Here is a 67,500-nt window from a genome sequence, read left to right as displayed (position 1 = left end):
TAATGCAGTTCTAAATTTTAAAGGTTCTGGTTCACATTGTCTGTGTTAGAGTGATAACTATCCTGTGTTTCAACCAGAAGGGTCATAAACTTTTATGACCTCCTGTAGGTCATGAGGCAGAATCACACGGATGTGTGACTTCCATCCAGCCAGTTGGTCAATTCACACCATCTTGTTACCTGCATCCTCTCAGACAATCATTATTGGGTCTGCTGTTTTAGGCCCGCCTGTTTGATGTTGTAAACTGTTAATAAAAGGCTTTGCCATGAAGGGATCTGTGGGAGAAGGTGATGGCTTTCCAAGCCAGAATCTTCTCTCCACCCGGCACACACTGACGTCACAAAACCCGGTCTCTGTGTTGATCATTTTCCTTTTAATCTTTTAAACTCACATTTCTCTGGATTAAAAACCCAACATTTTTGGTGCTGAAACTCCGGGAGTCAAGATCCAATTGTCCAGGACCGTGCGGGACCAAGGCCAAGAAACTGTCAACAGCCGTCCACCCTTTGCCGGACGGAGCCAATAGGTTGGTCCAGCCCTGCCCTGGACATCCTGGTGACGACTCAAGCTGAGGACTGATCTGCACAGAAACGGTACGCCTAAGGTTTTTTATTAAAAGCTGGTCTGGGACCATGTGAAAGCTATAACTAGTTGTAGTCGCTAGAATATTTGACAAACAGGGTTTGTTGTGGGAGATCTGGGATCGGTATTCTATGCGTTTTGGGTCAGGGACCCTCTGTGTGAAAGCTATAACTAGTTGTAGTCGCTAGAATATTTGACAAACAGGGTTTGTTGTGAGAGATCTGGGATCGGTATTCTATGCGTTTGGGTCTGGGACCCTTTGTGTGAAAGCTATAACTGGTTGTAGTTGCAAGAATATTTGACGAAACCAAGTTTTGTTTACAAGTCTGGGACCTGGGTATTCTGTGCGTTTGGGTCTGGGACCCTCTGTGTTCAAGCTATAACTGGTTGTAGTTGCAAGAATATTTGACGAAATCAAGTTTTGTTTACAAGTCTGGGACCTGGGTATTCTGTGCATTCGAGTCTGGGACTCTATGTTGGTTAAAAAATAAAAAATATTAGGCCTTAGGTGTGTGTGACTGTGTGAAAGTGTGTGAGGAAACAATCGAACCGCTGTGTACTGGACTAAATTCTTTAAAAATGGGACAAGGTAGTAGTAAGAAGGAAATGCCAGGTGATGTTAGATGGATGGTGGCGTGTTGTGGTGGTGACCCAGAGTTTGCCAGAAAGTGGATTGAGAAGGAGGGCTGGGATGAAAAGTTGAAAGTTGAGCCGCTGACTAAGATTCAGCAGAAGGTGGAGATGAAGTTGGTGTATAAATCAAAAAGAAAACAAGCTAAATACAGAAAAGAATTAGAAGAGTTAAATAAGTGGATTATGCAAGCAAAAAATAAGGAAAGCCAAATACAACAGAAGAACGATAGAAAGACAGCTACAATTGCTGCTGTAAAAGTTAAAGCTGATGAAGAAACTGTTGTTTCCCGTATGCTTCCTCAATATCCTGATCCTAATCAAATTCAAGGGGGTGATGGGGTTCAAGCAGTGGCATCAGCTGCACAGGAAGGTGGAGATAAACCCCATCACAGTGAATGTGAACACAGCCATGCCACTGTTCCTCCTCCAGTAGCCCCACCATCGTGTGGTGATATTGGAGGAGCAGGAGCAGGCCCCATGTCCGTGTCGTCCTCTGTGGATGGTATGGAACTCAGTGCCTCTGACTCTTGTGAGCATGAGTTGGGAGGATCAGGGGGGGATGTGAAGCTTGATTCGAAGTGTTACAGGGATCATTATCAAGTGGAGGCTTGTGGAAGGGGCCCATCTGCCCCTATTTATCCAAGATTGGCTGAATTAAAAAAACAAGAACAGGACCAAGATCCTGGGAGGGGGGCATGTGCTTTTCCGGTGTTGGAGGTGGCCAACCCTCATTGTGGTCAACGCACGGGACCCCAAGATGGTGACCCACTGGATTGTGGACCCACTGTTCTTGTGTGTGGGCCATGGACAGATGCAGAGATGCGGACTGCCTGTCGAGGTTTACCTCCAGCCAGACAGAACCCAGTTAAATGGTTCGAGGATGTTAAAAATAGATTGAGAAAATTCATGGCAGAAACAGGAAAGCCATGGGCAGAAAACGAACAAGATGACATTGACCCGCTAACTAAGTGGATGCTGAAGCTTTTCAGCGACAAAACTGTTCGGAAAACATGTAATCTGCCTAGTGCTCCTTTTGTTTCCCCACAGGAAAGCCTGGAGCCTGGAGACCGAGTGCTGATTAAAATCATCAAAAGGAAAACTTGGAAAGCTCAGAGGTGGGAAGGACCCTACATAGTGCAACTAACAACCCCCACTGCCGTGAAAATCCAGGAGAGAGACACTTGGATCCACCAGAGTCATTGTAAACTGATTAAAAACTTTCCACAGCAAAAAAGCCCAGTTACTTTCACAGGGACCCCACGACTAAGGTATAGATCTGTGGTGAAGTCCAGCTTCAAAGGGGTTTGGTTTTTTTAGGACCACTCGTCTCAACGCTGGTGAAAAAAACAACCTAACCCAGTCTTTTAGAGTCCGGTTAGTGGGTGTTTCCTTGGACGGACTGGCAAAGATCTGAAAAACCAAAGTTGTTATGCTGCCCGGTGATGACTGTTGGACCGGTGTTCCTAGGAACTCAAACTGACTGTCTGAAACAAAGGAAGAGCAGGATGATTTTTGATGGATCCACAGCAAGTCATCCTACAGTGCCAAGATGTGGTGGCAACATGCAAAACATGTTGCTGAAGATTTGAACAAAACAGACTGTTATGTTTGTACTCATATTCCTACTCCTATGAATAAAATATGAATTGAAAGATGCTGATGTTTTTATGTATAAGAGGAGGGAAATGTTAGAGTGATAACTATCCTGTGTTTCAACCAGAAGGGTCATAAACTTTTATGACCTCCTGTAGGTCATGAGGCAGAATCACACGGATGTGTGACTTCCATCCAGCCAGTTGGTCAATTCACACCATCTTGTTACCTGCATCCTCTCAGACAATCATTATTGGGTCTGCTGTTTTAGGCCCGCCTGTTTGATGTTGTAAACTGTTAATAAAAGGCTTTGCCATGAAGGGATCTGTGGGAGAAGGTGATGGCTTTCCAAGCCAGAATCTTCTCTCCACCCGGCACACACTGACGTCACAAAACCCGGTCTCTGTGTTGATCATTTTCCTTTTAATCTTTTAAACTCACATTTCTCTGGATTAAAAACCCAACAGTCTGTTCTCTGTGTTGTTCAGTGGTGCTGCAGAGGGCAAAGGTTAAGTTTATACCCCTTCACATGTTTATGATTTTGCTGATAGGTTACTAGTTCTTTGGATACTGCCTTAAAAAAGGTAGCTACTGTGAACAAGAAAATCTTTAAAAATATAAAGCTGGCTTCCTCTCTCTGCTGGTTTAATGCAGAGCTGTGCACTCTGAATCAAAAGGCTAGGAAACTGCAGAGAAACTGGGACTGTATATATCTGCGGGAATCCTACCTGGTCTGGAAAAATGGTTTACTGTTGTATAAGATGATCCTTTGAACAAGGGAGACCAGCAAACAGTATTTCTCCTCATTAATAGAGGAGAATAAGAATAATACTAGATGTCTTATTAATACACCTGCCAAACTCACCCAGAGCCATAGCTCTGTTGAACCATCCATGATTTAGTGTTCTACACTCACACATCATAGCCCTAAGAGTTTCCTTAAGTGGCATATTCTTCAAATATGTTCTTTTGTTGAATGTAACAGAGAGTGAAAGATTGTGGCAAATGTTGCCCTGATTTGAGTTAGAATTTGCAGTTTTCAAACGCTTCTACCCAGGCCTTCAAGACTAGCTGAGTGAATGAAATTTGACCTGCATTTGGGGCCATGATTTAAATGCTAATGAAGTGTGAAACTCCTATTTGTTTACTACAGCAAAAGCAAAGCTATCTTCCATACAACTACTCTGGAACTGCATCTGACTACCAACTTTCTTGAAGCAAAGTTTGAACCGTAAAAAGTTGTAAAAACAAGGTCAGAACAAACCTTTATAAGATCATCAACTGAATGTTGAATGTGGCCTGGAGTAAAACTGGGAACAGTGTTCTGTCAACATGTCCTACTGTTAGCTGATTTGGTGTTTCCTTATGGAGCGGTAGCAGGGAGCTCTCACTGTGAGCTCATTTGCCCCAGCTTTCCTTGAGAATTGTTATAAACAGAAGCATCCAAATAGTGACATATCCGATGTTACAAATTTAACACATGAATAATGTAAGATGACAGCCATGGCTACATAAAGCTAGCAAAGCATTAGCAACTTACCTTAAAAATCCCACAAATAGGGCGACAAATAAAACTTGAAACCTTTTTCAAGTTTAGTCGTGGGTATCTTTCTGGCCAGTCGGACAATCCTACCAACATCATTTATGCTGAGTTTTTGCAACTCCAAGATGAAATGTGTAAAAAAAATTTCCCAGACTCTGCCATATTATGCACTTTCAACAACGACCGGAAGAAGAATTTTATCCTTGATTAAATGCAGAAGTGTGATGTGTGTATGGCAGGGGTCACTAAAAGATGGACGGAAAAGTTAGAAGTGTTAAACTAAATAGAGGGAAATATGAATTCTAGAAAGAGCTTACTTGGAGTTTGGGTTTTATCCGCCAGGGGCGAGGTTGAGTTGAGCCTTGGAAATTCAGTGAGAGTCTTGGCATGGACGGACTTTGTCGTGGAAACAAAGGAATCCAGGTAAGCACAAAGGAAAGTGGATCCAGTTTGAATGGAGCAGTAACTTTAGAGGTGCTCTGGGCTTCTAGCTGGGAAAAGCACCACAAGCTTCACTTTGAGCTTTATAGATGTCTGAAGAACTCAGAAGGTGTCTTATAAGCTTGAACCTCTGGAACATTTGTCCTAAGACAAACAAGGAATAGAGAACTTGTTGAAGAAGTTTCTAGGGAAGAAAACTCAGAAACTCAGGCAGCCAAACATTTACCACAAAGGTTAACAATCTGGTAATGGAGAGTGGGCAGGATGCTCCTTAAGTAGTCCACTGCTTGATGGGGAACAGGTGAAACCAATCAATCTGCCGCTGGCGGGGGAAGTGCTTGAGGAAGAATCCTATCCCAGTCAGAAAGACTCAAATCAACAGTGAGGCAAATAATAAGTGCAAAACCTTTGGAGAAGTGTCCCAATATTGCAAAAGACTAAATGATTGTAAAAAAGAAGCATTTTGTACTTTTCATGGTATAAGTCATCAATTGTAGGGCTCAGACAAAAAAGAAAATTGAAAATATCAAAATAATAGTGAAAGCTGCAGAAAAGTACCTTGAGGTGAAGAATTTAAACTGAGAAACAGTTGAAAGTATAATGGGAAAACAAGTAGGACCATAAGAAACTGGCAAAGTGACGATAACATTAAGACAAATATAGAAATAATGAGGATGAATTTGATTAAGTATTTGTCATTTATTATTTTAGGTTAACTTAAACAGTTCCCAAATATATATATATATATATATTCATTTTCTTTCTATTTTCTGGGGACGAGTCTTGCTTCCTGTTTAATTGCAAATCAGTTGGTGGTGGCAATGCACTACAACTAGTTTGACAACCACCATGAAATTCTACAAGACAAAGAAGTGGTTAAGGAGGACCTCTGGTAACCTGACTCTGGAAACCTTCTGTTGAAGTAATTTTGGGAAGGGGCGAAAATACTGGTTAGCTGATTGGCCTATGTTGGTGATAGATGGGCCAAATAAACCAATCAGATCAACGAAGCATATAACGTACTAACAGAGCAACGACGAAGAGGAGCCAATTAATAGATCAAACTCTTGCTGAAACCAGTCGGGATAAGAGCAAAAACATCTTTTCCTCTGAGAAAAGCCTCCAGAGCAGTGTTTTGCTCTTCTTTCAGTGAAGAAATACTCTGTAATTCCGATAAAACTTGCTCGATAGCCACGCTAACGCTATTTTCATAGGCTGAAGCCGCCATGTTCTTTAGACTGAACTGTCGCGCTTCTCGTTGCGTCACACCTCAACCCGCCTCAAATCCAACGCTGATTGGACATTCGTTTGGTGAACGGCTCCAAATTTTCTTTAACGGAGAGTCTCCAGACTGATTAGCGAGTGAAACCTTGAAAGCTCACAAGATCAGGATGGTCTCACGAGGCTGGACCACTGGAGGATAAGCTGAAAACTGGTTAGAAGGAAACTTCCAGACCTCAACAAACGATTGCAGTGAACAACGGTCCATAAGACACTGAGCCATGAAATTTTATGTCTATAACTGTTAAAATACTTTGTACTTTTTCATCTGTGCTGTTTTCTGTTTAATACATATGTTACAGCTCAGCAATGCATTTAAGGCACCAACCTTTTCTTATTAGGATTGTGCTTTATATACGCAATTTATGTGGACGAAATTGATCATCTTTTACTGATCCATATTGTCTATATAAAACTTAGTCTAGAGTCATAGAGAGGTGAAGATAGGGAATGCTGCTTTTTTCTTTCAGACAGTAGTTTGTTGTTGCAACATCCAGGCTGCTACAGTTCACTAAAAGGTTGCATTGTGAAAATTGGAGATTGCTGTTTGGTGTGTTTTTAACAGCCACGACTTAGCAGAAATGCCTGCAGCTTCTTTACTGCCACTTCACATCTTGGTAGCATCTCTGAGTTCTCCTCCACTTGCTAGTAAGATACTTCCAGCACCACATTTACTGTATTTGTGTTCTGCCTGTGTTCGCTAGTATATCCGAAACCTTGGTCACTGTGTAAAACCCGCAAACTGAAACCTTTCAAAACATTTTCTTCCCCTAAAAGATTCCAGAATTTGGACTTCCGGTGACGTCATGATGGAAGCAACAGCTTAAACACTGGGCTCCGTTAAAAGTTAGAAAAATAACGACAACTTTATCAAGAAATACCATTCAATTTATACCATACTTGACTACAAAATGAGCGGCCCTTCAAAGACCAGATCGGGAAACAAACAAGCGAATTCTAAGGAATTTGACGTAAAACAAAGACCGCTAAGCCCGGCTAGCAGCACTAGCTCGGGCTTAGACCCACCAGATGATAATGCTAGCCAAAAACATGATAAGCTAGCGGGCGAGACGTCTATGCTGGAAGAAATGAGAAAGATGCGACAGGAAAACGCTGAGGGACATAAGCAAACCAAAGAGGTACTTGGTCGCTTGGAGACAGCTGTGTCCGAAATAAAGACACAACTAAACGACCATAGGAGAAGGATTGATGAGCTGGAGGACCGTGTGGGTGCGGCTGAGGAGATGGAGGGGAGGCAACACCGGGTGCTGCGATACCTGCTTCAACGCGAAACACAACTTGCAGCCACATGTGACGACCTACAAAACAGGTTAAGGAGAAACAATTTACGCATTTTCCAGATCCCAGAGGGGAGTGAAGAAGGGAATATGGTGGAGTTTGTGAAGGATTTACTGCCTAAAGTGCTGAAGTTGCCACCAGATCTGGATATAAGGATCGAGAGAGCGCACAGGTCGCTCCTGTCCATGCCATTAAACCCGGCGGCGCCTCCTCGCTCAATAATCGTGAGATTTCTGGACGCCGCGGTGAAAGATGTTGTTTTACAGCAAGCGTGGAGACAAGGACAGGTTTCGTTTCAAGACAAGAGGATTTTCTTTGATCAGGATTACTCCCTGAGTTACAAAAGAGACGGGCAAAGGTGCATGCAGTTATCAAACAGCTGAAACAGAAGGGGGTACAGGCGAAGTGTTTGTATCCAGCACGCCTGAAGATTAAAACGGACTCTGGAGACAGCACTTTTGCATCGCTGATGGAGGCATCGGACACCCTGGAGCGGTTGGGGGTCCAGGTGTCTCACGGAGAAAGGGAGCGCCTTGAAGAAAGACTAGCAGGTGGATGGAGCATCAGCTCGAAGAAAAAGAGAGACGGGACGCTGTCTGTAGCAGATCTGAAGGCCATGATGGAACAGGAGTGAGCAGGAAGATAAGACAGGTGAAGATAAAAGATTAAAACTGTTTAAAGGTATAGCAAAGTCAAGTAAGAGTATGAGGAGAAAAGACTGAAGGTAAAATTGCTGATTGAGAACATTATTTGTTGTCTAAAAGAAGAGAAAAAAAAAAAAAAAAAAGGAGACCTTTTGTTTTACTTGCATGAGTGAGTTACACTCACAGGGACCTTTTTTGCATCCTAGTGTAACACTGGTCTTGATTACACATGTTGTGTTCTACGTCGCAGGGAGCCCACCACTCTCTGTCCCAATGTTATCGGGGGTCAGGCATGGTTACAGTTCAGGGACTATGGCTGGCTGCATTTTTGGAAGTTCTGTTATTTGTTCGAAGTGTTCTTTATTTGTTTCCCCTGATTCAAGAGGTTTATCCAAAGTCATTTTGCAGAAAGGTTACTTTGTTTTTATGCTTCTGTATGAGGGATACATACCTGGAGGCGGAGCAGCAATTTATTAATCAGTTTAATAAATTTAACCTTAATGATGACATCATTGACTTTAATAACATATAACATAAAAGGTATAAACAGCCCAATTAAGAGGAAGAAAATTCTGACACAGCTAAAGAAGATGCAGTGTGCAATAGCCTTGCTTCAAGAGACACATCTCACGGAAAAAGAACATCTAAAGTTAAAAAGAGAATGGGTAGACCAAGTATATTTCAGTTCTTATGGAACCAGTAAAAAACGTGGAGTAGCCATTTTGATTAATAAGTCCGTTTATTTTAACTGTGAAAAAACTTATCAGGATCCGGAGGGACGATATATAATGGTAGTGGGAACCATTGCTGGGATAAAATTAAGTATCTTAAATGTGTATGCTCCGAACGAGGATTGTTCATTTTTTTTCAAAAAACTGGCGAATCTTTTGGCGGAGAAAGGAGAGGGCTTACTGCTTATAGGTGGGGATATGAATTGTGTTCTTAGTAATAAATTAGATAAATTACCCCCAACATTCAAATCCCAAAGTAGAATGTCAAAAAGTCTAGCGACCATGATGACTGAACTCGGTCTAATTGACATCTGGCGTCATCTCCATCCAAAGGAGAAAAATTTCACATTTATGTCCCAAGTACATGGCAGCTACTCCAGACTAGATCACTTCTTAATAACAAAAAAGAACATCCATCAGGTTAAAGAATGCTTAATAGAGTCAATTACAATTTTGGATCACAGCCCTGTAACAATGAAACTCGACCTGGGTTTGGAACCTTTTTTTCGGTATTGGCGGTTAAATGTATCAATATTAACAGATACACTTATTCGAGAAGAAATACAGACGGCCATTAGTGAATACTTTATTTTTAACGACAATGGAATGGTCTCACCCTCCATCTTGTGGGACGCGGCAAAAGCCACAATAAGGGGCAAAATAATTTCCATAGGATCCAGATTAAAGAAACAAAGGATGCAAAAACAATTTCAGATTGAGAATGAAATCAAAAGATTGGAGGATGAACACAAACAACAAATGAAAAAAGAAGTTTTGGACAAACTTAAAGAAAATAGAAATAAGTTAGATGATTTGTTGACTTATAGGGCGGAGGGAGCCCTCAGATTTGTAGAGAGGAAATACTACGAATTTGGAAATAAGGCTAGCCGTTTACTAGCATTTCAACTGAAAAAGGCTCAGGCGAGTCGTATCGTCCCAAAAATTAAGCAACTTAATAGTAATTCAATTGTAACTAGTCCAAAAACAATATCAGACAATTTTGCTAAATTTTATGAACAGTTATACAAGAGTCAAAACCAGGAATCAAAAGAAGACAAAATTTATACGTTTTTTAAATCAGTGAAAATGACTAAACTGACAACAGATGAAGCTTCCAGGCTAGTTGAACCCATTAGAGAATTGAATTTTACAAGGTATTCATTGATGATCTCTCACCCATACTATGCAAGCTTTACAATTACAGGTGCTGGTCATAAAATTAGAATATCATGAAAAAGTAGATTGATTTCAGTAATTCCATTTAAAAAGTGAAACTTGTATATTATATTCATACATTACATACAAACTCATATATTTCAGATGTTTATTTTGTTTAATTTTGATGATTACAAATGACAACAAATGAAAATCTCAAATTCATCATATCAGAAAATTAGAATATTACTGAAGACCAATAAAAACAAAGGATTTGTAGAAATGTTGGCCAACTGAAAAGTATGAACATGAAAAGTATGAGCATGTACAGCACTCAGTATTTAGTTGGGCCTCCTTTGGCCTGTATTACTGCAGCAATGCGGCGTGGCATGGAGTCGATCAGTCTGTGGCACTGCTCAGGTGTTATGATAGCCCAGGTTGCTCTAATAGTGGCTTTTAGCTCTTCTGAATTGTTGGGTCTGGTGTATTGCATCTTCTTCTTCACAATACCCCATAGATTTTCTATGGGGTTAAGGTCAGGAGAGTTTGCTGGCCAATTAAGAACAGGGATACCATGGTCCTTCAACCAGGTACTGGTAGCTTTGGCACTGTGTGCAGGTGCCAAGTCCTGTTGGAAAATGAAATCTGCATCTCCAAAAAGTTGGTCAGCTGCAGGAACCATGAAGTGCTCTAAAACTTCCTGGTATGTGGCTGCGTTGACCCTGGACCTCAGAAAACACAATGGACCAACACCAGCAGATGACATGGCACCCCAAACCATCACTGACTGTGGAAACTTTACACTGGACTTCAAGCAACGTGGATGAAGTGCCTCTCTTCTTTTCCTCCAGACTCTGGGACCTTGATTTCCAAAGGAAATGCAAAATTTACTTTCATCAGAGAACATGACTTTGGACCACTCACCAGCAGTCCAGTCCTGTTTCTCTTTAGCCCAGGCAAGACGCTTCTGACGCTGTCTGTGGTTCAAGAGTGGCTTGACACAAGGAATGCGACAGCAGAAACCCATGTCTTTCATACGTCTGTGTGTGGTGGTTCTTGAAGCACTCACTCCAGCTGCAGTCCACTCTTTGTGAATCTCCCCCACATTTTTGAAGGGGTTTTGTTTCACAATCCTCTCCAGGGTGCGGTTATCTCTCTTGCTTGTACACTTTTTTCGACCACATCTTTTCCTTCCCTTCGCCTCTCTATTAATGTGCTTGGACACTGAGCTCTGTGAACAGCCAGCCTCTTTAGCGATGACCTTTTGTGTCTTGCCCTCCTTGTGCAAGGTGTCGATGGTCGTCTTTTGGACAACTGTCAAGTCAGCAGTCTTCCCCATGATTGTGTAGCCTATAGAACTAGACTGAAAGACCATTTAAAGGCTTTTGCAGGTGGTTTGAGTTAATTAGCTGATTAGAGTGTGGCACCAGGGGCCATCAATTTTGAACCTTTTCACAATATTCTAATTTTCTGATATGATGAATTTGAGATTTTCATTTGTTGTCATTTGTAATCATCAAAATTAAACAAAATAAACATCTGAAATATATGAGTTTGTATGTAATGTATGAATATAATATACAAGTTTCACTTTTTAAATGGAATTACTGAAATCAATCTACTTTTTCATGATATTCTAATTTTATGACCAGCACCTGTATGTCTTAGATTCAGGGAACCCTCCGGAGTCCTGGTCTGAAGCGATCATCACGGTTCTACACAAGGAGGGAAAAGATCCACTGCAATGTGCAAGTTACCGTCCGATTAGCCTTCTTTGCGTGGACTATGAAATACTGACATCAATTATATCCACTCGAATCCAAAAGTATATAAAAAAACTAATTAATCCAGATCAAACTGGGTTTATCCTGGGTCGACAGGGATCTAATAACGTAAGAAGAGCTCTAAATTTACAATCCTTGATGACAAAAGATCCCCAACCATCCATGCTTCTTAGTTTAGACGCCGAAAAAGCGTTCGACCGTGTTGATTGGCAATTTCTTAAACATACACTAATTGAGATGGGCTTTGGTGAAACATTCGTTAGTTGGGTTATGTTATTTTATAAAAATTCTAAATCCAGGGTTAGAGTTAATGGGTGTTGTTCAGAATTTTTCAATGTGGAGCGAGGGGTGCGGCAGGGCGATTCCTTGTCCCCTATTTTGTTCGCCCTGAGTATCGAACCTTTGGCAGAGGCCATACGTCGAGACGATCACATACAAGGAATCAGGGATGGAGAGGGGGCAATTCATAAAATTGCCCTCTTCGCTGATGATATTTTATTATTTATAAGACACCCTCTTACTTCAGTCCCTAGACTCATGCATTGCTTAAAGGAATATGGTGACTTATCTGGATACAAAATTAACCAAAGTAAATCAGAAGCATTAATGACGTCGGGACAACGGCCAGGCCAACTTAGTGATATTTTTCATTGGTCAGAAAAGGGTTTCAGGTATTTAGGGATAATTCTTACACCCAAACCTTCACAACTGTTCGATGCTAATTACAACAAATTGATGAAGAAAATCAAAATTGACCTGTCCAGATGGGAGGTCCTACCTTTGTCCCTATATGGCAGAGTGGAAACTGTTAGAATGAACCTGCTTCCTCGTCTTCTGTTCTTGTTCCAATCTTTGCCAGTAAGAGTCCCAGTTTCAACATTTAACATACTCAGCAAATTAATATCTCAATTTATTTGGCAACAAAAAAGACCAAGAATTAGACTTAAAACACTTCACTTACCCAAAAACAGGGGTGGTTTAGCTCTACCCAATTTAAAATGGTATTATTGGGCAGCGCAGTTATCAGCCATTGTGACTTGGATTGGAGGGGATGAGGAAGCAAAATGGCTTCAAATAGAACGGGGTGAAACTAAAGGTATACAATTATCTACTCTTCCCTTCCTAGATATCAGAACTGTTAATAAAATGAAAATTGGAAATGAATGGACCAAACACACTTTAAAAATATGGACAGAGGTTAAAAAGATGCTTAGAGATACAGGGTCAGTCTCCAGAGCTATGCCTATTGTGGGTAATATAGACTTTCCGCCTTCCACATGGGACCAAGGCTTTAAGAGATGGGCAGCTAAAGGTCTTAAAATATTAAACCAATTATTCTATGGGGCTGACTTAAAGTCCTTCGCACAACTTCAGGAACAGTTTGATCTCCCTGCAAATGATTTATATAGATATCTGCAAATTAGGCACTACATTACTAGTCACAAGGAACGTAATAGACTTAATAGAAACCCAAATGATATAGAACAATATTTTATTACTATTGGAGAAAAGACCTTTCCAACCCGAAAACATGTCTCACATTTGTATAAAATTCTCTCATCTAATAATTATCATAATACCTATAATGTAAAAGAAAACTGGGAATTAGAATCCAATTCTATAATAGAGGACGAACAATGGGACAAATTGTGCGAGGGCAGTCACAAAGGAACTAACAGCCAAATATGGAGAGAATTCAGTTGGAAAATTTTAATAAGATTTTTTCGCACCCCATTTTTAATTTCTAGATTTGTCAAAAATCCTTCAGCGGCCCTATGTTGGAGACAGTGTGGGAAGATTGGTGACCATACGCACATTCTGTGGGACTGTCCGGTTATCAGTCAGTATTGGAAGGGGATTAGAGATGAAATAGAGACAATTATAAACAGAGAAATACCTTCAAATGCTTTGTTTTATTTACTGAATATAATACCAGACTGTTTTAATGAAGACCAAAAGTATATTTTGCACATTTTACTATTAGTAGCTAAAAAAACTATAACAGCAAACTGGAGACAAGTTTTGTCACCATCTATAGCAGAGTGGAAGAATCGGGTAAAACAAGTGTATATGATGGAAAAAATGACCGCTTGTTTACAACTCAAAGTGGACAAGTTCAATCAAAGATGGCATTTGGTGAAATTGTATTTGGGTGTGTGATTTTGGGCTCTAGTGATTCTAATGGATCGCAATCTGCTCCGTCATCGGTACTACTAAGGTATATAGTTGAATACGTGTGTGTATGTATACTCGTAGGTGGGTATATATTATATATATAATTTTTGCTGTTTGTTTACTGTATGTTGTATTTTTGGCCTGTGGGTAAGCACCCTGGAGGGGAGGGGGAGGGGTGTGGGTTTGTGTGTATGTATACGTGCAGTTCTCTCTTGTAAGGCATTCAAAGTCTCAGGTGACCTGGTTTATCGTGCTGCATTTATGTTGAAATATTGTATATGTGGCATCAGTATTTCTGTTATTGATTTAATTACTCTTGGCTCAGGGAATGTTCTTTTGTTGTGAAAAGTTTTAAAAATAAAAAGTTCTAAAAAAAAAAAAAAGATTCCAGAATTTTGTGCAACTTAGTGATAACCAAATGATATGACCTTAGAGGTTATCATTTGTATTAATAGATCTAAAACTTCAACACTTATTTATATTTAGCCAATTTGTTTCCCCACAATAGCCCCCTTTATTTGATATTTAAATAGGGCTGTGTAGAGTTGTATGCCTTCTGTGCAGTGCCTTGGATGTGACATAGATTACAGAAGCCCTTGCCTGACATGTCTTAAAATCGGCCACAGCAATCCATGTTGACAGCTGTGAGATGAAAACACATGTATCTCTGCCTTATTCCTATTCCCCTGCAGTCCTACTCTCCAGGGTCAAAAGATTTGATTCAGGACTCTGAAATGAGCCCATGAAAACCTAATGAGCAAACGAAGCGAAAGCCTTTCAAGACAGAGCAGAGAAGGGGGTGCGAGGATTTTGTGCTCTACGCAATCCTACGGCACAATCCAAAGTAAAGAATCCTTTACTTTTCTTTCCCTTCACTCAGCGCCCAAAACCGCTGCTTCTACCCTAAAAAAGCAGCAATGTTTTTCTCTGTGAAATTCCTCATAACGTAGCACAATTGCTCATTTTATTTGTGGCTTAATCTATGTCACATGTCTTACATAAGGACCCAAATTCATTGTATGGAAAGACAAGCAGGAATATATTATGCATAAATGAGCAGTGGTCAGGGTTAATAAGAGGCTTTTCTTCAGCATAAAATTACTTCAGGACATGAGAAGCAATAGCTCTAACTGCCAATGATTCCCTGGAGGGATGTTGCAGCTTCATTGAACAGGACTAAGGGTCCATTGTTGCCAGAAACCATTACCCACTCAGGCTGCTCCAGTGTCATGGAGCCTCCACCATGGAAATGAAATCAGTAAAAAGGAAAGTAATTTGATTGACTCCAATGAGACCTGATCCGACCTCCGTGGCCTGGCTATCCTGCACAGACCCTCACATTTGACAGTGAGTTTTAATTACCTGTGGATAATCAACCATCGCAGTAGCAGAGAGAGAAAACATGTGAAATTATGGGTGATTTTAGAGTTGAAAGTGTGAAGAGCATTGACATGACAGGAGGGCTAAGGAGGTCGAAATAAGGAAAGATATATATATATATATATATATATATATATATATATATATATATATATATATATATATATATATAGTTGTTTTATCATATAATCATATAATATCTATATATATAGCTAACTGTACCATTATATTTGAAATTTGTAACATAAAATAATTAAATGTGCCATCAAACAATGAAATACACCTTTTAAGTTATAATATTAAATAACGATATAACTTTGTTTTAAATTAATTAATTCTTATATACCTTTCACAATGCTACAGAATATTTACTCAATTCATAAAATGATTTAACCTATCAATTAAACCCATCAAACTGGGTGGAACTAGAGCCACTTCCATAGAGACATCTGATTGGCTGCTTCTCATAAGATAAGATAACTTCTTCCTGGGTTTCATAGTGCTTATTCATAACAAATATTGTCTTAATAAGACAAACAGGTCAAATTCAAATCAAACTAATTCCAGTTGATCATAATGGCAGATAATCATCCAGTTATTATGATATGAAACGCGTTATAAATTCTTCATCAATTCATCAGTGCAGACAAACTGTCTGCATGGTGCAGTATGAGATTACAGGTGCACCTTTTATCCTGAGCTTTTCTTTCAGAGCCTTGAACACTCAAAGCAGCCAAACTGATGCTCTCTTCCAAAAAATGGCTAATGTTCAAAGGGGTGCATTGCTGTGTTTTATGCATCAGAATTCTGCACAGTTACAACTTTGAGAGACTTTTCCTAAAATGTTAAAGCTAAAGCAAATAAAATGTTCAATAAGGAAGAAGGTAGTGACATGATTTCTGCCAGTGCTGCTCAAGAAGTTAGACAGAAAAGTCAGTGATGCTGAGAAATACTTTTTTTAGGGGGATTTTCAGACTTGGCACAGAAAACTGGGGGACAGGGAGCACATCATGACATCTATTAAAGTCACAGCTGCATTCAGGGTGCATTACAGTTTCTCTAGCTTACACAGAAAGCAGAACTCCAGAAAAAAAATGACATTTATCTTTTCAATCTCGCCTTAACCAATTGGTGTCTGCTACAACAACAGGCATAATTTAACCTAGATTACTTTAAATTTCCTGCTACTGAATGGAGAGAAAAACAGAAGTAGTTGTCTTTGGTGCAGAATCTTAAAAAAAAAGAAGCTGGATGATATTAAATTGGACTCCTATTTAACTTCAAATTTCTTGGTGTTATTGTCGTTCAAGGTTTTCGATTTGAATTTCCTTTGTTCGTCTCTAAAATGTTGCACAAATTAGTAATACCCTGTCCAGGGCTGATGCAGAGAAACTACTCCATGCATTTGCTACTTCAAGTCTGGACTATTTTAACTCTGTATTATAAGCTGATCCAAAATGCTGAGTTCTGATAAAGCAGCGGTCCCTAACCACCGATCACAGTCTGAGTGATGTTTTATTTTGAAAAACATAAAAAATTGCAGTATTCTCTCCCAATTACATCAGTCGGTGCCTCTGTGCCTCTTGACACAGGTTAATTCCGTTCAAGACTCATCCTACCTATAACATCCTATCTTTGTAAAGCGGGATTTTCTGCGGTTACAGCGACCAAAACAAAGCTACGGAGCAGACTGGACATCAGGAGCACACTTCGTCTGTCATTGTCTCCGATTACGCCTAGATGGGACCGGCTTGTTGTTTTATTTTTATGCTGTTTGTATTTGGTTTTATGCAAGTCGTATAATTTTACTTCGTATTTACACCAAAAAAGGTTGGGGACCGCTGTGATAAAGATTAAAAAGAGATCCTATTCCTTATTTAGCTTCCCTTGCCTACAAGCTAAATCCAGAATAATATTTAAAATCTAATTTCTAACATATAAAGCCCTAAATAACTAAGCTCCATCTTATATCAGAGATATGATTGTTCCTGGTGTTCCTAACAGAGCACTTTGCTCTCAGTCTGCAGGTTAACTGCGGTTCCTCAAATCTCTACAAGATCAACCTAGAGACTGCATACAATGACTGCATGCAATCTGCTTTTTTTTTTTATCGCTGTATCTGACCAGGTTCTGACTAGTTGTCACACCATCCTGGATTAAATACATAAACTGGCCTGCTGCCATCAATGACTTCAATTATAAATGATAGTGTTGAACCTGTTTTTTAGTGTTTAGTTCTGTTTCTCTCCTAGAAACCTCTCAGCTTCGCTTTTACTGTTACTCTCTTTCATCTCTTTGAGATGAAAACTGGCTCAATGCTCATCTGCTCCACTGTTTCATTACTAGACAGAGCCGACTATGGAGCTAGTTTATTATTAGCTTTCCTGTTTTCCAGTGCGGTCCTGTTTCTCTGACTGTGACTGGCTGGATGTGCTCTCTTCATCCTCTGACATGGGAGCTGGCTCGGAGCTCGTCTGCCTGCCTGTGTGTTTCCTGGATGGGGCAGCTTTTTACAGCTGCTTTTTGTATCTCTGCCTCCGTCTCCTTGAACCCCAGTCGGCCTCAGCAGATGGCCGCTCACACTGAGCCTGGTTCTGCTGGAGGTTTCTTCCTGTTAAAAGGGAGTTTTTCCTCTCCACTGTCGCTACAAGCATGCTTACATGTAGTGTGAGGGATTGCCTTTGAGTCAATGAGTCGATGCAATCAACTGATTTTCCTTAGATAGAAAACTTTGAATCAATTTGACTGTATGTTCTGGTGAACTGTAAAGTGCCTTGAAATGACGTGTTGTGAATTTGGTGCTATATAAATAAACTGAATTGAATTGAGATAGACAGTTTTCATGGTTCAAAGTGTTCATGGTTCAATGCTTCTCTGTTCTGTAGTATAAATGCTTTTCCCCTGAAGGCCCAGCTGTATCAGCTAGGTTTCCTGATATATAAAAAATGTTTTAACTAATCTGTTTGAATGATTTGATTGAATTCTCTCTGTAAAGTGCCTTGACATGTTTGTGAATTTAGCTGAACCATATGTTACCCAAGGAAGCATATTTTCACACATCACAAAAAGGCAAGGCAGATATTTCCGCCACAGATTATGGACATTTAAGTATTTATATCATTTAAATGCCCTAAAATTACAGTTGTTAATTTTTTTTCCCCCTAACATGTCATCACACTGCACATCTTATTCTGTCTCCTGCAAACCTTGTAGAGCTTTTTGAGTAAAATCAGAAGAGGGGGGATTTTAAAACCTGTATTCAAGTGTCTGCATCTCCCCGCTTTGAGCATTCACAAGCAGCAAAACACCAGAATCACAGCTTTAAAGAAACCAACTTCAGGGAGGAGAAAAGGGGAATCTCCTTCCCCGCCCAATATTGCCTACAGAGGATTTTCATATGTGATGTCTGTGAACATTATGAATTATGCATGATTTTTTTTAAAGGTTGTATTGCTTGCAGTTGCTACACATCATGGAAGATTGTAAAATAATGCAAAATGTTAACATAAATATGTCTGGATGCATGCATGGGCTGCAGCTTTTTCTAACAGTGTCACATTAAAGGTATTTATTTAGAGAAGTTTGTAACTTTCTTTATAAGCTAATCTCAGATCTGTTAGTTCAAAAGTAAATGGACCAAATAGATGTAATGTTCTGTGTTTTAACAATCCACAAAGCAAACCGATAAAAAAAAAAAACCTGGACAGTGGAGGCTGTGGTGACTTTATAAACCAAAAATTTGAACAAATTGGAGACCAGAAAGCATGTCAGGAAGCATGTTAGTGATTGTCTGTGTCTGGATCAGTCTCCTGCTCACTCAGTGCATGGATGGTGGGTTGGTTGGTGGTAAGAATGGGAGACACTCAGCTCCTGTTACTGCATTGATTAGTATGTAAGTTCACCTTTATTGTCCTGTTGGGAAACAGGCTTGGAAATTAACAGTGGAAGTAAATGTGTCCCAATATTCTGATTAAAATGGATTAATAGAGATACTTTTTATTTTTATTAAATTAGGCATCCTTTATTTTTAAAAATAACATAAGAAATAAATAATCTAAACTGGATTTTTATTTGCCTTATAAATAAAATAAAAAATAAATAATCCCAGCTGCATTTTGCATAAATAATCCCAACTACAACTCCCAAAGGGGATTGGTTAAATACAGAGTTAAATTTCTCCATTGTGAGATCAATAAAGTTAAATAATTGTTATGATTATTATATTCCTGGACCCGTCAATTTATAATTTGAAGTGAAACATATTATAACCTTTAACATTTATTTTTCAAAAGCTGTTCCAGCAAAAAGGTATCACAATTCATTTCAAAATGTCATATTTGAAAATTCAAATGTTTAACCAGAAATGCTTTTTTTTCTAAATATGATATAGCTACATAGAAATTTATGAAATTACTAAGGGATATTTAACATTTGAGTCAACTTAATTTCCGCATAGATCCTCTAAAATGCGTTTTCATCCTATTAGCAAAGAACTAACGAGAAAACTAACTGATCAAAAATTGCCTTTTTGTTTCAAAACAGCAAAAATTGCTCCTTACAATATTTTGAACTCACAAATTCCAGACGTCAATTAATCATTTAATTTATAAATTTAGCAGTCTAGGAGAACAAAATGCAGTCAGGATTATTATTATTTTTTTTATTTTATTCATAAGTTTAAAAAAAAAAGCTTTATTTTGAAAAGGAAAATGTATTTCTATTAATCTGTGGTAATAAGCGGTACAATTTCTACACAATTGATTTCATGCTTAAGTGCTGTCTTAGCAATGTAAAGCCAAACTTTTTATATAGCGATAGCTTGCCAGAGATGTAAAATCCTTATTCTAATTGGTAGTGAAGTCAAGCAGCTATAGGTACTCTAATGTCATTTTTTTCATTGGTTGTTAAAGTTTGAGGAATTTGCTAACCTTTCTTTGGTAGCTATTTATTAAGACTCTATTGTTTATCATAAACTGTGTAATGCAGTCACCTTAATCCTCCATGTCCCTTAGATTTCTCATCAGTTATCCTTTTCATAACACATGATTTCAATGTTTTATTCATATTCAGGCCTATAAATCAATGTAAGTCAGCATATAAATGATATGCTGACTTTTCATACACATTGATAATATAAAATTTGAATAAAATTTTATTTCTTATTTTATTCAAAAATATTATCATTTGATATCAGTTGCTTTTTTTGATAAGACGTAAAAGTTCTGTTTCGGGGGTACAAAAAAAGTTTTAAAATAAATTGGTTTGCTGTCTAAGAAGTCTAGAGTAGGAGATTGCTGATCCTAAACATACAAGTCTTAACTTTAAAGTAATCTAGGAATAAATGAAGAGGCAGGAAGATGGAAAATTATGTCATTTCCATTTGAATCAATAACATATTTAGAATACAAGATAATTAAATTTAATTGAATTTATTAAACTTGAAATAACTGAATTGACTTAATTCAAACTGAATTAAGTTTAATTGTATAATTTTGAATTATATTGAGTTTAATTGAATATATTAGATTTTTTATTGAACGTGTACAGTATGAAATAAAAAGAATAAAATGAAATTGAAATGAATATAATTTGTTTCGTTTTATTTCAGTGGTGATTCAATAAAATAAAATTGATTTGAATGCCAGAAAACAAGCGCTATCCGACCATTTCAATGTAAAAAAAAATAAAAATACATTCTGAGATGCACATTTAAAGGACTGACACTGACATCTGCATATTTGGTCTGCTTTTCTTTACTGCAAATTAATAAAGGTCTATCTTTTAATCGTAACATTAACTGCTGGTTTAATTTATATTCCGGTTTTATCTTACACAGAATCATAAATTATTCTTACATCAGAAAATCTTAAATCCAATTTAGCACACAGACAAAGCAGAATCCATTTGATAGATGAAAATGCTGCTTGTCCTCTTCACGGCCTCTGCTGCCATCGTGTGGTCACTGGTGGACTTACATCAAAATCTTAAGGTCACAAATTATTTCAGCATTGAGAATATTACAGCTTTATGATGTGTATCATTTGATAAGAGCGTTAACATACCAAAGATGATTAGATGCTTTGCCGTTTAAAGAGAACAAATAAATATCACCTAAAAGGCTTAACAATAGTCATTTTTCACTGCAACAGAAATGTTGGACATAAACAAGGCAATTATTATCTCTGCAGATGTGTCCTTTTTTTTGCCTTACAGGGCACTTGTGAACAAAATTAAACATTTTTATGAAGAATTTTTAATTTTTAAAAGGAAGATACATATTGATCTCATCCCAGACATGTTTGTTTGCCTGACATTTCATTGACTTATATTTATTTTACCATACCAAATTCAGGTCCTTACCCATACCAATATAACTAACCCTAACCTGACATAAATTCACATCTTAGTCCTAGTCCTGCACCCAATCCAAAGAAGAGGACTTTACCATATGGGGAAAAGTTGAATATCCCCATAAGTACTGGTAAGCCCCCACTATGCATAATGTTTCACAAAACACTACCCCTGCATTATAGGTAAAGCAAAAATAAAATAACATGACTGATATTTAAAAAATATGTATCGGTCAATCATAACCTGAATAAATAAGAAAAACAAAACAATAAAAAAATCAGAAGGGTTTTAATAACCCTATATATGCCAGAGTATCTTAATTAAATTAGATTACAGATGTTGACTAGGCCATTTAAAAGCTTTTATTTATTTAAATGTACTTTGAATTGTGTTTTACATATTTATCCTGCTGCATTGTATAGCTTAAAGGTATAGTGCAGATGTTCTTTTTCCAGGTGGATCATCAAAATTAGTGGTACTCCAAATTGTCCATCATTCTGTTGATATGTTTAAGTAAGTCCGTCCTATTTGCTCGTCAAATCTTCTTTTGGAGCAATGCAAACAGCAACTTTTAAACAGAGCGTGCACGAGGAGAAATGGGCTTGTGCACGCTCTCGCACGATTTCATGGGTGTTTGTTGTGCATGTGCTTCTTTTTTATGTTTTAGTAGAGAGGGCGGATCTTTTAAAAAATTTGCAAAAATCCTCCACTATACCTTTAAGGTAGCGAACTGATAACAGTTTTTTGTTTTAGTCAATGTTTTCCAGTTCATGGATCCATCAGCCAAGCTTGTCCCAACCGTTACTTTTTTGATTACACTTTATATTGTTTGCTTCTTTAAAAAAAAAAGACATTAAATTAAATTCATTTTATTTGTATAGCGCCAATTCACAACACATGTCATCTCAAGGCACAATTCACCACATCATACAGTCAAATTGATTCAGTTTTGTATTTAAGGAAAACCAGTTGATTGCATCGACTCATCGACTTGAAGGCAATCCCTCATACTAAGCATGCTTGTAGCGACAGTGGAGAGGAAAAACTCCCTTTTAACAGGAAGAAACCTCCAGCAGAACCAGGCTCAGTGTGAGCGGCCATCTGACTGGGGTTCATATATATATATATATATATATATATATATAAATATATAAATGTATTTTTTTATATAACATCAATTCATAAGTCATGTCATCTCAAGGCACTTTACAGAGACAATTCAACTAGAACATACAGTCTGATTGGTTCAACGTTCAAATTTCGATACTGCCTCATAAGTATGAGTTAGCCATCAATGTATAATAAGATGCAATTAGGATACAGTTGTTGCGAGTATGGGGCCATTCGGGGGACTGAGAAGTAGTGTTGTGCTTGTAATGTATAGTATAGTGCTTGTAAATATAGGTAAAGTAATCATACTTTTTTACTTTTTAACATCACAATTGCTTTGTGTTAAATATATTAGATAATCAGTTTCTAGCATGTGGAACAAACCAAAGGAAACTAAAATAAGCTTATTGGAAAACATGACATTAATACAACAAATTATATTTTGTTATACTATTAGTATTATATCACAATTAATTATTATGATAGTTAATTCATAATTATGAGATATTGCTATTACAAAGTGGCGGAATCGACATGTAAAACATTTATATAGAAAACGCATCTAATTGCTCAGTGTCAGCAGAAGATGCTGAGGACTGAAGCGGAAGATGCGCGCATGCGCAGCAGCCGCTCTCCTCTCCTCTCCTTTAACCGGCCGCCAGTGACCTCAGCGTCCGCAGCGGCGATCATCCTGGACCGAAGGACGAGGCGAAGACGAGACGGGGAGCAATGGCGGCGATTTTCGGGAAGATTTTCGTGGGCATTTACGTGGAGATAAAGCGAAGCGACGGTACGTGGCTGGCCCACCACAGACACGCGCGCGCCCAAACACACACACACACACAGAGAAGGAGTGGCGCGTGCGGCAGCAACGGCTCCTTTGCTAGCTAACCAGCTGTCACATCCACATCCCCAATAAGTCTTTATGTTGTAGCGCTGAGAGGCTCCGCGATGTGCAAAAGAAACCCAGCTGTTCCAGTCCTGCTCTCCGTACCGCCGCCTGCAGTGAAGCCGGTAGGCCGTGGGTCAGCAGGCGGGCAGCCAGGCGGGCGGGTCCGTCCACCTGTCCGGCTGTGGCCGTGATGAACCAGCCCTCCTTCCTCCGGATCATGGTAGAAAGCCTCATCCGGAGCTGGAAGGGCTGCATGCAGCGCCCTGCTCTGCAGCAGACAGAGGCCTGGATCTGGGGGCTGGAGGATGGCTGCATGGGCCTCTCCCCTTTCACTTCATTATTCCTCCCCAACATGGTGCTTGTATGGAGAAGGACAGCTGTTCCCTGCTGGGACTGTTTCTCCTCCCTATGATGCATCAGTAAAGGCCAGTCATCCTACTTTAGGGCAGCTGATTAGTTTGAGAAGCAGAGAAATGGTCACACTAACCACACCCATTGGCTATATGGTGATTATTAATGCTTTATAGTGAAACATTTCCACCCAATACTGCCGTTGGAATCCAGGAAGAGACCTTATTACCTTGGTAACATGCAACATATATGGATGTTCTTGATTTTAATGTCAGTGTTATAACAAGAAACGCCAACTTGCCCAAATATATCAAGAACAAAGTGAGTGAAAGAGTGAAAGAAACAAGTTTTATTTGGTACAACATAACCTTAGAGACATTAATACTGATACTGGCACTTAGAATTGGCAACATAGAATTGTTAATTTGGTTTATTAACGTTTGAACTTTACTTTTGAACTTTTCAATTAGCTTTATACCATTTTTTCCACTTAATTTACACATTGCAAAAAAATCTAAATCTAAATAGATCATTTTTTTTCTTTAAAATAAGTTGAATTTAGGCGATAAGTGAGACGCTTTGCCAGTAGAACAAGACAATTTATATTTAAAATAAGATAAAAAACAATTACATTTACTTATTTCAAGTGCATATTATCAAATTTTCTTACTTTAAGAGCAAAACTACTCATTCTATTTGCAAATAATCTTATTTACCTGCTCAAATTGAGTAGAAATACACTTAAGTTAGTAATTTTTTATAATTTCTAGATAGTTTTTTGAGTGCAGTAGGTAATATATCATATAAGGGCTTAGCTAATTGGTCAAATGCCAAAATAAGATCTCCAGCCATGTAGCAGCATCTTTTCTGAATGGCTGGATATAGATCTTGTGCTTTTAGACCTCACTGAGGGACACCCTTTGTAAGGGATATGCAAGTGATCAAAAAGAGGAACTTGTCCTATAAAGATGATCATCATTGCTGGTAAAATGGTGACTGGTTCTGTAATGAGCAGAGCATGTCAGAGCGGGTTTCACCTGTGTTTGCATCCTCCCTGCAGGCCGAATACACCAGGCTATGGTCACATCCCTGCATGAAGACAACGAGAGTGTGACGGTGGAGTGGATCGAGAACGGGGACACTAAAGGGAAGGAGGTAAAGTTAATCCTCACTATCTGACTCTGAAGGTTTCCATTCATTTTCATCTACAAGTGAATCCCCTGACCTTCTCTTCTGCGGTTAAGTTACTGTCCTATAAGATCTGCTGGGTGATTTCCTCTCAATTTCACTTGAAAATGTATATCTACCCATCCACCCCTTAAACTGTGTGTTTGTTATAACTTTGAATGATCACAAAGCAGGAATGACAAAAGCCTCTAATGTGAAATTTAATTAAATTCAGTTTATTTCTATAGCGCCAATTCACAACACATGTCATCTCAAGGCACTTTGCAGTTCACCAGATCATCCAGTCAGATTGATTCAAAGTTTTCTATCTAAGGAAAACCAGTTGATTGCATCGACTCATTGACTCAAAGGCAATCCCTCACACTAAGCATGCTTGTAGCGACAGTGGAGAGGAAAACTCCCTTTTAACAAGAAGAAACCTCCAGCAGAACCAGGCTCAGTGTGAGCGGAACATCTGCCGAGGCCGGCTGGGGTTCAAGGAGACAGAAGCAGAGATACAAAAAGAAGCATAGATGCAAAAGGCAACTGTCAACCAGCTCGCCCTTCCAGGAAACACACAACCAGGCAGACGAGCTCAGAGCCAGCTTCCATGTCAGAGGATGAAGAGAGAACATCCAGCCAGTCACACACTGCAAATACAATCTAAAAATGAGCAAAAATTAAATGTATTTACCCTTAATTTGAGGAGGTAAATAAGATAATTTGCCAATGGAATGAATATTATTACTCTTAAAATAAGATAATTATATAACATGCACTTGAGATTAGACAATGCAATTGTTTTTTTCTTATTTTAAATGTAATTTGTCCTGTTCCATTGGCAAAGTGTCTCACTTACCTCCTCAATTTCAGAATAAATGCACGTACAGCAAGTTGCCCTGATATTATGCAGATACAGAATATTTTCATGTGAAATAAATCCTATCCAAACTTGCAGATCACCTTATTTTTCTGCAAAAATTAAGGGCAAATATATTTATTTTATGAAGAAGCTTCTGCAAAGTTTTTCTTTTCCAGATAAAATCAAGAAAATTATCGTACATAGAAAATTAGGCTGACATTTCCTTTAATGAGCCTAAAAAAGTAAAATAAATCGAAAGGAGCAGCTTTGGAAATAAGGAAGCATTAGGTCTGGAAAAAGAAAGATATTCAAAAGTGAACGCAATGTTTAGATAATTTGCCACAGTTTATCATCTATGCCCTGGGTCACCTGCAGAGCTGCTCCTAATCCCATCAGCCTTTGCCACAAAGTGAGACTATCCCGCAGATCCACCAATGAGGAGAAAAGACTGGTGCTCTGTGCACCAATCGGTAACTCTTCGACTGCCTTTAAACGCTCCCATGGATGTTTTTGTACCTTTCTAGTTTTACTTAGACCCATGGGTGTTTTATTTTCCCCCCTCAGATCGACCTGGAGAGCATCTTTGCTTTGAATCCAGATGTTGCTCCTGATGAAGAAATACCTCAGAGTCCCGAAGCTCCTGTTCCTCCGTCCAGCGTCACCAAAACCAGCAAAGTTCCCAAGGTCTGCTCTTCCTCACTAGCTGCCAACAACCTGATTTAATGCACTGAAAAAATCTATCTGGAAATATTTAAACATTTCTTAGATGAAGTGTATTTACCCTTAGTTTCAGTAGGTTAATGAGCCACTGGAATTAGTATTTCTACTTTAAGATAAGATAATTAGATAATATGTACTTGAAATAAGACAATATAGTTGTTTTTTCTTATTTTAAATGTAAATTGTCTCGTTCCTTTGGCAAGATGTCTCTTTTACCTCCTCAATCCAAGAACAAATGCACTTATTTGAAGAAAAGAATTACTTATCTAGATTTAGATTTTTTCCAGTGTTAGATATGTAGAAAAAAATATTTGGAGCTTCTAAACATCATCCTGCTATAACTATTATTATTCTCTATTAGAAGTAAAGAAATCTACTCCCTGCCTATGGCTCAGTCTACGCCAGAGCATGTGAACGGAGGGGAGCGCCACCCAGGGCCGTCACTAGGTTTGAGAGACATGGGTGGCTTAGCCCCTAGGTAAGATATTGCGCGCGCGCAGCGCGCGCCGAAATTTTTTCAGTGCACTTTCTAAGGCGCTGTCTATAAATTCATTATTTTAAGAGCAACATACCTGGGAAACACTTCCCTCACTAATGCTACTTCACCAACTAAACTACACCAGTTAAAATGTGCTAAATTACAAAGAGTAAATGGTAGGTGCCATGCATTACTGCATAAATGGAAGAAGGCAAGTGGTTCGCCACTCATCATAATGGAAACCTTCTACAGAAGACAGTTGTCTAACCAACAGACTCCCAACATCTTCATAAACCCTTAACCTGGCCATTCATCTTTCCCCATCTCCCCTGCACCCACAACCTGTCAGGAACCCCTGTCTGCTTTGCAATAACCCTGTTTCTGTGTGTGTGCTTGGTGTGTGTGTGTGACCTGGACTTTGGCATGTCTTTCTCTACACCTGGCACAGAGAGAAACACATATATGTGAGGAACTTAACAATAAATGCAGCATTATCTTTGATAGATTTCTGCTTAATCTAAAGTTTAACCACAAAATACAAGTTGCATAAATGGACAGTAGGCAATAGGCAATAGCATCATTGCAAAGAAGGATATCCTTGAGACTTTTTCACATCAGTCTGACAAAGTTTTAATGCAAATAAAGGAAGTATTTTTAAGTACAATGTATTAATGAAAACACAAAATCAACAGTATATGAAACGTACAACTTAGAACTATAGTCAACCCAAGGAAGCACTACCATATCACACAGTGTCGCCCTATCAGACTGGTGGCACATAGATATGGGAGAATTATCCTGCCATAATGCAAGAGCACATAACTTCAATTAGAGAAAAGAATTTCATCTTCTTGCACTCAAAACTTATAATGCTCACACTCAAAACATGCGCTCTCTCTCAAATATTTTCTCTTCTCTCAAAAATCTTTGTTTCTTCTCTCAGATTTAAACAGATATTTTCTATATTATCACAGATATTTTTTCCTCTCGCTTGCCTCCATCTCCGCTCTGCACGGGTCTCAGTTACGCTCTGCTTGCGGATTTGTTTTGCTCTCTCAGACTGCAGTTGGATCGTTGCCTAGCAACCTTTCCAGCCAATAGAACGACAGCCTCGGAAAAGGTGCGCTTGTTTAACCCTACGGAGTGTGCCTGTGCTACTACGCCACTTATAAAGCGTCAGCTGAAACTGCTATTTACAGTAGTTTTGTGGCTGATTGTTGTTTAGAAATAGAAAACCTGGTTTCATTTCTTAGTTTTGCCCTGGATTTTGTAGCGTTTGTGGACGCTACGTCGCTACTTGATCAAAACAATAACGTCGCTACAGGAAAGTTACTTGATAAATAAAGCAGCGACGCTACGGTCAAGCTACTTGAAAATGTAGTTAAACTAATAGCTTCGCTACATGTAGCGGCGCTACTGCCCATCACTGCTCCTGTGACAAAACTATTATAATGATGCTAGTAGGCTACAACAACATCGTGTTTTCCCACACCACTGACTTTGTTCACCATGGTAACGTAATTCCTACTGAATCAGACAAGCTATTAGGCCTATATTGTCTCTTTCCTCACTCCAGGTAAAGTGAAGAAAATGTAAACCGCTGACATCAAATGGCAAACTCACCGTATGTATCTGCACGCAACCATAACTTTCCTAATCAAGCTCGATGACTGTGTGGAGATTCAAAGGGCGCGCTGTTGCTGCACTGCACAGCTGCTATGGTCCAGTTGATGGCCGTGTACCACGTGACGTGACGCTGGACGCGGAGCCAATGAAGGAAATGAATATCCTAACGATATTAATAATTGTATAAATAATTGTGTTTGTAAATAAACTAACAGGAACTTATCTTCAGATTAACTTGCCTTCTTGGTGGCTCGTTTTCAGTGCTTTACTGCAATTGTTTGGGGTTATATGGAAAAAAAATCAATAAATAAAAAAATAACAATAAAAATCGCAAAATAATTATGGGGTGGCTAATACCAACGAAGGGATGACTTCAGCCACCCTAAAATAGGTCTAGCCACGTCCCTGGCGCCACCCAATTCCCGCTCCCCGCTCAGGAGGATGTTCGCTCTAGGGCTGCAACTAACGATTATTTTAAAAATCAATGAATCGGCCGATTATTTTTTTGATTAATCGATGAATCGGACAAAAAATATTTTTTATATTAACCTCTTTATTTCAAAATAAACATTTTAGACAGAACAAACAAGCACACAAGTACAGGTTGCTCATTAACTGTACTGGTGCAATATGAAAAATAAATGTTTGTGTTAAAACTACGCAAACTTACATGAGAAATGTAGCTGTACATCCACAAAATATAGGGTACTTTGTTTCATAGCGCAAAAAAAGACATTTTTGTTTTTAAAAGCCCCTAAGGGGTTCAAACAATAGGTCCCCCCATTTCAACAAATTCATTTTTTTTAGACTAGAAGAGTTCTGCCTTTTAAGACAGGAAAGTATAGCAGTTAAAGTTGCTACTTGAGGAAATACTGAACCATAGAGATAAAAATAGCCCTGTGGTTCAAATTATAAATTGTATTTGGAATAAAAATGAGAAACAGATATTTACATGGGAATGTGGCATATAATTAATTGACATATTACTGATCTTGCTGGATTTTATTCTGCTTTACTTCCAGAAATTGCAGGATCTTCTTTACTTTATCTTTGCCAGAAGATTTAAACTTTAAAAGCCTTGCCCTCATAATTTGCAAGTTAATTTATTTATAAAGAAAATATAAACGCTGCTTAAGTTAATTCAAATGAAATTAAAAGTAAAATAAGAAGCCAACCTTATCACTGTCTGTAACCTACTAACACGGTAAGGAAAGCATCAGGTGAGCTACCTGAGAAACTAACGTTACGTTTCCCCACTTTAAAACCAAACAAACATGGCCGCTCATCCTGCTGATCAGCTCTCTTCACTGCCATCGAAGGCGCCAACGTGTTTTCTTTTCAGGTGCTGCATCATAACAGCGGTGCTTCCGTGCCATGTTCATTTGTTTTTACAAAAGTTGCATGTTCTTTTTTCGCTTTACAAAGCGCAGGCTATTTTAATTATTGTGATCAATTTGCGCTGTCAATCCCGGCGCATGCGCGCTTCATTTGCAGTCTGGACGCTGAGGATAAACATCCTGCGGCTCTGACTGCAGCGCTGAGAGGGACTCCTGTGGGAGCGGGAGAACGGGGTTGGGATGGGGGAGGCGCCCCACGGCAGCAGCTGCCGCTGGAGGAACGATACATGCTTTCACGTAAGAGTCTCCAAAAGCCGGCAGTGACACCGTAAAAAGTCGCCAGATTTGTCGCTAGTCGCTTTTTTGAAAAATAGTCGCTGGAGGGGTCTGAAAAGTCGCTAAATATAGCGACAAAGTCGCTGAGTTGGCAATACTGCACCTGCGGCGCTGCCCTATTTTCTTCCCCCGTTTCAGTCAAGTGGATGTGATGACGACGGCGGCGGATGACGCATTAATCGCGCGACACAACTAATCAATGATGAAATTCGTTGCCAACTCTTTTAAAAGTCGATTTTTATCGATTTTATCGATTCGTTGTTGCAGCCCTAATATATATATGTATTGTCTTATTTAACTGGCTGTTATATTATTGTTTCCCATCGGTGAACGTAACACCTCACTCCATCCATGTTTCCACCTGTTTCCCATTTAAATATTCATTTATTTTACTAGAATTACATAAATGTTATTTTACAAATTTTATAATCCAAAATTTTTAATTGACGTTGTGAGGTCATCAGAGCAAACTGGAGAGGAGCGAAATCCTCGCTCCGGCCTTTGAATTGAAAACTATGGAAGTAAATCTGTGTCGCTGGGATTTTAATTTGAGTTTATTACTTTAATTTTTCTGTAGTTGAGTTAGCGTTAGCTTGCATGACCGGCTCCGTCATGCAGGTTTTCCTTCAGTATGAGCGCCACAAGCGTCACGTCACGTGACTGAGAAAACGTAACAGGATTGGCTGGGTGTTGGACGCCACAATCCATTACTAATGTCTGTGACCTGAAGTAACCCTTCCCTTTTTACACTGAATTTAGACGCCGAATTTAAGACGGTGAAATAGAGCCAGTTGAATCTCAGGAGGCTGAAAATATTGAGTTTGAATTTTGAAAGGTTGAATTTTTTTATATGCAGATTTTTTTAACACTGAAAAGTAAGTATTGAAAATATAATCACTTTGAAATAGTAATGTGAATTTTTAGCTTGAAGAGAAAATAACAAATTAAATTTCAACTGTGTAGAAATAATGACACTGTTTCAGTGTTAAAATATATTCAGAACACATTTTTGACCTAAAAAAAAGTTCATTAAGTACAAACATACAACATTTAAATTGCGACACAGATTTACTTCCATAGGAAACTGCTCTGCGCTCCACCATATTTCTTCTGCTCTGCTCCACTCACATGCTCTGGTCTACACAGATAATATTGATATCCTAATTTCTACAAAGACAGACATAAAGCTTCACCTCTGTGTGTTCGGTTCGCCATCTGTGCTTCTTTGCTGACTGTTTGCTCTGATTTTAATTTTAGACCAAACGGATCACAGCGATACCTAAGCCTGAAAATGCTCCACGGGAGAACAGAGGTTCGTTTGACCCGCTAACCATCTTACCATAGATTTCTATTTTTGATTATTGTTGTAGACACACCTTCATTACTGAACTCTGCCTGGTGAACTATACTTTCATAAAGCTTCTGATTAGAGATGCAAGTTATGGATTAATTAATTAATCTAAAGTTGACCCTATTAATCAACTACGGTTAATTGATAAGTGGCCTTTTTTTTTATAATCCCCCGTATTAAGATATTTCCATTAACATTACAGGCTAAATATTGTTTTACAATAGACTGAATGTGAAATAATAATCCTTATCCATTTATTATGCCACTTATTTCAAAAACTGGTGGAATAAACAGATTTTCCTTATAAATCATTTAAATTCGTAGGGAAACGGCCGTTCCAACCGTTACATTTCCGAAATCTCCGGAGGGGTGCACGACTTTACACGACTAAATAAAGTGTATGGTCGTTTATCACGAGGGCTGGGTTGTTGTGGAGAGCATTATACTTTTAAGCATCACTATATGGCCTATTTACTGATTTAGAGCCTAATAGAAAAAAAAAAAAAAAAAGATTTCTGAAGTTGAGAGCACAGCTGCAACCAGCGGAGCTCTGAGGCTAACCACAGCCAGGGCTAACGTTAGCCCGTCTGCAGCAGCCCTCTCTCTGCATGCGCATGTGCAAAGGTCCGCTGGCTGTGATGGAGAGTTTTTTGTTTCATTTGGCAAAATGTTCATTTGATTTTCATTTATCTGACTGTGTTAATTATTATTCCCCCACTGAATGAAAAAAGTCAGAATTTATTATTATTTAGAGACTATTAATAACAGGGGGTGAAATGCAGCTCCAGTGAGAGCAAACTTGGCGAGGAAACGAGTCTGTACTCGCGTTCTTGTGAGTTGAGAAACGGCCAGAGTGGAGGATTTTAATGAATTTTTGAAAAGACCCGCCCTCTCCACTTAAAAAAAAAAATGCACATGCACAACCCTGTACCTGCTCCCGAGAGGGAACGCCAATTGTACGCATGGGAGAGCGTGCACAAGCCCATTTCTCCTCGTGCACACCCCTTTTTAAAAGTTGCTCTTTGCATCACTAAACAAGCTTACTTTCCAAAAGAAGATGTCAGAAGCGAAATTGGGGACGAGCACATAGGACGTCCTTACGTAAACAAATCACCAGAATGACTGACAATTAGGAGGACCACATATTTTGATGATCCACCTGGAAAACTAACATCCTCCACTATATCTTTAACCTTACTTACTAGAAATTACAACATTTTTAAGAAAAATGCACACAAATTCTAAATATTCCTATAATCTAAATATTTCTAATTTTATCGCTCCAACATGAGTCATCACTGTTGATCAGTCCTCCGATCCGCTCATATATCCAACTAAAATTAAATGATTCATTTCTAAATGACAGGCTCTGTGCTCTAATGTTAGACGGAAATGAAAAAGCTCTTTAGGCGGCAGAGGCATGAATAAACAGCATCTATTGAGTAAAGTGGTGGACATGCAAACATGATTAGTTGTTGTTTTGAATCTCAACTAGTGTGAAAATTACATGAAATACAGATTACTTTTAAATACAAGGGCAGAAGTTTGATAAGAAGCTTTTTTTATGTTTTATAAATGCCAAACCAACTCATTCACAATCAATGATCACAGTAAGCTCTCTGCTCTACAGCTGCAGCAGTGGGAACCACCCGGGCCCGTCCCAGTCAGCACAGCCAAGCTGCAGAACCACCTCCGCCCTCCATCACTCCCCAGCAGGCTGTAAAAGAGTCTCTGCTGCAGCAGCAAAACGGTAACACACCCGGTGCTCGGTGGGTTGGAGGCTACGCGGTTCCTTGCCGATTCTGAGTGGTGCTCAGCAGAAGCGCCCAGCCTGTCTGTTGTTTTCTGATGCGACTCGGTCAGAATGTCATGATGTCATGCTCCCAGTCCCAGACAGCTGTGCTTCATCAAGTCAAAGCCTCTTTCACTGCCTGTGGCTTCATACTGCAGCGCTTGTTTCTCCTTCTACTCTAGCTGCTTTAATCACTATCAGTGGGGGAAAGAAGAAGCTCATTAAAATGCAGCACTTTAGGCTTTTAAATAATTATATACCTGTTGAAATAAAGAGAGGAAAATATTTTTTCTATTAATTTTGGTTTTCAGGATTATTTGCACTTATATTTGGATTATTTATTTAGCTTTTCTTTGCACACTAATTTTAACTAGCATCTAAGGTTCTGTTCCATGTTGAGACTGAAAAAGGTGAGTTTTTGATATTACTAAAAGTATTTTACCAATATCAAATTTGGTTGTATTGTCTATTTTTCAAACATCCAATATTTTCTAGAGTATCGGTATAAAGTTCTTAATAAATGCTAAACCTTCTGACGTCTAGACGTTCTCCTACAACAATAAAGACTGCATTTAGGCTACCAATTACACTTCCGCTATTTGGATTAGAAATATCCAAGATTAAAAATCTAAGCAAACTGTTTCCACAGATTTCTGATTTTACATCCTACTGTAAAACACTAATTGAAATGTTAGAAGCCTTTGACTTAAACTGTGGAAATTAGAGTTTATCTTTTTTAAATTTACAACATCAGAAGTTTTTGACATTATTTTTGGAAAATATATTAAGTTAAATATATAATTTCCACAAGGAAGGAAGAAAGGAAGTTTTTTGGAGGGGAAGTTTACACCTAATTTTCCCATCTACACTGACCTTTGTCAGAGGGCTCAGAGGATTGGAACCAGAATTCAGACGGCGATAGTTTAAGAGGAGTTTATTGAAAAAACTGCATGCAGCCGCTCATCAGCTGGGGCGGGTCCACTGGATACGCTGCAGGGATGTAGACTCAGATCAGTGACTTCTGAAACAAACGGAACGGCAATGAGCTTGAAAGTCACTAACCTGGTAAGATTCAGTCCGTGTTTAGAAGAAGGAGTGAAGTCCAGAGAAGCAGAACCTTGAAACTGAGCCGGTACCAGAGATCCAGGAGGAAAGAGGAGCAGTGATCAGCAGCAGCCAGAGCACACAGGGGAAACCAGGGATCCAGGAGGGATTATCAGTAGGGAAATACAGGCAGAGCAGAACTGGGGAGGTCAAAACTCAAAAGTCCGGGCTCAGAAACGGGTCAAGATCAGGCAGAACAAACACATACAGAGAAACTCTAGAATTAGACTCGCTGTAAGCTCGAATAATCAGGCACCATGGGCTGAGAACCGATGGGATAAATAGCAGAAGAAACAGGTGGATCTAATCGGAGATAATTAGGAGGAGGAAAGCAGATGAGAGGAGGAGGAGTAAAACCCAGCCTATGGTGCCAAGATCATGGCAACCTTATAATTATTTATAGTAAATTTTAGGGTTTAAAATGTAAAACTTGCTCAAGATACCGAGGAAAATACTCTTACCAATGATACTCTACCATTTTTTTAAACCAAGGTATACAAAATAAATAACTAAATATAAGTGCAATATAATCCTGAAATCTAATATAAATCTGAAATCTAAAAATCTTAGCAAGAACACGCAAAAAATATGTTTTTGGTATTAATTAATTAATGCCAGATTACTTGTTGTGACCATTTTGGAGCACATCATTAAAGAATTTGTTTGTTTTTTTTTGGCTAAACATTTTTCCATAATCTCTAATAAACTGCAGACTCATATTATGGTTATATTTCTGAATTACCTGCGTAATCTTTTACCTTTCAGCACGCAGGAAATCCAACTGTGTGAAGGAGGTGGAGAGGCTGCAGGAGCAGCGAGAGAAAAGGCGTCTCCAGCAGCAAGAGCTTAGAGAGAAGAGGGCCCAGGTGAGGATGAAAAAACACACATTTAACAACTTTTGAATTACTCAGATCTGGAGGAAATAATACATCTATGGCTGGGTGATATGGCCTAAAAAATCTCTGATTTTTTTTATTTCCAATTCAAACTTCAATATTTTTCAGATTTTCCCACCTACTTATCTACACATTGTGCGTATTAACAATAGACAAATTAATAAAGATATAGCAGCATAATAAATTATAATTTTTAAAATAAAGTTTCAACTTCCTACCTTAGAAGAAATGCTGAGGCTGCATTATAAATCCAATCTTAGATTTGTTTATATTCTATTTGTAAGTAAGAGTGTATGGATAAAAAGTAATCCAGCGTTTTTTTTAAAAGAACATAAAGTCAGTTTTTTACCATCAGAAAAGTCCCATCCTTGTAGCGACCGCTAACCGTTTGGCTAATTACCCTAGCTTCAGCAAAGATTTGATGTTTGATACGTTTGTTTTCATCACCTTCTATCCTAGGCTTCTAGCTGAGGTTTGTTGGTTTGTTTGGGCTCTTTATCCCGGAGAGACTGGCACTTTCCATATCCCGCTGGATGCCTCTGTTTAAGATGCTGAATAAGGCGTAAATACATCCCTTCCTGGTTTTGGCTTTGCCTGCACAGAGAAAATCTGTCTTCTTGATACAAATACAGGACACCTTGTTGGAGTCTAATCAGGGTTGACTTAACGTCCTGGGTTGCGAATTATCTGGAGGCTAGATATTATTCATCCATAGTTAATAATCATTTCATTACACATAAAAGATGAAATTTCATTGTTCTGTTTTCTTTTTTGTCTCTCTACAGGAGGTTGACGTTAATCTACCAAACTATGAGATTATGTGCATGATCAGAGACTTCAGGGCCAGCCTGGATTACAGACCTCTAACATCCAATGATGCTGTGAGTCAGAACCTCCCACAGCATTCCCTAGTAGATGAAGACCCTCAGGGTTAATCTGGGGAAGATGATGCAGATCGACAGAAGAATAGAGTGGATGGATTAGATGACTGGAGCAGAGCAGAGTGTCGGTCATATCAATACGAATGATTCATTCTTGGTGTCATTTTCTGTTACAGATTGAGGAGCACAGAATCTGTGTGTGCGTTCGTGCACGTCCACTTAATAAAAAAGGTAAGATGGACTCAAAGCACCAGCAGTGCTCACACTAAAAAAGTGTGTAGTTGATAGTTGAAGTCTTTTTCTGTAGCCGACCACTGTCAATAACACAAGAGAGACGTCATTAGATCCAGGGAGGAGGAAGTAAAGGTCTCATTACACAAAATATGACCAAACTGTTTGAGTGAGGTGTTGAGATTCATAGATTGCTTCAGGATATTAATTATGGCACACAGCCACACCAAAATAAAAGCTATACCTGCTGAAAAAAAAATTAAAGCATATATATATATATATATATATATATATATATATATATATATATATTTGTATATATATATATATATATATATATATATATATATGTGTGCACTTATTTTGATCATATTTGGAGTTTAAAATTCATTTGAATATAATGAAATGCTGTTTTGCATTTCAAAGTTATTTTGAAGAACCAACACCACTGGCTCCTGTCTGCTTTGCTGTGGTGCTGTGTATTTACCCTTAATATGAGGTGGAAAATGCGATGATCTGCCAATGGAATGAGCATTTTTAACTCTTAAAAAAAGATAATCGCATTTTATGCACTTGAAATAAGAGACTGCAGTTGTTTTTTCTTATTTTAAATTTGCATTGTCTTGTTCCAATGGCCAAGTGTGCCTTAGGAAAAACTTTTATTTACATTTTTTGCAGTGTAATACAAGCGGTTTGTTGCTTATTAGCAACAACAGGCATCAAAGGGTTACTGTATGCTTCCTGAATTACAGCGCAGGAAAAAATATAGTGTGCATATAGTTTTTAATCTAGACTATTTTTTAACTTTTCAACAATTTAAAACCAAAAACTACACCTTCTAATTTATAAAGTCTTTTCCCTCTGGTATCCTCACATACATCCACAAAATAACAGCATCCTCACCAGTAAGAGTTAACATTGAGCATATGAAGTATGGATATTTAGTTGTCCGTCTGCTTTGTGTTTTTATATACATGTTTTTTGTGGAACACGCAGAAACTAGCGAGTTGTACATAAAGACGTGTCTGCCTCCTCAGAGTTGTCCGTTAAGGATCTGGATGTGATCACCATTCCCAGTAAGGATGTGGTGATGGTCCATGAGCCCAAGCAGAAAGTGGACCTGACCCGCTACCTGGAGAATCAGACTTTCCGGTTCGATTACGCTTTTGACAGGAACTCCACCAATGAAATGGTTTACAGGTATGATGATTTTAGAGATCTGATCTTTTCTTGCAGTTTAAACACAGAACATCTTTGCCTAGATTGTACAGTTTGCCTGCAAATGGCTTCTAAGATCTAATATAATTTGGTGACTCTGAACGGTTTATTGTTGCTGAAGCTAAGTGAAGTTGACTTTAAAGTCATAGAGAAATCATATTTAAATGTCATATCATTCTGGCTTAAACATGTATATATCATACATTATATATATATATATATATATATAAATGTGTATATAATCAGATCAATCATTTTCCCAAAATTTAAAAAAAAAATCTATAAAAAAAAAAAATCCTATCTTAAAATCTGTGGGGGGGGTTTCCGTTATCTTATGCAGGCCAGTTAGTTATAATCAGCCTGAACACCTAAATTCGGCCAATCATTTATCAACGGTCATCTGTCAATCTAAGTTTTTCGGTCATAGCATCTTGATTCATATGTCGCAGCTAATATACGCAACGGTTGAAATAAGAATAATTTACTTTAGCATTGAGTTCGGTCCCAGGGTTCACGGGGATGGATGTCTGTGTCTTCAGCAGGCGTAGAGCTAACAGAACTGGCAGCGTTGTGAGGCAAGGGCTCAAACATGTACGGCTGGAAGCCTTCTACACCAAACCAAGCTTCTGCTGCCCTGGCGTCCTCTTCCACAACATCTTCATCCCCGCTTTCCTCCTCTAAATAATAAATGTACAATAGAGGTGACTCATCCATAACCTCTGACACAAAACTCTGCCCCTCTTGCATGTTTCCGCTGTGCATAGCGTTCCTTGACAGTGTCGTTTCTAAGTCACCAATTTAGTGCTACATGGTCCCAATGGAATTTCCCATTGGGAACCTACTACCACTAAGTTGCTAACTGGTTAGCAAGATGCCTCTGACAAACCGGCTACAATCATAGGTGCTTACGAAACCTTCCGCCACAACAATCCCACCCGCTTGATAAATGACCAATCAAATTCACTTTATTCACTCGTGTAAAATCGGGCACCACTCAGGAGAATTCAGAAAAGCAACGGTTGGAACAACCGTTTCCCTATGACTTATGAAATAATAACGATTCGGGCCCAATTGGCTTCACAATTCTTTGCCTACTGCTGTCACGGTTGCTAGGCAACCAAAGTTTCAGCTGAGGTGAGGATGAGGATGGCTGCTTAAAGGCCCTGGTCCACATAGGCAACTCCTGACTTCAGAAACACTGTTAGCCTATGTTGTAGGGATGTCCCTGTCCTATATTAATATCTGATTTTATCTGTTGGGATCTAAATTCTCTGATATTTTAAACAGTCTGCTTCTGTTAAAAGCTTCCGTAAATCATTGGTTAATTTTACATTGACCATTTTTTTTTTCAATTATATTACTTTATCAATCCTTTCCTGACATTCAACAGAATGAAATAAATAAAAGCTGAAAGAAAAAAGGTGGTTTGAGACGGGCGTGAAGGAAGCCATCAATGTTAAGAAAGAAAAACCAACCTTACACAGAGGGGGTGGACTCAGGTTTCAGCTTTCAAAAACCTACAATGCAGCAATGGAGTTAATTCGTTCGCAATATCATCACAGCCCCAGCCCCTGTACAGGAAGGCAGAGGACCTCACCTATTCAGTCAGGCCAATAATTCCCTCTAATGACCCCCTTTTCAGACACTTAAATGGGTACGGAGCATTGCAGAAAAGAACCCAATGACCCCCATTCCAAAGGGGTGGACCTTCAATTTGCATGTTTTCAAAACAAAAACAAGGTTTTGATGGGCTACTGCATAAAACCTCGAACTCAACACTTTTCCTGACATTTTGAATTGAAACGCCTTCAAACTTGGAAACAAAGTCCAGGGGGATTGTTTTTAATTTTCTTTTTTCTGGAATGATTATGAATGGATGACTGAGAATCTTCACTTACAAATAAAAGCTGGTGGGATTACTGCTGATATCGGTAATCGTATTGGAAACGAAAAAGTGGTGTTGGAACACCCCTGGTATGTGTCATGATTTTCTTGAGAGATCTGACCCACATGCAGTAAACCACTCAGAGGGTAAAAGTAAAAGTTTGATCAGGTGTATTGATGAAACCAGCGGGGTTAGATTCAGGAAACACAGTGAACTGGAGGACCGGAACTGGAGGGAAGGGAAGTATCAGTGGTTAGTTCAGGATCCGTGGGAACTTTGGAGAAAACTTTCCTCCCAGAATCCAGTCGGTGTGGGTTTTCCCAGAGGTTGAGACTCGGTGGAGGGCGGACAGGTATAGACTTGGGTAGACCCAGAGGAGCTATTGAGGGGACTGTCACTTAGGGTTGTAAATAATAATCGTTTTGTATCGATGCATCTATCCAACAGCCGACAATCCGATTCATCGACATGTTCGCAAGATAATCGATTCATGTTTTTTTTTTTCCTCCGGTCTATTTTTATCCATTTGCTCCTGGGCATAATTCTCCCTCCCGTGCTGCGGTGCCGCTAAACCTATTTTGCCCTCCTAACTCGCTTCCTGGTTATACTCTTACAGCAGTGTGTTGCAGTAAGCTTGACACAGATATTTTTAAACTATGCTCAGTATTGAAGCGTGGTCTGAGCTACACACTATGGGTCTAGATACGGCCGAGGCGGCGAAGAAGTGGGGGCGAGTTTAGTCCGATGACGGAGGGACATGAGGGCCAAAATGAGCGGAGATCCAGCTGGAAAAAGGGTCCCAGCGTTCTCGGGCACCTCGCTCTTCTAGCGGGTCAAACTTCATGAGTTGTTTTTTCCGCAATTTCGGTCATAAAAACAAAACCAGCCAGCCTCCTGTCTGCTGCACTGTTTGCGGTCAGCTACAATTTGGGAGAGGAGCAGCAGAGCGTCTCTCAAGGGGGCGGTGACGTCGACACTCTGGAGCCTTCTTCTTCTTCTTTTTTTTAATGGCGGTTGGCAAACAACTTATAGGTGCATTACCGCCACCTTCCAGAATGAAATATGGACCAGACAAACTATTATATTCTCCCTAAAATACCCGTTCTTTTTAGAAAATTAAAAATACTCCCAAAAACTACATCCCCAGATGATCTTGAAACAATTCCCTTATATCTAGTTTATTTTTATTCCTGTCTAACTCTCTACGCAACATCTCTCTTTCCTGAGTATATTTATTACATTCTAAAAAAATATGTTGGACAGTTTCTTTGGAGCCGAGGTATTGCATTGAACTCATTACACTGATATTGTGCAGTATTTTTGCAGTATTTTTTGATGCAACTTTTCTACTTCTGTTATTTGCTGTTGTTTCTAAAGAAAATGCATAATGATATTACAGCTTTCGTTGATTTATTTCAAACTTGAAACTTTGTTTAGCCTGTAAGGTGTAAAAAAAAATAATAATAAAAACAAATTGAACCGATTAATCAAACCGAATCGAATCAAATCGTGGTGTATTCTTGAGTATCGAAAATAATCGAATCGTTGGGTCAGGAAATCGATACTGAATCGAATCGCCATGATGGGTGTGATTTACACCCTGCTGTCACTTGGGAATCCAGGAGGACTTGAACGGAACTTGTGGAGGTTTATCCCCTGCTCAGTGTGAGACTCAAACAATCCTTCCAGGGGGAGAAGGACAAACATCCAGCTTGCAGGAAGGCTTCCTGCCGAAGGTAAAACACAAAACCTAGGTTAGGCTCAGCGAAAAAAACTCAGCTTGGCTAGAGTACCCAAAACTGGCAAACACTCGGGTGCCGAGGTAGTGACAGTCCATGGCTCAAATAGTCCTCAGTGATGAGTCAACCAGCCGCAGGTGTGTGAGAGGACCAACGAGGACAGGGCACCACCTGGTGGTGGAGGGAGAGAAAGACACAAAAAAACACAACCCACACCAACTGGATTCCTAACAGTATGGTGCCTTCACCAACCTGAAAAAAGGAAATTAGAATATCTGAGTCTACTGTGTCCGGTGAAATAAAAAAAAATTAGGAAATGGAAAATTTTACCATTCCAGTCACCAAACAGGTTTTTTGCCTATTTTCCAGGTTTACAGCTCAGCCACTGGTTGAGACAATTTTTGAGAGAGGGATGGCGACCTGCTTCGCCTACGGACAAACCGGAAGTGGGAAAACACACGTGAGCGATTTTAGTTGTTGCTTCTTTTCCTTTCCTCTTCAGTGACTTTATGTTTTCTTTCATATTGCATTGTGTGTGATTTCAGACAATGGGAGGGGACTTTTCAGGAAAGAACCAGGACTGCTCTAAGGGAATCTACGCACTGTCAGGTCAGTGTCTCCTATATGTTTTTACTGGTTTATACATTCATCTGAGCTGACCTTTCGTTTTATCTCCCTGCAGCCAGAGATGTTTTTCTCATGTTGAAAAAACCTGTTTATAAGAAGTTGGATCTGCAAGTTTTTGCCACATTTTTTGAGATTTACAGCGGAAAGGTTGGTATCTTAAAGAAAAAACAGCATATACTGTAACGTCTGGATAGCAGTTAGTGTATCTCTACATGCATTCAAAGGTGTTTGACCTGCTAAACCGCAAAGCCAAATTACGAGTCCTGGAGGACGGGAAGCAGCAGGTGCAGGTGGTAGGGCTGCAGGAGAGGGAGGTGAAATGCACCGAGGATGTCCTCAAACTCATCGAAATGGGAAACAGCTGCAGGTGAACGCCAAAGGAAATTTCAGAATGTGTGAAACAAAGGAAAAAACAAAAAACTGACGGAGAGGTGTTGACTTTTTCAGGACTTCCGGTCAGACCTCGGCTAACGCTCACTCCTCTCGGAGCCACGCTGTGTTCCAGATCATCCTGCGGCGACGGGGTAAGATGCATGGAAAGTTCTCCCTCATAGACCTGGCAGGGAACGAGAGAGGGGCGGACACGTCCAGCGCCGACCGACAGACCCGACTGGAGGGAGCCGAGATCAACAAGAGCCTGCTTGCATTGAAGGTAGGTGAGCCTAGACATCCTGCACCTCAGTGCTGGTGATTAACCTACTGTTTTACAGTAAGACTGTTCTTCACCTGCTGCTAATCAAGTTTTTCATGGAATAATTTAGTGGAAACCTACAGAAGTGTCAGGCTCTGCAAGTTAGGTTTTAAAATAGGTGCGTTATGCCTATTTTTCACTATTAGGGTTTTGCTATATTTGGTCGGTTTGTTTAGTTTTTGCCAGGTGGTTTCAACTGTATTGCTCTTGCGGGTTTCTGAAGACGCTTTAGCACTGACACCTTGGTCGCCTGCTGTTGGGGGAATGTGCTCCCTTCTTTGAGAAGGATGAGCATCTGTCTGATTTCCGTTGTTTCTATTATATATTATATTCTACATAATATGTGATAAGGCATAGAACAGTAAGTTTATCCAGTCAGACTGGACTGGATGAACAGACTTGACTTTTCAGGATTAGCTCCTCATTGATGAGCGTCTCATGACAGTTCATATCAGCTCAATTTTTTATTCTGCAGCAATTCCTCATACGTCTCAATACATGCAGTGAGAGTGGAGAGAACAAACTCCTTTTTAACAGGATGACACCTGCCAACAGAACCAGGTTTAGTGTAGGAAACAGATGCAAACAGGTCGAACTCTATTATCCATAATACAAGGTATTGATGGCTGCAGTCCAGCTGATATTTTCCTCCAGGATGGTCTCACAGCCAAACAGAACCAGGCGTAACTAATATGACAAGACAAAGGAGATAGAAAGTGATGATAGTGGTTTATCTAACAGATATTACATAATAGGATAAAGTAATAGAGATAGAATGGAGCAGAATGATGAAAAGTGGCCCCTGTGTCCTCCAGCAGTCTAATTCCATATCAGCATAACTATAGAGATAGTTCAGGAAAACCTGAGCCATTTTATTTGTAAGCTTTATCCAAGATGAAGGTTTTAAACCTTGTCTTAAACATAGACTGCAGCACTTTGTATCAGCTAAAAACTTTCAGCTATATTTAGTAGATTTCCTGAGATTTGTTCCAGATGATTTGTTCTTTAGTTTTTTTTTCAACAATTTACAAATTTGTCTTTATAGAACCTGAATACTTATGAATGAATCATTGTGTTCTTTTCCTGTAGGAATGCATCCGAGCCCTCGGCAGAAACAAACCCCATACTCCGTTCAGAGCCAGCAAGTTGACCCAAGTCCTGAGAGACTCCTTCATTGGAGAAAATTCAAGAACATGCATGGTGAGATGTGAATAGCACAGCACTAGGTTAGCATTAGCGCAAGATGAATACAACAACAGCATGATTTTGTTTTGACAGATAGCAACTATTTCCCCTGGGATGGCCTCCTGTGAAAACACGTTAAATACTCTAAGATATGCCAACAGGTAAGATGAGCTTCTTTTGAACAGAAAACTTAATTTTTATGGAAAATATTTCACCAGATAAAAACTGATGAGCTTATATTTATGGAATAAATTGTTCATTATTATTGAAAGCAAATGCTACATTTTTTAAGGGAAATTTGAATTTAAAAATCTCACAGTTGTTAATGGAAATATAAAAACACTGTATTGTAAAAACACTTCTGTAAAATGGAAATAAAATAAAAAAAAGTCTAGATTTAGAGTAACTGGGTTTTTTTTCTCAAGTTTTATTTTTTCAAATTATTTTATATTTTTATACTTTATCTTTTTCATAATTATTTTTTCAGATTTTATTTTTCAATTTTTATTTTCAAATGTCTTTTTCACATTGAACTGTACAAATTCCACTCTTTGTATAATTGCATTCTGCCGGGTAACATTCTCTTCTCTTCTAGGGGCGGTCAATGTGCACATTAAGAGCAAACATTTGGAGTGAAGAGAATATAATAAGATAACTCAATATGAAAAAGGGAAATTTCTAAATAATGAATCTTTTAAAAACCATTAGAAAAACCAAATATAAAAAAAGAATCTGAAAAAACAAAAGTTACTTTCAAAATCTTTTTTATTAAGAAGTTTATATTTTATTTTCTGGATTACATTTTGTTTTTTTTCCATTTAAAAAACAAGTTCATCGCTTGCAAAAATGATGGAACAAAATTCACTCAATTTGTCCAAAACCCTCAGTGAAGTGTGAATATTGCTGCTTTTTGTGTTTAAATAATTGTTAAAGGTGAAAGCACAATATGGACGTCTAACTTACCTCTTCTTCTCCTCTGTGTCTGCAGAGTAAAGGAGTTTGGAATAAGCCCTTCAGATATTCCCTTTTCCCAGACCGGTGGCGGAGGAATGCGCTCCGAGCTCTCACCTACTTACGAGTACGATTCTTACACCTCGTTTCCCCATAGAAACTATCCAGACGACTGTCTTTTACTATCACCCCCAATGTGAAACAATGTAGAAATTTTGACTGTTTAAAACCATAACTACAATCTGAGATTAAACTAATTTGGCCTCCTCCTTTCTTATTAAAATTCATCTAGGAATGCGTCACCCAGCAGACCCGCCCTGACCAATATGTAACACTAGCCCTCGCACAGATTTGACAATTTGATCACATTCTCTTCACTTCTCGGGGCGGGCTTCTCTCCGGAGGCTGGAGTGAAGATGCAATTCTTTCATTGGCAATTTCTCATTGAATACTAGGGAGGCTAAACTACGACAGAGTATTAGGGCCAGGCTGGAGATAGGATTTCTTTTTATTTTGAGAATAAAGTCCTAACATTACGAGAATAAAGTCGTAACTGTCAGGTCTAAGCACCTAAAACATCGTACATACATTCAGGGAAAAGAAGGCACAGAGACAATTAATTTAGCTTACTCGCGAGGAGAGTAGGAAGAGACTGCGGAGTTTACAAATCTCCAACCCACTCTGCAGTCCCAGCGTTCTCCCCGCTATTTATTGGAATCAGTGGTCCCAGCTGAGACTACACGGGGGGGGCAGATAAGGAACTCAGACTTGCAGTCTCAGTAAACATGTCCTCTAAATCTATCGTTTCAGTCAAAGTTTAAGCTGTTGAAGCTGTTCACCAAAGTTCAGCAGGTTGGGGGGGCAGAGCTTATTTTTTCTTTCTACATTATGGTTACTATTCATTATTATTTTTATTATTATTATTATATACAATAATATAATATGTTATATATACTAGATATATATAATCAATATAAATATAATAAATATGGATGACGGAGGAGACTCATCCACGACCTCTGACACTAAACTCTCCTCCTCTTGCATGTTTCCTCTGTCCATAGCGTTCCTTGACAGTGTCGTTTCTAAGTCACCAATTTAGTGCTACTTGGTCCCAATGGAATTTCCCATTGGGAACCTACTAGCACTAAGTTGCTAACTGGTTAGCAACATGCTTCCAAGAAACCGGCCACGATCAAACTGCTTGCAAACCTTCCACCACAACAATCCAGCCCGATAAACGACCAATCACATTCACTTTGTTCAGTCGTGTAAAGTCGTGCACAACTCAGGGGAGTTTGGAAATGCAACGGTTGGAACAGCCGCTTCCCTTCGACTTTAATAAGTGCTGATGTTTTTCCAGGATGAAGAATCTCACAGTGGACCCTGCATCAGAACTGGATTGTCATGAGGAAGGACACATCACCCAGCTGGAAGTACTGGAGGCTCAGTGGGGCGTGGGGAGCTCTCCGCAGAGAGACGACCTGAAGCTGCTCTGCGAACAGAACGTAATTAAGCCCTACTGCTGGTCTGACAGCTAAAGTTTAAACTCAATACTGTTACTAACTGAACATTTTTATTTTGCTTTGATAGTGACCCAAATTTTTTCTGGTTACTGCTTATTAGGAGGTCTGCAACTAACGATTATTTTGCAAATCGATGAATCTGTTGATTGTTTTCTTGATTAATCGATTAATAATCAGATAACCAAAGATTCCTTAAAGAATCATTTTTCTGAAGCTAAAGCAGGAGAAAAGGAAACTTTTCCACATAAGGAGTTCTGGATTGAGCATGTTAATAGGTGACAAAGAGCTTTATCTTTAATACTTATTGCATTTAAGATTGCATAAATTTCTTTTACTATTTTGTTATAATCACTGCTCTAAGTCAGCTAGAGGCATGTTTTACAGTCTCTATACTCCAGTTATTGATTACTAAATTAGTTGACAATTAATTTAATCATGGATTAATCACGATAAACAATTTCAAGCCTAGTTATGAGAAAAATAATATACAATTTACAAGACAACAAAATTATCTTCAGTTTTTGTAATTAGGGGAAAACCAGGAAAGTAGGGCGTGTCTCTGAAGGATAGAAACTGACAGATAGAGAAAATAAAATAAATAAATAAAGCCTCCAGCATTATTGTCGGATTTTCAGCTGTTTTATTGTTTAGCGTTATTAATAACCTAAACAGACTCTTCCATCTGAATTCTCTCCTGTATTTGGAGCTGGTGGTTTTTGTAACACATTGAGTACATCTGACAATTCAATATGTAGCTTTGATTCCCCTCTTTTGTTAAATGCACATCGGGTTGTTACCATTGCATGTGTCCAGTTTAGATACTGATTTTGATTGTAGCTTTTTATGCTAACTAATGAGCATCTCTATGAAATTATTATTCTGCAACTAACAATTATTTTGTAAATCGATTAATCTCTCTGTTTTTTTATTTTATTTTTTATTAATTGAATAATAATCGGGAGATTGTTTCAAAACTAAACCAGGAGAAATTGTAACTTTTCCACTTGAGGAGTTCAGAATGGAGAGTATTGAGATGAAAAAGAGTTTTATCCTAATTTTATCTTTTGCTTGAACCACTGCATGTGTTCAGTTCAAATACTGCTTTTGATTGTAGCTTTTTATGCTAATAAATTAGCATTTTTATGAAATTATTATTCTCCTTTGGAAAATCTCTGAATTAATTAATCAAGTCAGTGGTGGTTTTTGATAAGGACTATATTGCACCCTTCCTGTCAGGGATTGAAATCAGCCGTCTGTCCATCCGTTATCTAAACCTGTCCATCCTTACTGGATCTGACAGAGCAGGTTTTGGACCAGAGCCAGTCCATCTTTGGCCAACCCATGCACAAAGATTTAGCCTTTTCTTACAAGGCAACAGTAATAGAGCCTGAATAAACTGATTACTTGCCTTTATCCAACTATGACACAGCCAATCAGCTTTAACCCATGCCTTCATGAAAGCCAATCAGTATCCAAAGTTCATTTTAAAAGACCTCCAATCCGCAACTTGTCTGCTCCTGTGCGCAAGCGGCGGATGTGCTGTGACTTCATTCAGATGACCCCGTTTCAACCCACCTCCAGCTCCTCCTCCACCATCGTAGGTAAAGCTTCATCAGAGCGTCATTCCTCCCGGACTCTTACTGCGTTCCCTGTCCCATCTCAACCGGTCAAGCAGAAGACCTCCATGTTGAGCCTGATTCTGCCAGAGGTTTCTTCCCAGAGGAGAGTTTTTCCTCTCCACTGTCGCTTCATGCTTGCTCATCATGAACAGGTTCTCCAACCTGTGTTATCCAAACTGGAATTCCATCTTTCAGGTCCCTTAGTGAAGCTCTAGTATCAGCTCACGCAGTCCACTGGATCTCCCCATAAAGTTCAGCAAACCGTCTCACTAACCAGCAGTCTACAGACTGACCAACTTCATCTATCTCCACTCCACCACCAGTTTCAGGCCTGGAGGGGAAACAGACCTATTCTTTACTCCTATGTTTCCTGCCGAGGTCTGAGCGCCAAAGACTAAAGTAAAAGTATCAATAAATTTCTTCTAATTGTCTTTTTTCTCTGTGAGTTTTTCAGATTGAACTGACCACTCTGCAAAAGTCCTAGCTTCAACAAGAACTCTTCTTTTTTTATTGTCTCAAACTTGTTGAAACTTATCAAATGGGGATCAGTTTATCGGACTCTGAGAGTCAATGTTTTTTTTAAAAACTGTTATTAATTATGAATTTTTTTCTTTTATTTCTGAAAACTCACAAAAAATCCTTTTCAGAACTTTTCTTTTTGTATCCAGGTCAACTTGAATTAGGGAAATGATAACAAAAAGTGATTTACCGACTCATCATCAGGCAGTGCAACAGTTCTGTTTTGTTTTTTAGGAGGAAGAGGTTTCTCCACAGCTCTTCACCTTCCATGAAGTTGTGTCTCAGTTGGTGGAGATGGAGGAGCAGGTGCTGGAGGACCACAGGGCCGTGTTCCAGGTAAACAACTGATATCACTCTCCAAATTATTTGTCAATGTGATTATAAGGGTATGAATCCTACAATGTCCTTGTAGTTACTAAGTCTTAGCCTTAGATGTCAGTAGAGCATCAAAGAAAACCAGTTAAGAGCCGCTTCCTTGTTCCCAGGAGTCGATCCGCTGGCTGGAAGATGAGAAGGTGCTTCTGGAAATGACGGAGGAGGTGGACTACGACGTGGAATCATATGCAACTCAGCTGGAGCAGATCCTGGATCAGAAGATAGACATTCTGACTGAGCTGAGGGGTAAACCGCGTTGTTATTGTTTCTGCAAACTTTCCATCCTAAAACACATTGTGAGTAAGAAAGAGGCCATATTTCAAGTAAAACCAGCGTTTAAGAATTTGTTTGTACTTCCAAATATGGCAAAAAATTTAATCCAAGTCATTTTTTTCTTAAAATAAGTGCATTTTTTCTTGAATTTGGGTGGTAAATGAGACACTTTGCCAATAGAACAAGACAATTTACATTTAAAATAAGAAAAGCTATTACATTGTCTTATTTCAAGTGCATATTATCTAATTATCTTATTTAAAGAGCAAAACCACTCATTCTGTTGGAAAATCATTTTATTTACCTGCTCAAATTAAGGGGAAACACACTGAAATGTTTACTTATTTCTAGATCATTTTTGCAGTGCATGATGAGTAAGTTAAGCATTTTATAAAATCAATAAAAAAATTGAAAAAGCAAGAAAAAAAACCTTTGCATTCAATAAAAAATTAGCTCTTGTTGCTGCAGGGGAAACATATAAAGGATCAACACTGAATAAACAAGCAGGCAGGAAAAACATTATTTAATTGGTCTTTCTCTAGCTTAGATCTTTCTTTAAATGGCTTCATTCTAACAATCATTTTCATGTGTGTAAAAACATTTATGACTTTGTTCTTTCTTCTTTCAGATAAAGTCAAATCTTTCCGCTGTGCTCTCCAAGAAGAGGAACAAGCTAGCAAACAAATAACCCCCAAGAGGCCTCGAGCGCTATAAACGTACACACGGTCCTCGCTGCTCCTCAGACAGGTGCAGTCCTGCTGTGATGACATCACTGTACATGAAGGAAGCGATAAACTCAGACAAGATTTCCACCATCCGCTGCTCCCGCATTTATTTTTCCTTCATTCATCCGTCCTGTTGAACATAGGAGCTGACAGGCTCCTTTGTTTTAGGTGTTTCAGAGAGGTTTGTATGGAAGTCCCATTTGGAATTAATTCATGTTCTTTCCATCGTCATCTGGCATCTAATAAACGGCAGAGCCTGCAGTGTTTTATGCGGTAGTTATACGTCACCTTGGCTTTTCTTTACAACAAAACACATTTGAAGCTAATTAGCATCACTTCTGGCCCTAAACTGTAATTAAGGAATGATCTGAGACCCTAGGAAAGGTGATTGATGGAAATTGACATTACAGAAAGATTAATATCTACTTATACTTGAAAATATTTGTTGTACAAAACAAACTAGTATTTAGAACCATCCTTTTTAGATCTCTTTAATTTATTAGGAATAGGGCATCATCTATATTGTGACTTTTACTGAAGACTTGGGTGCACCAAAGCTGGCTAAAAACAGCAACAGTTTTCAGAAAATAATCCTAGTCCTGATTGTATTTTATTTAAGAAGAAAAAAAAAAAAAAAAACCCAAAAAATTGCACCAAAAAGAGCATATTTAAGACATCATATGTATAAAGACCTTTTTTAAAGTACCGTATTTTCTGGACTACAATGCGCACCTGAATATTATATTGCAAGCTAAATTTAGGGGGAAATCCTGTTTTGTCCATACATCAGCTGCACCTGCAAGGCAAATTAGTGCCACACAACAGCAAACAAACCGAAACAAATCCTTTTACGATATCCATAGAAAAGCCACATCGGGCTATAAGCTGCAGAGTTTAAAGCTTGTGAAAAAAGTAGCAGCTTATAGTCCGAAAATTACGGTATTTACATTTCCTCTTCTTACATTAGTTTAATTAGAATATGGCACATTTATACTACAGAAGCAAGCAAAAACCTATTCCGTCACATATCGAGATATTTTGTTAAACCATATTGGTATTGATTAAACATACGGCTGGATGGATCTTTATTGTAAAAATGCAAATATCTATGTCATTGTATTCCTTTTATAAACCTCTTTAATCTGAAGCCACTATTTGGCAGCACATCGCCCAGGAGCTTATTATTCAGCAGAGTAATAGCAAGATACTGCAAGGTTTTCCAGAGCTAAATTATTATAAAACTCTAAATATTATCAGGATATAGCATATAGGGATACATATCATATCACCAGAATCGTCCCAATTCCTACCCCTGATGTATATATTGATATAGATATTAGTGTTGCACTGATACCAGTATCGGGCGGGGCCACGATCAGCACTAAAATGGTGGTATCGGTATCGGTGAGTACCAACAAATAGGGCAGCGATACCATATTGAGGGCCAAAAGTTTATTCAACTATTGTCACCCATTCCAGGTAGGCAATAAAAAGTTCTACTGGATTCACTTTGTTTTAGTCTTTTTCCTGCTTCACAAAGGAAGGCAGCAGCTGGACAAAGCCATGATGGCAATTATTTTACATCCAAGCAGTATGGAGTTCTTCATATATACACACACACACATCAGTTTCAAACAGATGTTATCAGTATGGTATCAGTATCAGCCAATACTGCACAGCTGGGTATTGGTATTTGGGCCAAAAAATGGCATCGGTGCAACACTAATATATATACACGCACATTGTGGCTTGTTAAAGTCTACATAAACCCTTGATTTTTGTGACGTTTTCACATTTTATCCACAAACATGAACCCGTTTTTTAAAGGAATCGGATGTAAAAGACCAACACAAAGTTGTATACAGTTGAAATTAAATAATACATGATGTAAAACATTTTTTACCAATTAGAAAACTGCAAAGTGCGGTGTGCAAAAGTACCACCACCCCACTTCGTCTTAGTGCAACCAATTTCTTTCTGAAGTTGCCTGACGGTTTAAAACTGAGCATATCCATGTGTTAGAACGGCCCAATAACAGTCCGGACATAAACCCAATCCAAGATCTGAAAACTGCTGTTCTCCAGTCCTCTCCATCTAAAATGACAAATAAGAATGGGCAAACATTTTAGTGACTAGATGTGCAGAGCTAAAGGAGATATATGTTGGGTTTAAATCCAGAGAAATGTGAGTTTAAGAGGACGAAATGATCAAACACAGACAGGGATTTTGTAACGTCAGCCTCTGCAGTAGGGGAGAAGAACTGCTGGCTCACAACCAGCACCTTTTCTCTCAGATCCCTTCACAGCAAAGCCTTTTAGTAACAGTTTACAACATAATAGGGCGGGTCAGAAAACCCAGTAATGATTATCTGGCAGGATGCAGGTCATAAGACAGTGTGAAATGACCATCTGGCTGGATGGAAGTCACACAACCGTGTGACTCTGCCTCATGACCTACTGGATGCAGGTCATAAAAGTTTATGACCCTCCTGATTGAATCACAGGACAGAAATGTAGCATAATTTTTCTTAAATGTTTCATATGCCCACATAATAATTTTATAATTATCTTTCAATAACGCTAACAATATAGCCTCGTGAGACCATCCTGATCTTGCGAGCTTTCAAGATTTCCCTCGCTAATCAGTCTGGAGACTCTCCGTTGAAGAAAATTTGGAGCTGTTCAACAAACGAACGTCCAATCAGCGTTGGCTTTGAGGCGGGTTGAGGTGTGACGCAACGAGAAGTGCGACAGTTAAGTCTAAAGAACATGGCGGCTTCAGCCGATGAAACTAGCTTTAGCGTGGCTATCGAGCAAGGTTTATCGGAATTACAGAGTATTTCTTCACTGAAAGAAGAGCAAAACACTGCTCTGGAGGCTTTTCTCAGAGGAGAAGATGTTTTTGCTCTTCTCCCGACTGGTTTCGGCAAGATTAGCCTGGCTATTAGTACGTCATATGCTTTGTTGATCTGATTGGTTTATGTGGCCCTTCTATCACCAACATAGGTCAATCAGCTAACCAGTATTTTCACCCCTTCCCAAAATTACTTCAACTGAAGGTTTCTAGATGGATATGCGGAGCAAATCCATCTGGCGGAGTCAGGTTAGAGGAAATATACCCTGAAATACAAAAGGTGGTTCCATAAAGTATTGGCTTAGCTAAATGAATATTTTTGCACAACGCAACATTTATTTTTTTCATTTGTAAAAATATCATGTATAGTTTATTGGCCCTCTGTTACTTAAATGTGTGACTTTTAGTCCCCGTTTGGACACCGCTGCTCTAAATAAAGATGTTGCACTTTTTAATGCCATTTATCAAACGCTGGAAAGTAGACCTTTTGATTCCAGTTGGGCCCTCCATAGATACTCTATGTGTGTATGTGTCAAAAGTACATCATTACAAATGACTAAATGTTAATGTTTTTCATTTTGAGAGAATTTTTTTATATGATCAATCATTGCTTATACTACTATTTACTGTCCAAGCAGCTGTTTTTGGCCAATTTTATACACTGCTTTTGCCATTTTGTGCAATATTTGAAGGACTTTTTTCTCTCCTGCTCCTCCCCCCCCCGTTGGTTTGGGTCAAACAGGGCACTTTGATTTGGTGTAGAAAATGACCTGCTGTGTGTTTGCGATGGAAAGATAAGTTAAAGTGTCTGACTGGCAGTAAAATTACTTAAATTAACTGAGCTGAGGGGGGAACTTATCAAAAATTTTACCCAAAGGAAATTTCTCAACACAGATTTTTCATTTACCAAAATAAAAATGAAAAGACTGCTTCTTGTTTGTTGTATGTGTGTTATTTTGGTTGTCTTGTTTTACCTGAAGAATCGATGGATTTTTTTGAGTTGTTGTTGCAAGGAAAGAAACGTTTTTCCTACGAAACTTCGAAAACCATTTAATCATGAAAAGGTTTTGAGAGTAACTTAGCTGTTTAACTATTTAGATATATTTTTTTTTCATATACAGGGTTCCCGCGGGTCCTTAAAAAGTCTTAAAAGGCACAGAATTTTTCAAAATAAAATTAAGGCCTTAATTGGTATTAAAATGTCTTAAATCAGTTTTTCGTAGGTCTTAATTTTTAAAACATCATAAATAGGATTATTTTTATTAGGATTTATTTGTGTTATCTAAATAAAACATTAAAATTGACCTTTTTTTTTTAGTAAAAAAAATAACGGCCGACCATTACTGGTTCCGTCCCGATAGCGGAACCAATAAAAGCGTTGTTGCGGCCGGGACATTTGGGAGATGTACCATTAACTTTTTGTCTGGAAAATATGAGCAAGTGTAAATGTAACCAAAATTGGCTCCAGCCAAGAGTTTTCTCCATGGCTGAACCAGGGAACATACATGAGGCTCAGTGGATTTTTCTGCAAGAAGCGATTCAAGCTCGGAACGACAGGAATTAAGGCAGTGGAGTCACACATGAGAAGCGCGAAAATGGAGTTACAGAGAAACAGTCTCAGTTTTGTTCCACCCTTGTCTCTGCAACGCCTCCACTTATCACCAAATCAAACATACTAAGAAAACGATACAAAGAAAAATAGCTGCAAAAAAGACTGGTTATGTTGTGGCTTTAACACTGATTTGTTTTGTTCCTTGCTAAACCAAAGTTTTTGAATTCAGTTAAATAATTGTTAAAATATATCTGTCATTTATGTATTTTTAGCTTTCTTCCTGTATGGGAAGCTTTTCAAAATTTGAAACATTAGTGCAGTGGTTTATGTTAAAATAAACCTTTGTGTAAAGTTGTCGCAAGCAGGTTTTTCTTGTGAATTTGGTCTTAAATTTTTTTTTTCAAGTCTTAAAAAGTCTTGAATTTAACTTGCCTTATGCTGTAGGAACCCTGATATATTATTTTTTTTATACATTTCATTTTATAAATTGTGTTTTACAGATAACGTTTTTAGATCTGGTGGGGCTTTCCTGTGAAATGGCTTTTTGATTGACAAGAATGCAGTTCGTAAGACTCAATTTAAAAGAAACATTTAAAAAGTTTAACGTCAACCATTGACTCTGCATGTAAACCAGCTGCTTCTGCTGCCTCTGCTGCTTGTAGTCTGAACGTAGCATAACTGCAAAACCCTGTTTCGGTGCGCATATTGTTGTAAGAAAGTAATGCGACCGATACATGAGCTGTGCTTATAGGCACATCAGTTAACACAACGACAAAAAATTCTGATCTTTTGCGGTTTGTCATCAAATTAATCAAGAAAAATGGTTCATCCTAAAGGTAAAAGACCATTCTGATCTTATATTTGATTTAATGTTCTTGTTTTGTCATCCTGCTCCTCAACTCAACTTATCTGAATTCAAATTGACTTAGTTTGCTGTCCTTTGTGTAGTTGTCTTAAATAAATAACTAAATCCTAGTCCCACATGCTCACTTAAAATTTCCTGTTATCTGTTCACATTTATGGATTGTCTAAAAATTAGGGATGCACGATATAATCGGCCCCCTATCGGTATCGGCCTTAAAACGGAATATCGGACATCGGCCACCCCACCAATATTTAACCCGATATTTGATCAGCTTCTGAGTTTCTAAAGTCTAAAAAATAAAAAATACTACTTCTTCTTCTTCCTCAAAAACTTATTTTTTACAGACTGAAAAACTTGTAAAGACGAGGGAAAAAATATTGATACATTAAAATATCACAATATCTTCATATGCTGATATATTGCCATTTAAAAAAACACCATATCAATCTCTTTTACTAATGAAATATTGCTATATGTCATCGTTATGCTACGAAATCCCCCGAAAATTCACGAAATTTTGCCATATTTTTATATGTTGATATATTGACGCGGTATTGATCTATTTTACTAACAAAATCTCACAAGAATTTGCAAAATATCACGAGAGTTTGTAACAGAACGATGACATTTTACGAGATTTTGAAAGTAAAATAGATCGATACCGTGTTTTTAAAAATCAATTTGATTATGAAAATATATTTGAGTATATTATTTTTCAAAGTGTCAGAAATTGATAACAAAACTGCTATTTTCAATGACTACTTATTTTTGTCCAGCTTTAATATCGGTTATCGGCTACATGAGTTTTAAAATATCAGCATATCGGATATCGGCCAAAATCCCAATATCGTGCATCCCTACTAAAAATGTATCTAAAAATACCAAACATATATTCAATTTAAATATATGAAATAATACATTAAAGGAAACAATGGTTTTAAATATGATTTAATATAGGTTGTCAAATCAGTGTCAGTTTAGTCTGTCAGCATCTGCCTGTAGGGTTTTTAAATGTCCAGCAGTGCACATGTGTCCAAACACTTTATGACGCCTCATGAAGCCATTACTAGGTGGAAGGTTTTAAAGGTTTCATTTCTGGATCTCTCTATTTTCAAATTGCAATTTGCAAAACATGTTCTTTCCTTGCAACAATAACGGTACAAAATTCACTCCATAAGAACCAATCTATGGGGGTAAAGTCATTTTGTGTGCAGAAGCTTATAAATTAATCTTGATTAGTTACTTTCAGTATTCTAATTTCAAAAAAATGTTTCACTTCTTGTTTTTGTAAAAACATAGTAATCATATAAAATATATCCTGGAGAAAAAGGTTTTAGATAAAAGTCTCTGTATTGTTTTCACAACCATTTAAATGAGTCTAAATTTGTCAAACAGTTTAACAATATTACAAATACCCATATTCGTATGTATAGATCCCCAAATCAGGTGATTTCATCGTATTTCTTAGAATCAATACTGAAATAGATAAACAGTTGAATGTTAAGGAAATTATCAATAATAGTAATCTCTGATTGGTACAAGATTGAAAATATTTTTTCTTTACTGCTGGATAAATAGAATAAAACAAACACAAAGAAAATGCTAACCTCAGTCTACTCTAAAACAGCCTTCTTTGGTAAGAGGGATTGTTATCTTTTAATTAGGCTGGTATTTTTGGCCAATATTAGTGTAGGCGATAAAAATTTCTACTGGATTCACTTTGTATTAGACTTTATCCTGCTTCACAAAGGTAAGCAGCAGCTGACAAAGCCATGATGGAAATTATTTACATCCGAGTAGTAGGGGTGTAAATCACATCCATCATGGCGATTCGATTCAGTATCGATTTCCTGACCCAACGATTCGATTGTTTTCGATACTCAAGAATACACCACGATTCGATTCGATTAATCGATTAATCGGTTAATTTTTTATTATTATTATTATTATTTTTTTTACACCTTACAGGGTAAACAAAGTTTCAAGTTTGAAATAAATCAATGAAAGCTGTAATATCATTATGCATTTTCTTTAGAAACAACAGCAAATAACAGAAGAAAAGTTGCATCAAAAAATACTGCAAAAATACTGCACAATCAGTGTAATGAGTTCAATGCAATACCTTGGCTCCAGAGAAACTGTCCAACATATTTTTTTAGAATGTAATAAATATACTCAGGAAAGAGAGATGTTGTGTAGAGAGTTAGACAGGAATAAAAATAAACTAGATATAAGGGTATTGTTTCAAAGGTCATCTGGGGATGTAGTTTTTGGTAGTATTTTTAATTTTTAAAGAAGAACGGGTATTTTAGGGAGAATATAATAGTTTGTCTGGTCCATACTCCATTCTGGAAGGTGGCGGTAATGCACCTATAAGTTGTTTGCCAACCGCCATAAAAAAAAAGAAGAAGAAGAAGGCTCCAGAGTGTTGACGTCACCGACCCCTTGAGAGACGCTCTGCTGCTCCTCTCCCAGATTGTAGCTGACCGCAAACAGTGCACCAGTCAGGAGGCCGGCTTGTTTTGTTTTTATGACCGAAATTGCGGAAAACAACTCGTGAAGTTTGACCCGCTAGAAGAGCGAGGTGCCCGAGATCGCTAGGACCCTTTTTCCACCTGGATCTCCGCTCTTTTTGCCCCATTGTCGCTCCGTCGTCGGACTAAACTCGCCCCCACTTCCTCATCGCCTCGGCCGTATGTAGACCCACAGCGTGTAGCCCAGACCACGCTTCAATACTGAGCATAATTTAAAAATGTCTGTGTGAAGCTTGCTGCAACACACTGCTGTGAGAGTATAACCAGGAAGCGCGGTAGGAGGGTAAAATAGGTTTAGCGGCACCGCAGCACGGGAGGGAGAATTACGCCCAGGAGTAAATGGATAAAAATAGACCGGAGGAAAAAAAAAAACATGAATCGATTATCTTGCGGACGTGTCGATGCATCGGATCGTCGGCTTTTGGATCGATGCATCGATACAAAACGATTATTATTTACACCCCTACCGAGTAGTATGACGTTCTTCATATCATATCTATCATATCAATTACAAACAGATGGTATCGATATCGGTCAATACTGCACAGCCAGGTATCGGTATCGGGGCCAAAAAATGGCATCGGCGCAGCACTAGTTATGGCATTGACCAGGAAGTGCCTGCTTTTCATGAATTTATAAATGCATTTAAATCAGTTCTTATTTTTAATGGTAAGTGATTCTGAATATAAAAAGCAACTCCACCACCAAAACCATTTCTGTCATTTCTGTATATGTTGTAACCCTCAATAAATATTTCCATGTAATCAAAAGATGGGTCCAAGTGGGTCTCTGAGATAGCAAGAATGTGTATTTTAAACTTATTTAGCAGTCCTGAGATTGTTTATATTAATATGTACTAGTCTTAAACCTTTTCTTGGTAATGAGTACATGAGTTTTATGTGCTATCATACCTTCAGAGTTGCGCGGAAGCTAATCAGGGGTGCTAATGCGGGAGTGGATAATAAGTTTGTCGTGTCTGAGGTAGGCAATGTCAGCTTTGTTCCATGCTTCTTTTGACTTTGGCATCAATTCCTTTCTTTTTAGCCGTAAAGCATCCGTGTCGTCATTGATAATCATTTTTGTGCCCTTGAGGTTCTTTACTCTTTGCATGACAGCAGCTTTATCCTTGAAGTTCAGAAATTTACCAACCATAGATCTAGGTCTATTTCTATCAGCATCAGGCTTTCCTATACCGTGTACACGCCCCCTCTCCATGTCTCTTTGTAGTTGTAGCTTTTGCTTAAAAATGCCCGGGATTCGCCAGTGGATTCAGGAACTCCAATCACAATATTATTTTTCCTTGATTGACTTTCCAGATGTTCTTGTTTTTCACACATAACTTGTTGACTCTTATAGATCTTCACTAAATCAGTTTCTGTGATTTCCATGTAAAACTGGACATTGGAAAGATTGGCTTAGTTCAGCTGGGCAGGATATTCAGTTCCGATTCGATTATTTTCGATACTCAAGAATACACCACGATGCGATTCGATAAATTTTTTTTTTTTTTTTTTTTTTTTTTTTTTTTTTTACACCTTACAGGCTAAACAAAGTTTCAAGTTTGAAATAAATTGATGAAAGCTGTAATATCATTATGCATTTTTTTTTTTAGAAACAACAGCACATAACAGAAGTAGAAAAGTTGCATCAAAAAATACTGCAAAAATACTGCATAAAATCAGTGCAATGAGTGCATTGCAATACCTCGGCTCCAGACGTCCCGCCCCCTCCACAGACGCTCCGCGTTGTCTCTCCTAAATTGTAGTTGACCGCAAACAGTGCCACAGACAGGAGGCCGGCTTGTTTTGTTTTCATGGCCGAAATTGCAGAAAACAACTCGTGAAGTTTGACCCGCTAGAAGATCGAGGTGCGCGAGAACGCTGGGAGCCTTTTTCCACCTGGATTTCCGCTCTTTTTGGCCCTCATGTCCCTCCATCATCGGACTAAACTTGCCCCCACTTCCTCGCCGCATCGGCCATATCTAGACCCACAGCGTGCAGCACAGACCACGCTTCAATATTGAGCATAATTTAAAAATGTCTGTGTCAAGCTCGCTGCAACACACTGCTGTAAGAGTATAACCAGGAAGCGAGGTAGGAGGGCAAAATAGGTTTAGTGCCCCCACAGCACGGGAGGGAGAATTACGCCCAGGAGCAAATGGATAAAGATAGACCGGAGGAAAAAAAAAAAACATGAATCGATATTCTTGCGGACGTGTCGATGCATCGGATCGTCGGCTGTTGAATCCATGCATCGATACAAAACGATTATTATTTACACCCCTAGTTAGGAGTCTCACTGTAGTGGGAAAAGAACAAAAGTATTCAACTATTCACCACAGTTAAATAAACAGAGATCGATGGATTTCACTCAGTCACACTTTATTTTCATATCTTTGCAAAGAGAGAACAGTCATCATACAGCCCTAACTGCTCTGTATTCAGGCCTGTTCTGCCTGGGCAGCGTTTGTTCCCCCTTACTTACAGCAATGGAAAGTATTCAGAGTGAAAACAAATTACTGACACTTTGGTTAACTGTAGCATGTTAGGAATAAACAATGAGAAAGAATCTGGCTTGTTTAGAAGCTACATGTATGTCTGGTCTACAAACACCCTCACACAGAGAATTCTGTGGCCTCGCTGGTGAAACAGACTGAGTGAAAACTTTTATAGAGAGTAAATAGGATAAATTAATGTATGATATAAGAGAAATTTAAATTTTCCGACCACACTCACTAAATGGCTGCTACCATAGGGCCAGCAATGGGGTAGCTTGAAGCTAATGATGCTAGGTCCAACTGTAGTAGCCTGACTCTTTAAACAAGGATAAAAGATGAATTGAGCCGATAGTAACACACAGCATGGGTGGTTAAGTGAGGCGCAGCGAGAATTAGCATCAGTTCTGAACTTTAACTGAAAAAACATCAGTAGTTCAATCAGAAAACTTCTTTCAGATAAAACAAAACCAACACATGTAAAACTACCTATTCTACCAATCTTTTCCCCAAGCAGAGGATTTATCTTTATTTGAGGCCGATATATTTGTTTAACACGTTCTGTATTTGATTCCAGTTTAAATAAACTGACTGCGGGTTGTACAGGCCATTATCAATGCTTAACGTGGACGTACGCATTCTAACTGACGATTAAATGTCATAATAAATAAAATCATACATCCAGATCAAACCAGATTCATTGTCGGGAGACATTATAGAAATAATCTGCGTCGTTTATTAAATATTATCTCTCACCAAAAAGAAAATAAAGCTATGACAGCTGTAATGTCTTTAGATGCCCAAAAGGCCTTTGACCGCTTATCATGGAGATATCTTATTCAAACATTAAAGAGGTTTAAATTCGGGCCGAAATTCATAGATTGGATACATACATTATATTCATCCCCATAAGAGGCTGTAAGAGTTAATGGTTTCAGGTCGGCCAGTTTCAAATTGGAGCGCGGATGCAGGCAGGGGTGTCCTCTGTCACCTCTTTTGTTTGCAATTAGCATTGAACCACTGGCCCAGCTCATTAGGGACAAAATGAAATTAAAGGGATTTTAATTGGCACAGAGGAACATAAAATATCCCTTTACGCAGATGATGTACTTCTATATCTGTCTGATCCGACATCCTCAATTCCACATCTGAGGGAAAGGATTTCTGTTTATGGCAATTTTTCTGCCTATAAAATAAATGTTGATAAAACAGAAGCAATAGATATCAATAGCAATATTCCACTGGAAGTCAAACAACAGAGCGGCTTTAGGTGGCCAAAGGAGGGCATTAAATACCTAGGCATCAACATTCCTCTCTTATTAAAGCATTTGTATTTTGTCATTAACAGTAAAATATTGGCTATAATTAAAAATGACCTGGAGCTGTGATCAGCATTGCCTTTGTCCCTCCTCGGTCGCATTGAAACCATTCGTATTAACTTGTTACCTACTGTACAATGCTATCAACAAGTGGCTACGGTCGCTACGTGCTAAGAAGCTAACGTAACGTAGCCAACCTGGATACTAAAATGCTATGAAAGTTAGCCAACATTAGTTAGCTTATCATTGGGACATTATAGCCGTTGATTTAATGTCACATTATAAACAACCACCAACAATATTTCTGTTAACTTACCGTAATGTCTTTGTGGTAAGGTGACCAGATTTCTGAAATCAAATCTGGGGACATTTCTTGCTCGTGGATAAAAATCAATACATCTTATCGAGATTAAATTAGGAAACGGGGACAGTAATGGTTTCATATATTTTTACATATTTATTATTATTTAAACAACAAAAATCAAGTGTAAAAGCCAGGAATGTGCCTTTCCAAACGTTTAGTGTATCTTAAGATTAATAACATGAATAGTGTTATTAGTAGAAAACTAGAACTGTGTCTCTGGGTTGGGGCAAAGTGGTGGGGGTGGGAGCGGAGGGGTCAAGGGTCATTAGCAGGGCTTTCCAATTTTGTCGGGCCCAAAGAGCTCTGCCGCCTCCTAAGGGGAGAGTGACATGAGGAAAAGAAATTTAGAAAAGTAAATACAAACATTTATTCTATGCCTGTGGCTGTCTGTTGAGACAGAGTTCCCCCACCTCTTCAAAAAAGTGCAACAAATACTTATTCTGTTTACATCTACTGTACATACCTATAAGAAATATTTTTTTTCTTCATTAACATAAAAAAAACAAGTAGTAGTCAAGCCTGCAGGTAAAGGTTCATATATGTTTCTTACTGTCACCTAGCCACATCAGGGGCCTGTGTGTCTCAAAGTAGCAGGTTCATTTTTCCTACTAACCCGAGTATACAGCCACTCTGTGTTCCACAGCATACTTTGCACACTACATTACTCAATATGTTAGTTTATCACTCAAATCATGTCAACGCTTTATCACTTGAACTTTATTAATACATATTATACATTTTAAATGTTTGAAACAGAAATATTAACTGAACAGGGTCTGAGGCAGTGGCCCTGGTAATTTGGGTAAAATAATATAAGAGAAGACATAGCAAGTAAAAAGCAAAATAACCTTTTTAAATATCTTAAACAAGTTTAACCATTGAACAGCAGAATAGGCTTAACATCAACACAATGTATATAATCCAAGAATAGTCCATATTTATAAACAGCAATAACATATACATATATAATTTCCCAATGGAAATTCTGATTGTAATTTCTCCGTAAAATGACACTTCCTCTTCTTTGAAAGAGCCATCTGGTCATTCAGTCTTGTCTGTTTTCTTCCCTCTCCACCTTCGCTTTTGTTTCTAGCCCTCTTTTGACTTCTGCCTGCTCTCTGCTTTACTCCTCAAAGTAAATTTTTCTCCCTTCTTGTCAACCGTTTTTTCTATCAGAGTTCCTAGTTTCCTCCTCTCTCATTCAATCTCCTTTCTGTCTTTCTATCTTCTTCCTCACTCCTCCAGCATCAATCTTACATTATTCTAAAACAGAGACATTATATAATCAAAATCACCTCCAAAAAACATTAGGATGTGCAACATGAAAACTTATTATTATTAATATCTCATCTAAATACTAAAAATGCTAATTACCACAATATTAGGAGCTACAAGCAAAAACCACATAATAAATGAACATTAAACAGGTGGTTATCTCTTCCTCCATCATTCTCAGATCATGTAGATCTTGTCTTATTCAGTTCTCCTGTTACTGACTCCTATTTTTTCACAAGGAACTTTCATATATATCCAAACTGAGCAGTAAAAAAGCACAACAAAAACTGGAAGTCTATGCTCATAAATCACAACCATAAATCATCAAAACAAATTGAAATAACTCTACTTTATATTAACTATCTGAAATATAAACTAAAGGTCACCTATCCATTCTAAATCATCTTTATACAAACCCTTGTTGATCCCTGGAGAACCAGCGTACCAGATTAGCGCCTTACAAGGAGTTTTCAATCATTTTGCTACATTTTAACCCAGCGTCTTTTACTCATGCTCAACTCGTGGTCTTGTCTTACTTTTTATTATTGTTTTGAACGGACAAAAGGGAAACCTGATGTATACATTTGCCCTAAACTGTCTGATTCAAATCTCTATAATTGTATCCCAAAAAAAGAAAAGTAGCATCCCTACATAAAGCACTGACTTTATTACTAAACCTGACCAGACATCAAATAATTCAACCCCAACACCGGAGCCAGTGTGAGCAAGGGAACATTCATCACAAGATCAGCCCGATCAGAATAAAATAAATTGATTAACACACTTACCATCACTCAGCGTAGCTCCCCATCAGTTGCCACAGGTTGTAAAAAACTAACTTCCACTTCTTCTCCTTCTTCTGTTTTAAAAGTGATGCGCTCTTCTTTTTTGTGTTTTAATGGCAGCTGACATCCAAAAGGATCATTACCCGCCCTTCTAGTGGTGCGCTCTGTTCCTTATCTTTATGTTATCAGCAGCGCAACCAGCTACCGTAATGCCTATTTTGGCGCGCAACAGCTCTACCGTAATAACAGTCTACACGCAACATTTTTCGCCTCGGTAAAATCGGGGACATTTCCGGGGACAGCTTTAGCCGGGGACAGGTGGTCCAAAACGGGGACAGTCCCCGGAATTCGGGGACGTCTGGTCACCCTACTTTGTGGTGAACTGGGACGTGTCTCTTCAGGTTTGTTGTGTTTTTTCCAGCTACTATGTGGCCCTATTCCTTCCCTTCGACTAAAATCAAGCATTTGGTTTTGTTCTCCACTTCAATGAAGTGAAAATATGTCCATATATCACGTCTCCTGTCTCCTCCGAGTTCGGCGGAGGAGACGGTTTGAAAAAACCATAAAATAATAATATGTAATTTTCGTCTCGTCTTTGTTTGTGAACTAAAATGTCCATAGATTTTAGTCCAGTCTTTATTTACCGAACTGCATTTTCATCTCGTCTTTATTAGTCCACAAAAATTATTTCTGATCTACTCCCAGTTATTGTTTATTAGTGGGGATTTTCGTCTCGTCTCATCTAGTTTTCGTTCAGTGAAAAATGTGCGTTGACGAAAAAATTTTCGTTTAGTTTTCGTTAACGAAATTAACACCACTTTATGGTACGCCAGCATTCATAACATGTAGGCGAATCGCTGTCCCCCAGAAATCTGCGGTTATATTTTTCATATTTATATTTTTAAATTTTTTTACAGTGTCGTGCCGCCTGTTCCGCAGGCTGCCTGTCACTAATCTAGTCTGGCGCGTGGATGACGTCATACATGTGCCGCTTTGTTTTTAAAAGATATAAATATAAAAAATATAACCGCGGATGTCTGGGGGACAGTGATTCGTCTACATGTTCAGGGCTCAATGTTAATCATTGCCCGATCGCCCGGGGCAAGTAGTTTTTATTGTCAGGAGATTACAAATTTCATTGCATTTGCCCGGCGGGCAAGTGCAATAATGATCGCAAAAAAAAACAACAATTATTTATCACTCAAAATTACTTTAAAATCACCGACATTCGCTGAATACGACCCACAAGCGTTGCCGGTGCCATTTTTGTTTTGTACACATTCTCGCGTGATTTTCCGTTAGATGGCATGATTCAGCTCTTGGGGAGAGAATTCTGCAGAGCAGCAGCTGGATGATGAATTTAATCTATACTATGGCTCTGTTCGAAATCCTCGGCTGAATCCTTCAAGGACGCTGTCTACCTAGACTGGATCATTCGAAGTCCGTGAAAATAATGCGACCGGACAGGTTTACCCTTCGGCGGGTTTTATCTCCGTATGGTCTGTTGCTTAGCAACTGTGAAAATTGACACAGAAAGCAGGAAAAGAATGAATACCGAAATTTCCAAAACTGTTGGTTTATTTATTTATTTTTATTATAAAGTGAACAAAGACTACACTCACAAGAATCCAGAGTGGAACAAAGTTGCCAACCATCGGGAGCAGGAACAAATAAAATCAAATGTAATGACAGACCAGTCTGAAAAACAGTCTGTATTCGCTATCTCTGTTTACTCAACTAATAATTTATTTTCTTGTTTCAATACAAGATTAGCAAAAACAAAAAGATAAACATTTATGAGCAAGATGTTTTTGACAAAGAAGCAAAAAGATTGCAACACCATTGTTTGGGGTTGCTTCATTGCTTTGCTCTGACTGATACTCTGAATTTTTCCAATGCGCAGGAATACCCAATAACAACATCATTCCAACTCTGTACTAAAAACATTTTTACCCAGAGGCTGTGCTTTCAATATAGGAAAAGTCTCCAGAACTCAACCCAATACCAAAAAGGTAAAAATGGTCATAGTTAAGTGAAGTTAACACTAGAAGTCCTAGAGAATTTCAGTTTTCCTGCAAGTCCCCCTCCCCTCTTCATGTTTGTGTATTCACTCTACCTTCCTAAATGTCCCTATTGTAATGCAAATAGCCTATGATATGACCAGACCTTCTACATGTGACTGGATGAAGGCTGAAACAAACTGGCATCAGAACAAGAGCAAGCTCCAAGCACTCATTACCTGCCCCTGCAACATCAGAACTTTTTGCAGGAATATATTGATAATTCATATCTAAATCTTTTATTTAGTCAAACCTATGGAACCACAAGGTATCATACGGGTTCTAGTTCCTGACCTGAGAACAGTTCATAACCATGCTTTTCCAACAAGGCAAGGTATTGCCTATTTATATTGTCCATTCACAAGTCTCATTTATATTGCAAAGTTCACTATGTGAAAGAAAGAACAACTCAAAGAATAATTGTATTTTGTCTTGTCTTGCCATGTCATTCAACTTAGAAAATGGCAAACAGTATGACTTCAGTATTGGAGTAACATTATTTCACCCAACGAAAAGCACTATATATGAAGCTACAACTGTCCCATTTAGTAGTTTGCACAAACCCAAGGTGAGTTCTTCCTGCATTTGCAACAGGTATACTTTGTGCAGTGCACACAGATATCAGAGAGAAGGCACCAAACCCAGTTTAGGGGTCATAGTTACCTCAGTTGCTGCCTCACCTTCCAGAGATAAACCAGTTACTAACCCAACACTATCATCTGAAACCCCAAGTGTGGATGGCTGCAGGCCAGCTGATATTTATCTACAGGATGTCGTGTGAAGTTAGGAAACTTAGTGGGAAGCATTTGTTGCAAGAGATAATATTCAAATTTATTTAAAATCCTTAGGTGAGACGGAGAGTATATAAAAGTTCTGACTTAACCATCCTAAGCACATACACTCACCGGCCACTTTATTAGGTACCCCATGCTAGTAACGGGTTGGACCCCCTTTTGCCTTCAGAACTGCCTCAATTCTTCGTGGCATAGATTCAACAAGGTGCTGGAAGCATTTCTCAGGGAGTTTGGTCCATATTGACATGATGGCATCACACAGTTGCCGCAGATTTGTCGGCTGCACATCCATGATGCGAATCTCCCGTTCCACCACATCCCAAAGATGCTCTATTGGATTGAGATCTGGTGACTGTGGAGGCCATTTGAGTACAGTGAACTCATTGTCATGTTCAAGAAACCAGTCTGAGATGATTCCAGCTTAATGACATTGCGCATTATCCTGCTGAAAGTAGCCATCAGAAGTTGGGTACATTGTGGTCATAAAGGGATGGACATGGTCAGCAACAATATTCAGGTAGGCTGTGGCGTTGCAACGATGCTCAA

The 67,500-nt window shown here is 38.6% G+C and overlaps 1 protein-coding gene across 1 annotated transcript; it reads left to right on the top strand.

The window, feature by feature from the left end:
• Positions 1–23,307: 23,307 nt before the first annotated feature.
• LOC119784791 (kinesin-like protein KIF2A) lies at positions 23,308–51,498 on the top strand. The gene is made up of 21 exons (XM_038287030.1): positions 23,308–23,492; positions 25,006–25,100; positions 26,539–26,658; positions 31,729–31,783; positions 33,453–33,572; positions 35,484–35,584; positions 36,400–36,495; positions 36,672–36,726; positions 37,764–37,926; positions 41,938–42,028; positions 42,114–42,177; positions 42,251–42,342; positions 42,420–42,562; positions 42,643–42,847; positions 43,976–44,086; positions 44,165–44,232; positions 45,060–45,149; positions 46,386–46,530; positions 48,921–49,022; positions 49,172–49,307; positions 49,963–51,498. Exons 1-21 carry the CDS (start codon positions 23,432–23,434, stop codon positions 50,046–50,048), a joined length of 2,199 nt encoding a protein of 732 aa, XP_038142958.1. The 5' UTR covers positions 23,308–23,431; the 3' UTR covers positions 50,049–51,498.
• Positions 51,499–67,500: the final 16,002 nt, after the last annotated feature.

Source organism: Cyprinodon tularosa, unplaced genomic scaffold, assembly GCF_016077235.1.
Source record: "Cyprinodon tularosa strain WSP-4 unplaced genomic scaffold, ASM1607723v1 ctg233, whole genome shotgun sequence".
Taxonomy (NCBI): Eukaryota; Metazoa; Chordata; class Actinopteri; order Cyprinodontiformes; family Cyprinodontidae; genus Cyprinodon; species Cyprinodon tularosa.
This window is presented reverse-complemented; position numbering and strand designations above follow the sequence as displayed.

What these genes read in the sequence shown, in the direction of transcription:
- LOC119784791 (XM_038287030.1), top strand. Translation starts at nt 23,432, where the DNA reads ATGGCGGCGATTTTCGGGAAGATTTTCGTGGGCATTTACGTGGAGATA. An exon ending in TCTGCTGCAGCAGCAAAACG is followed by an intron (nt 33,573 to 35,483) that starts GTAACACACCCG and finishes TTTACCTTTCAG; the next exon opens with CACGCAGGAAATCCAACTGT. An exon ending in GAGCTCTCACCTACTTACGA is followed by an intron (nt 45,150 to 46,385) that starts GTACGATTCTTA and finishes ATGTTTTTCCAG; the next exon opens with GATGAAGAATCTCACAGTGG.